Source organism: Anser cygnoides, chromosome 16 (assembly GCF_040182565.1).
Source record: "Anser cygnoides isolate HZ-2024a breed goose chromosome 16, Taihu_goose_T2T_genome, whole genome shotgun sequence".
Classification (NCBI taxonomy): Eukaryota; Metazoa; Chordata; class Aves; order Anseriformes; family Anatidae; genus Anser; species Anser cygnoides.
This window is the reverse complement of record NC_089888.1, coordinates 2,101,190-2,162,799: the sequence shown is the minus strand read 5'-3', so window position 1 is coordinate 2,162,799 and position 61,610 is coordinate 2,101,190. Positions and strand designations below refer to the sequence as shown.

Sequence of the window (61,610 nt, the reverse complement as noted above, 5' to 3'; positions counted from 1 at the left end):
TGTGTTCGTGGCAGATGGACATGCACACACAGTGTACACACACCGTCTCTCTGCCTGTGTCCATCTGCAGCTTCCAAATCTTGTGAGATTTAGAAATATCAGATAGCCTTTCAATTACGGTCTCTCATAATCAATTTCTGTGGCAAGCCCCAGGCTGGATATCTCAGCACTAAGAGATAAATGCTACTGTTTAATCTGCTTGTTGACTTTTCAGACTCAGCGCAGCCAGAGCTGTACCTTTGGTCTACAAAAAACATTTTGCAGCTGTTCCTGTTCCCTTGCAGGCTATTTAATATCCAGAGCTCCTATCTCTTCAGAAATGGTACGCCGTGAGTCTAGAAATCCCTGGTGCCACCCACGCCCTCCATCCCAGCACAGCGAACGCCTCCGAAGTTTGGGATGTAGCTGCCTTGAACCGTCCTTCCAAATGCACCACTACACCTCGCCCACGGGCTGGATGGCTCTTGTTCTGCTTTTGCAGAGCTGCGAAACACCTGCGGCCAGCCCCCTCGGGAGACGCTGGAGGACAGGAGAGGCCAAATGCATTTGCTCAGTGCCAAACTGGGAAGGGGAATGTCTGCACTCAGCCGTACGACCTCTGCTTCTCACTGCTTTGAGCACCTTTCTTTTTTAGCACTTAGAGGACAGCAGCTGCAAAGAATGCTTCAGGTCTGAGTCTGGCTCCAGCGTACCACTGGTGCATCCACTCCTCTTCTGAGTCCCCCACGGGACTACGAAAACTGGGGGAATGAAGTCAGTGCAATAAGCACTGGGGACAGTGAGGGGGAGCATGGGGGACTTGGTTTTGTACCAAAAGGCAAGAGGATTTCAGAAGTTCTCTTCCTCGTCTCCCTGCACAGGTCCAGGTGGTCAGCTCCTGACCTTGGTGATGCCCAGTTTAGGGGCAAGGCGGCCGCCTGCGAGTCAGGCTCCTTTGGTACAGCCTCGAGGAGAGGCAAGGGTTTACTCCATCGTAGACTCATCACAGACAAATGATTCAGTACATCAGAAAGCCTTTCCCATTTCTCCTGGCTGCATTAATGCTTCAGATACCACCATTTCAAAAAAAATATCGTTTATCCAAATCCCACAGAGCCCCCCGGTACCCAGAGCCAGATGCACTCACAGCAGCAGCGAGGAGGCGACAGGGACAGGGTCCCAGAGCTGCCTCAGCCTCTCTTCACCACTCATTTCACCCCAGGTAATACACTCCCCAGCATTTTATCTTCTAGATCTAAGCTTCATTAATCACAAAAAGCTGGCTGTGGTCCATCTCCCAGAGTCTCTTCGATTTGGATGGGAATTGTTGCCTTGTGGATACGTGTAGCACCGTGCGCTGTGCAAGGGAGGGAGCTCTGCTGCTGCTCCGTAACGCGCCCGGCAAGGTGGGACAGGAGCCACTCGGTAAAAGTTGATCCTGAGACAAGATAAAGGTCAGGCCAGCATAGGATTTCTAGTTACAACACTTCCTTGGTCTTTCTTCCTCTGCTTTGTAAAAAGCTCTTGTTATACCCAGTGAATAAGAGTCCCAGTGCACCAAAGCAATTTTCAGCAGCAATAGCCTGTGAAAAAATCTGGAAGCATTATCACTCGTTAACATTACAAGACGGGGAAGGATAGGGTAAGGGGAAAAGCTGAAACCTCTTTGATTCTTTTACCATGGTGAAGTGGATTGCTCAATGACAAGTACACAGGGTAAATCCACAGATGAGCCAGAAGAAATCTAGCCCTTGCTTTAAGCACATAAACATGAAGGTTTGGAGGAGGATGTTCCAAGCTGAGGAAGGTTTACTCATCTCCTTTACATGCCTGCAAAAGCATCCAGCATATTTCAAGCAGAATTTGGCCAATTCACTTTCTGCACTCAAAGCTTTAATGTGAGCAAAGAACATGAGGCTCTCAACAGCCTCTCTCATTTCGCTATGCAGGAAAAATCGTATTTGCATTTTGCCTATGGATCGTTGTTTTCAGTTTGAAATCCAGGGACTATAAACTAAATCCAATTGAGTTATCATAATTTTATTTTATTTTATTTGAAGATGAACTCCTGCAGGTTGAAGGTATTGAATAAAACTCACCCTGACTTCAGCAATGAAAATCAGACCTTGCACTGGCATTCTGTGAAGGTGATGGGAAGAGATAGCATTTCAGTGGCTTTTCAAAAACATCACCCCTATTTTCAGTCCCAGAAAGGAAAAACCAATATCTATGCTCAGTTATGTCTCAGTCTGTCATCTGGGGACCCGTTCACTTGTCCATGTTATTCATAAAGACGGAGCTCTCTGAAGCTGGAGCTGCACCATATGGGTATCACGTGTGACTTTTTGCTATGTGATACTCTTAATAACCAGGCATTACAAATTCAAAATGAGCCTAAATGGAGGCTTCCCTTCTACGTATTTATTCTCTTTACAAGTTTCTGGCATGTAAGCCCTAGAGACCACAAAACACGATAAAACATATTCTGTAGCTAATTTATGGTAACGGGAACTGTTAGGCATTTAATTTTAATAAGAAACGGCAGGATAATGTCCATGCCACTGGAAATACCTCCATTTGCTGTCTTCCCTAATCAAGAACTAACTTATCTTTCTTCTCACAGAAGAGCATGGGTTCCCCACTTCCCCACTTTTCAGGCCATTTGTCACCACAGATTACTGCAGATTTACGGTACGGTCTCGCATGGGCAGGCAGGGTTAGTGGGTTATTTCTAAAGAGAACAGCGGGTAGATACAGCTTGGAATTGCTCCCTCAGACCAGGCATCAAATTCAGTTAAAGTGAAGAGGTTTAACGTTGCTAACATTGGCATCACCTGCCTTTGCACAGGGCCTGCAAGCACACTTCAGGAGCCGCAACCAAAATTCACAGGTAGCTGCTGAGCTCAGCGCCTGTTTCATGTTACTGCTGAGCCCTTCCGAGCACCAGCCTCCCTCTGCAGAGTCAGAAATAAACCTTCGCCCCGGCACTGTCTGCAAACAAGGTAGCTCCCTATTGATTGTTTCTTCTCCACTCCTCCTTACCCTCTGTGCTCGCTTAATGAGCATGGGACCAGATCTCAACCTGCTGCAAATTCAGGATAAAAATGGGCAAACCATCGGAGTCTGCAAATTAACATTTTTTTCTATTAGCAATATGGACTTTGCCAAATCCAACGGGTATTCAAGAGCATTTGGGAGCAAAACAGTAAAGCCAGGTGCTGAGCGAGCTTTGCAGGTGCTGCTAGGCACCTGCCCTGGATCTGTGTTTTGGAAATGCCCCCCCTTGCTCAGGTCTGTATTTCTGGCTCCCGAGTGACCTTGTAAATGCAGCCCTCTGAATCCAGCAAGCACAAAAGGGTGAGTTATGGCCTGTACACGACACAGGGGGAAAAAAAAGCACAGGACAGACATTCAGCTTTCAAATCATGCACCAGAAAGCAGGTCTGTCCCTGGTGCTGCGGGGTCTCTTGGGGATGGTTTTCCCTTCCGAAAACACAAGCTCCTAGCACACTCCTTGGAGTATAAACTAAACCAGCGGTGTATATTATACAAATAGGAATTAGCTGAGTTAATGGCAAGATTACAATAAGCTGTAAAATTCCTCTACCAAAACAACTCATTAAACTGGCTGATTTCATTTTTCACCCTGATGGCCCCATTGGAAGTGTCGTGAGAACAGTGATGCCAGTCTGAGGCAAGGAAGGCAGGGACAGGCTGAACAGAAAGGCAGGGCTTCCAGAAAATGCGAACCCAACGACTTCTCGGTTCAGCTCAAGAATTAGTAAACATGCTGTGCAAAGACCTTTTGCAGCTGGTTTTGCTGGGAAATCCTGCCTGCAAACGAAGGCATGGATGCAGGACTGCGATGAAAGCATCACTCCTGTTTCCTAGAAACAGGGCAAACTCGTACACTTAAGACATACAGAAGAGGGGCTTGACCCTTCCCCAGCACTCTTCCAGTGAACTTATTGAAAATATAATAGCGATGATGTTGCTCCACTGAAGTCAGTGATTTTATCAGTCTTCTCACTTAAGAAATGATTGATTTTCTCATATTACCGGGATAAATTCTAGCCTGTAATATGTAGGTCACGAACTCATCCATCTCCACCTTCTGCATCTCTGGGCATGGTACTACTAGAATTAATGGCAATAATAATAAACTCCTATCTCCTTCGGATCATAAGAGTTTAACGATTATTCATTAGCAGGAGTGCATTGCATCCGCAGCCTCCTCTTCCCTCACACACCTGACGCTCTGGGCTATGCCGCTTGTATTTATGAGGAGCAGTCAATAAACCCCATGCGGCCGTTGGCCTTCTGGGTGCTAATTTCTCCCTTTCTGAGCTAGGCACACAGTCCCCATGCCTCCAGCTAAGTCCATTTGCCAAACAAACAACAAAAAAAAACAACACCCAGTACAACATACCATTAAAGGAGAGCGTGCCTCCAAGCTGCATCATGCATCAAGAGGGTGCTGGAGGATTGGGATGCGCTGGGACAGGAGGTGCAAGTCATTGACCAGGGGATGCTGGGGCTTTATAAAGAAGACGAACAGGAGCACGGTCCCACCAGCCCTCTTATTCCTGCACTGAGGGGAAGAAGCTGAGAAGCCACTTCCATGCCCCAAATCCTCACTGGGAGGATGGGATTGGGGTAAGCACAGGGTTGTGATGCCACCGCTCCCCTGCAGGGTCCTTCCTCCTCCATCCAGGCACTTGGGCAAGGACCGAAGTGACGTCTGTGCTCCTGAAGCTCGCTGTCTGAGCAGAAGATGGCACCTGGCTCTGAAGATGTTATGGCATCTTTCCATGCGCTGCACGCCAAGGCAACGAGGACTGTCATCCCGCAGTCGGAGGGCACTGAGCTCTTTTCGGCCTCAGAATATAATTCACTTAAGCTCTTATGAAGTAATTCATATCCAGATTTTATTAGAAGTGGAAGACCTTTTTATTTCCTCGGTGTATTCAGCACACAGAGAACTGGTGCTATGGTTAATTTTATTTCTGTGCTTTCTGTGTTTTAATAATGATCTCCCCAGCTCCATTTGACTCTGAATAGATGGAGGAGATAGAGAGAGATGAGGATGAATAATGTAATCATGCACTGCAGACCGAGAAATACTGGTAAAAATCATGTGTAATGAATATATGACTGAAGCAGAGAGATGAAAGTTATAAAATCTGATGTATTTGCACACCTACCAGGTTTGTGGCTACACTCTCCAAAACACGCAGTTATGCTTTCAAGAAAAATGCAAAATGATGAAAAGTGACTTTCAGATTTGAAAAATATTTCAAAAGTGCCAATGTCATATACATGTATAGCTGGGGGGACACAGTTCTACGTGCATTTTCTGTCTTTCACTTGTTTTAAAAGCCATATAAGATAAAGACAGACCAGAACAACAAAAATAAATAAAATCCTGTGACACTATTTGTGTGCTGAATGCCACTAGGACATGAGAGCTTCAAGACCAAGGCTTGGCATTTTGTATTCCACTGGCCCTGCAGCTGAGCTCTCCCCAAGACACATCCCAGTTCCTTGGGCTGGGTGATGAAGCATCTCAAACCAGATGAAGCCACGAGCACAAAACGCTTCCACCTCCAATTCTGCATCAGAAGATTTTTCCAAGTGCATTGAGCAAGCTGCCTGGGCCTCCTGGAAATGCAGCCAGCTTCTGTAACTCTTGATTAAAAACCAAGAAATGATTTAGTTATGTTTTAACATCATTCCTTTAACCAATACTCACAGTTTGCATGATTTCAATAAACTGTGTTACATTTTCTGGGGGATTCACACAGTGCAGATATTGAGAGATTTAGCGGTGTGCGTTTCTTATGAGCCCAGAAACAGGCAAATTAAAATCTGCCTGTGCCATACGCTGGAATCCCCCGGGCAGCGTCAAGGAGATAAAATTGAAATAAATAGGGTTGTGCTCCAGAGAATTTCCCTCTTGTTTTGGCTGTTTGTCTTCTTTTCCCTTGTGAGCTCCCATCAGCTGCATCTCTCCTGGCTGCTCTTGCCTTGCCAATGCCCATCCGGGCTTGCTCTGGGAGCAAGCAGTGGAGGAGCAGGACCTCTGTGTCCTGCTGACAGGAGCAAGACCTGGACAGTTCAGGCCTGCCGTGTATTTTGCAGAGGTGGACAAATCCCATTCCTTTTTGCTTCTGCACCAACTGCGAAATTCCCTTGAAGCCCAGCCTGCATTTTGAGCCCAGCTTTCCCTGCTCATGCCCTGCTGCCCCCATAGTGCCCAGAACAGGAGGGGAGCCTTGCTTTTAACGGGATGCCATGGTTTCACCCACATGATTCATCTCAACAGAAAGACCTGTCCAGCTTCTGCCAGCGATCCTTTCAGAAGTGAGAGGTTAACACAATTCAGTCAGGCTGCCCTTCGTCATTCAGAGAGTCAGGCTTTCAACATCCCCAGGTGAAGTGGCTCTGGCATAAACCCTCCTCCTCCTCCTCCATCTTCCCTGACCCCTTCATCCCTGAAGGGACGTCACATCCCTGTGCTCTGATCTTCTCTCTCGAGGCCGATTAGCAGGAGCTGGAGTTCAGGGAGTTGTGAGCATCGGCTTCCTCGTGGCACCGCTTGATCATCGGTGTCTGCGAGTGCTCCCAATTAGCCTGCAAATGCTGCCATCACTTCACAAATACCTTAAAAATGAAGTTTAACGAAAAGCCACCTGCGTAGCCTTTCTTCAGCGCACTCCGCCATATCAAAGCCTTTGAAAGCGGCTAAGGACAAGGTTTATTGCCTGGAAGGGTCCATTTGAGCATCAGCTCCTTTGTGCAGAGGCTGCTGCACGGAGTCAGGGAGCAGCCACCAGCTCGTGCTGCCAGCCCTGCTTTTGGGGAGCTCTGGCTGAACATCAGTGAGGGCATCGGGCTGTGAAGTTCACCTCCCAGGGAGCCACCGAAGGAACTTTCAAGCAGAAAGGTCACCTGGCTCGGCTGCTTCCAGAGGAGCTGATTAAAGACTTGTTTCAGGAGCCGTCGGTAGCCGCAGTAAGCCCGTCCCTGCAGTCTGCTTCTCCCTCCTCATGCAGTAATGATCTGCAGCTCATCAGAGGGGGCTCGCTGGGGGAGGAAGGCAGCAGCATGTTTCACTAAATGACATTTGTGAGGCTGCAGCTTGGTGATGGATCTGATCAAGAGCCAGAAGTTGGATGAAGGCGAAACAAGTGCCCAGGGAAGTGGCTTGGAGGAGGAAGAGGTGGTCCATGGCAGTATCCCCACCATCATGCCCCACTGCCAGGGTACAGCTGGGGAAACTGGAAACGGACCCTGCAGGGAAGGTCTGCAAAGCCCCTGCAGAGGTCTGCAAAGCCCCAGGGGCTGACACCAAAGCCAGCACAGCAGAATTAAGCCACCTGTGCCTCCACAACCTTCCCTGTGACAAGTCACCATCCAAAGCAACCCCTGGGCGCTTCCCTGATAACAAACAAAACCAGCGCCGATACTTCTGCATGGTAGAGAGTTAGGAGGGGCATTTGCACTGGGAAAACAGAAGGAATATTTCAGTTACTGGCTCTAGTAATTCAGCATGAGTGTTGAAAACACCTGATGAAAACAGCGCCAAAAACATTGGCAAGCACATCTGCCACCAAAATCAACATGCTGCATGGTGTTAACCCTACTTAATGGTTTTGTTTTTCCATTAGAAAAAAAGGGGGCAGGGAGAAAAACTCTGAAAATCACGCTTTTCTTTTTGCTTTTCCAAAGTAGCTCTGTGTTTTTCAGTACATCCATTTTTCACTATTATTTCTCCTGTAATTGTAAAGAAATTAATTACTTGAAAACAGAGCAAAACATATGAATTAAACCAAATGTTTTGATTAACTCAAAACCAGTGACATTTCCTTTCCTGAATAATTTCAAAATTAAACTTAAAAAAATCTTATCTGAGAAGCCTCATTTAAAAGGGAATGTTTGGTATTTTGTGGCACTTATGTTAGGTGGACAGCTGCCAGCATGTTACTCTTTCAATGTTAAAAATACTTTTAATGGACCCAAACTCCAGCTCTAAGCTATTTAGAAAGGGAAAAAAAAAAAAAAAGAAACGACAAACAAACATGTTTTTCTAGTCCTTCTCCTTAGCCTCTCATACAGAAAAAAAACACAACACCCTGATTGTACCTGGAATTTCTTAACTAGGATATAAATACTGTATTTAAATTATAATGACTGCATTCATAATATGTCTGCTCTTTGAAGGAAAGGTGGAAAGGTGTAGCTGCACTGGGACAAACTTTGTTCTCCCCCTCCTCCCCACCTGAAAATGTGCAGGATTTCTCCATGGAAATCATCTAGTGTTGAAAGGAAAATTCATGTCATGTAATTTCCACGGGAGACTTCTTCTCTTGTTCAGCAGATTTCGTCAGTGCAAACGCTTCAACACTTCTTCCATACAACCACATTAAAAGGGGGGTGGGGGGGGGAGAGAAATAATCCTTCTCTGCAGGTTTTATGGCATTGCTTTAATGAGTCTGCCCTTCTGTTACCCTCAAGCTTTTAAGTGTGTCCACCCAAAAGTCCCGGAGACCATCACGCAGACAGCACCCTGAGGCTTGCACGCAGACCGCAGGGGGTAAGGGGCTTGTAAAGTGCTCGCAGATGTGCAGAACTCTAGCCAAGCTGGGCAAAATTCCCTCCGGATTAATGCAGACAGACATTTGGGAAAGGTCTGTGCTGTGCTGAGAGCCCAGATCCGCTGGGTGGGTTCCTCCAGGGGAATCAGGGCAGCCCTGCAGCCACGTCTTCCCTGGGAGGGCTCCTCATGACCAGACACCAATCCCCCCGTGTCAGAGACATTCTGTCTTAAACTTCTGCCTCAGGGCTTTCTGCACGTTCTGTATCTTCTCCGTGATCACCGTGTCGCTGAGGTGATCGCCAAACTTCTGTTTCAACAGCACCCGGATGATCTTGATGCAGCGTTCGTCCATCATGGGCTTCGCCTCCCGGAAAGTGTTGCCCCTCCGCCCCGTGATGGAGTGGCTCTGGATGTAGTCGGAGGTGAAGAGCTTGTAGAGCAGAGTCTTGCAGGCTGTGCTGATTTTCTGGTCGAAACGGATGGCCTCTCTGAGCTGCTCCTTGGTGTAGCCGTTGAAGAGCTCCACCACCTCGCAGGGCGGCCGGTGGGGCTCCTCCTGGAAGGACAGGGATTCCAGCCGCTGCACCTTCTTCTTCAGAGAGAGGACGTCCTGCTGCAGGTCCAAGACCATCCTCTCCAGCTGCTCTACCTTCTCCCTGAAAAATTAAAGCCAGAGTATAAGACGGGCAGAGGGAAGACAGCTCCACGGCTCTTGCTAAACCCAAGCAGAGCAAGCGGGCCCAGGACAAGTTCTCTGCCAGAATACCTGGGTGAGGAGCAAAGCAGGAGCAAAAAATGACATGGTCAGGGCTTTTCAGAAGCTCTGAAACAGAGTTTAACTCTCAACCCCACCTTGTCACGCATGCCTGGTGACTTTGATGGTCAATTTTCTTTTCAGTTTTAAGGAAGATACAAGCCCAGCGAGTCCCAGGAGGCACCTACCCATGGTATGAAACAATGGGCATGCAAGAAATGACAATACAAGTGCTGTAACGTGATTTTTGGCACCCGTTTCTTTGCAGTAAAATTGTCCCTAGTAGCTACCTCGTCACTGGGTACTTGTCGTTAAAGTAATGGACAATAAAGCAAGCAACACGCAACCATGTTCAAACACGATAGGTGGCATTTTGATGGTTATAGGCAAGAGCTTTGTGGTTTCTGCACTGTTTTAGAGCCTTCCTGCATCTCTAGCACTGAGCCCTACAATCAGAAACACCTGGCTCTGATTACATTGAGATTCAGCAGCTCTTGGCTCTAAAATTGCACCATTTTGTCACCCAGCTGTGGTCTCAGTGTTCATTTCTGTAGCGAGGAAAATACAGTTAAGAACAAGTGCCTCCTTTTGCTAATTACCTTTCCATTTCACCAGGACAGATTTTTTTCTGAACTCTCTCAAAGTCATCCATCTCTTGCAAAGCATCCAGCTTTCGTTCTTCACAGCTGGAAGAAACAAGCAAGCTAAGAAGCACTGCCACCAGCTCCACGTTCCTGTTGCATTCATTCCTGCTGAGAATTATCTGGAATTTAAGGGCTGGCAGCAAAGTCAGCTCTGGTTTCATTTACAGCAAACCCAAAACATCACATGAAATGAATTTATATGGCATGAGACAGTCAGGGTCCTCACCGTGCCACCAGGTGTTACCTGTTCAGACAGACGTGCTGCTGGCATTGGGACAAGATGCCATCTGACTTCCTCTTCATTGCCAGGGCAACGTAATCTGGAGGCAGAAATGGGGGAGAAGCTGAACAAGCCTGCTGTTGACCAGGCCAGCACCTGAATCCCTTTGCCTCCAGGACAAATTATCTTAGCACTCGTGCCGGATTGCACGGCGACACGTGATTCCTTTTGCATAACCAGAATGACCCAAACATGCTTTCCAGGACTGAACAATGGGGATTTTGTTTTTAGAAAAGGTGGTATCTCAAGGGCTGCTTCTGCTTCCATCACACACAAAAAAAAAAAAAAAAAAAAAAATTAAATTAAAAAAAAAAAAAAAAAAAACAGAAAACAGTGGGCAAGGCAGGAGGAACCAAAGTGTCTCTGGACCCTGCTGTTAGTCAGCATGTAGAGAATGCACCCGTGCATTTCTAGAACTGCTCAGCACATGCACTGGTAGATGGAAAATTGGGCAGAGAGGCAAACCTGAAGAAGGCTTGGCTAACCGAGGGACAGGTCTTGTGGGTGTCACGGTTATTCAGGCAGGCTGGATTGGTTTTTTGGCTTGCAGGGAAAGAGCTGCTAGCCCAGGAGAAAGAGTTGGTGCCTGGCTGAGCAGATACCATATGCTGTTACACATGCATCTCCCTGTAGACAGCCCTCCTGGCGGAGATCTCACAGGTGGAAAGAACCAGAAAATTTCATCTCTGACCCTCACAGACCTGGAGCAAAGCGGAGGTGTCCTGGCAGCCACAAAAGTTCCCAGCCCAGCCCACCCATCAGGAGATGGCTACAAGTCAAGGTCCTCATTTACAGCCCCATTTACCTCTGGTAGCGGTGCCAGCCCTGTCCTCTTCACCCTGGGACATCCCCGGCACAGCCAGGGTGACGAAAGGGGCCGGGGGGGTGAAGGCGCTGGCTGGGTGGGGTGGCCCCAGGGCACGTCTCTCCTTGATGATGGAGGAGCTGCCAACATCACCGGGCAGGCCGGCCCCGGCTGCCCGCAGCAGCGGCTTGCCGGGGTAACTCCGGTCGCCGTACTTCCTGGGGGCATTCCCCGGGGTCCATTTCGGGAAGGTTTTCCTGGATTTTTTTGCCTGGGGTGGCATCATGCTGTGGTTGGCCGGTTCATCTTCTGAAAGCAAGGCGGACACTCAAGATGTGCAATTTGGGGTCAGCACTGTGCATCTCCCACCTCCCGCTCGCCGCTGCTCACCCTGATGGTAGGGCTGGGAAGTTTGTGACGGGACAGCACCACACCCAGAAAGCCCCAGGGAAGGTAGAAAGGTGCCATCTTCAATTCCTTTCTCACCAAACCCATCATCCCACTGTACTAAAAGCTTCAAAAGCCAGGACACTACTCACTTAACGTCTCCAGGAGCTGTCTGTCTTCCTGCAGCTTCTTCTCCAGAACATCTTTGTGCTCTGCAGGAAGAGAGGAGAGGACTTTTCAGCATCAACCTTGCTCCCCAAGTCGTAGCCTCCAAGGACGGGGCGCTCACTCACCACTGATGCCCTCCACCATGCCCCAGTAGAGCCCGCTGAAGCCGGGGCAGCGGGCCAGCACCTGCTCGCCCACCGCGTAGAGGTGGAAGGGCTTGCGGGGCTCCTTGATGTTCTCGATGTTGATGACACGGCTGCCGTCGGGCCAGCTGATGAGGACGTAGAGCTTGGCCGACATCGGGGCTGCCCACCTGGAGCAGGAGAGCGGGAGGGGAGCATCGCAGCACGGCTTTGTGCTCAGGAGGATTCGCAAAGGGGACTCAGCCTGAGGCTGCGAGCCCCGTAGGTACAAAATATTTCCCCCTGTATCTTTTCTACCTGTTGTTTCCCTTTCCCCATCCCTCCCCTGCTGTGCTTGTCTTGTCCTAAATACCTCCCCTGAGGGGTTGTCCTGATCGGGGCACAGCCCCACAAGCTTTTATTGTCCCTTAGTTTAATTTGAAGAACTCCAGCCATGTGTTGTGTCACCTGGGGTCAGGCAGGAGCTGCTCGAACTTGGGATGTGTTGGGCAGACCCTGGGCAAGGCACCGAGCAGGCACGGGCTGGTTCCTCTGCTGGGGTGAACCAACACAGCTCAGTTGACATCAATGGGGCTACGGCAATTTGCTGCAGAGGGGAATCAGATCTGTGCGATACCAGGGCAGGACAGAGAAGAGACTCGAAAAGACCCAGGTGTGTTCCAGGAAATGATCTTCCCTTTGCCTGTACAGCTATTTCCTTCAGTAAATGTGAAACTGCTTTGCTAAGGAGGGCATCAATTTACCTCTGTTTCACACAAAGGGAAACTGAGGCATGGAGCAGCAAAGGAGACATCTAAGGCAGCCAAATTGTGGGGCTGCAAGGAGCTGGGCCCCTGGGTTCTGGCCCATAGCTCTGCCCACCAAGGCATCCTGCTTGTCCCCTTAGAGCAGCAGCTGAAATCAGGGGAGAAATGGGAGTGCTCAGCCCCCAGACAGCAACCAGGCTCGCAGCAGCTTTCAAACCTTCCCGAGGCAGAGGGGCAGCTGAGGACCAGGCTCAGTGAGGATTTCTTTCCAGGTTTCATCCCACACATCACAGATGAGCACAAAACCAGGCAGGGACCTGCCACCCAAGCTCCTAAGGGCCCTGGCAGAGCATCCCCTCAGCCTGTCCTGCTCTGCTCTGCGGCAGCGCTTGGCAGAAGGGTTCTGCGGACTGGGGCTCAGCCCTCGTGCCAGGCAGTGCACGGAGGATGGCCGTGGTGCCCGAAGCCAATGGCAGGGCACTGGGGCAGGGAGAGGAGCAATGGAGCAGGGACAAGCTGACCAGACAGGCAGCTATGACCCAATTTATTGCTATCTCTCATTTTGCATTCACATCCCCATAAAGTTGAGCCTGGACATGATCCCCTCACCTGGGAGGTTCGGTTCACCCTGCACAACTTTCTCCTTCTCCTTCCCCCCTCCACCATCCAGCAGCCGCAGCGAAGCTGCTTGCAGGAGCTGTAACACTCCCTGAACCTGCCAGCCTGCCCTGCTGGCACAGACTTACGTCTGGCTCGCTCCAATCATTTTCCCCTGACCGAGACACGCCGTGCCATTTATTTTTATAAGGCAGCACCATGCAGCAGCTCGCCATGTGCTGACGGCTTGCTCCCCACATCCCCCTGCCAGCCACAGAGGCTGGATGCTCTGCAGCAGGCGGCTGCACCCAGCCCTCTGCGTAGCCCCAGGAAAGGTACAGAGACCAAGCAAAGTGGGATATACAGAGAGCTGAGACTTCTCCCTCCCCAAAACACAGCAGTTTTAAAGAGCTCCGTATTCTAAACAGCAAACAACCCCAACCCCCAAAATCTCCCTACAGGGGTTTTCCTTTCCAAAACATTTAAAGCAGAAAAGCACTGATTTTCACAGCTGCTGCTGCTCCTTCCTGCCCCACTTACCAGGTGCTCATTTACCTTACCGAACACAACAAAACTACACAAATGCACAAACAGAGAAAGAGAGAAAGAGAGAGAGAGAGAGAGAGATCAAAATCCTGATAGCAACAGAGCTCGTCCTTGCCTGGTTAGCACTGCTCCAGGTGTTGAGTCTTGCAAAATGTCTCCTGGCTATGCAGATCTCAGCTGCCTGCTCCAGGAGAGGAGGTGGCCGGACAGTCCTTTGCCTTGGGCTTGTCCCTTCACCACAGTTCCTTCTCAGGTTTCCTTTGTCTGGCTTAGAAAGCTCCCACCTGCTGTCCCCACTGCATTACAAAAAGAAGGAAAGAAAAAAAAAAAGGCAAAAAAAAAAGCCCCTTTGCTTTCTTTTTTCTTGATTGTTTTGTTTCAGCATTATTTTTCCTGTTATTTTTCCATATACATATATATTTTTTTCCTTAGCTTGTTTCAGGTCTGTTTCTTACAGGGAGAGAAAGCAGAAGAGAAGAGAAAAAGCCTTGGATTTTTTGGAGCATGAATAAACCTTGCATTTCCATGAGTTATTCATGAATAATTCATGAAAATGCATGATTAATTCAGGTTCATGAATTATTCAGGAATAATTCTCGAACATTCCTGGTTAATTCATGCTCACACAGCGAGTGAGTCAGGCTCTAGGGCTTGGCAAATTCCTTTCTCCCCGAGACAGGAGAAGAGAGGCTTAGAGACGGCTGCATTGTGCACTTCCCATTTGCTGAGCCTGAGAAGCAAACATTCTGCAGGCCCTTTTTTGAAACATGGGCTTGAAGAAGAGATCTGAAATGCCTGCAGCCTCCTGGCCATGGAGGAATAACACGGCACCAAAAGGGAGAGAGAAAGGGAAAGAGAGAGAGAAATTGCTCTTGGAAGGAAGCCTGGCAGCAAGTTTTTCTCCCTTTCAAAGCATCTTTTGGACTGGCTGTGCCTTTCCTTCTCCCCCTGCCTCCGGATCTCTCCCTGGTTAAGATGCATGCCAGCTGCTTCATTTGTTACCTGCTATGTACAGAAAAGGACAATATAAGCAATCTCTGCTTGAGGAAGCAGAGGGACTCCCCTTGCCACTTGCCCATCTGTCCCCACACGTGTGCGCACAAACACACTCAGCCCCTTGGCTGCTGCAGCCCACGCACACATGCTGGTGGCAGTCAGCTTGGGGGACACCGTTTTCCCCCACGGTTCAGCACAGACATCAAGCTGGACAGGCACAGCTCAGTCTTTGTGAATTTCTCCCCAAAATGCCACCCCTGCAACACCTAGGGTTTCCTACCGCAGGGGTTTTTTTAATCACTGGTGCCTGCAGGGTTGCAGCCACTGGTGGGGGTCACGAGCATCCCCCTGCTGGGGTGGTCCCAGGGCTGGTGTGGGCAACTGAGGCATTGCTGGGGGCTGAGGACAGAGCCCCAGGGCAGCCCGGATACTTTGCTAGGATGCTCATTAACAGTCAGTTATCTCAGTAACCAGGAGACAGCCACCACAGCAACCCCAAATCCCACAGACTAGCTCAGCCAGTGGTTTAGTGACACAGGTTTTCAATACCTTGAGCTGCCACTTCCCAGAAACCCAGCTAAAATACAAGGCATCAGCTTTGTCAGAGCCTGCAGTGAAGAGAAACTGCTGCGTGGCACCTAGCCTGCCATGGTCTGGGCTGAACCCCTTCAGGAAAAGGCACAGGGGGCTGGAGCCACCTCAGCCCAGTCCTCAAAAGCTGCCCCAGCCCCTGCACGATGTGGAAATACAGCACAGGAGTGAATAATCCAGCAGGGCTGTCTGTCTTGTCTTAGCCAAAAGCAGCTCTGGATGCTGTGGAGACTTCAGATGTTCAGTGAGATATCAGAAAAGGACCTCATACAGAACCACAGGGCAAGAAAACGTCTTTATCCCTGAATGGCAATATTCACAGCTCAAAGAATACAGCTGTCAGCCCAGGAAAACAAGATATTAAATAGAGATCCAAGATAAGGAAACATATCACTGCAGATACAAGTGTAAAAGCAGTGGTATTTGAATTCTATGAAGTTTTGAATGATGTTGCTGAAGGAGAATTATACATGAAGAAGAATTGAAAAAGCAATGATGAGCAGAAAAATAATAGGCACATGACAATGGATATGAGATTGGATTTCTGTTTTTATGCAGGATGTGGTCCAATAAAATCTGCTTGCAAAGTGGCCTTGCTGAAGAAAACATTGTTTGGTTTGCTTTGAAAATCCATCAGTATGCAAAGCCCAGTGGATGAGTAGTCCTGGGGGCAGGAGTGGGCAGGGGCTCGGCTGCAAGCAGTGGGAGAGGAAAGGTTGTGGTGGCCACAAGAGGAAGACAAACTGTGGTCTCAGCAGATAAACCAAGAGTCCATTTGTACACCCAGTGTTATTGTTGAGTTATTCCAGGAAAATGCAAGTCTGAGCGAATCTCAAGCGTATGACTTCATGAAAATTAGCAAGTCCTGATTAGCTTTGCTGTGCTGTTTGACTATGAAATCCATTGCCAAACCCTGGCTGGGGGCTGTACCAGAGCTGCTGTGTTGGGAGCCTCCAGCTCTGCATTTCCTGGCTCCTTGAAAACAAATCCCATTCTGGCCCCCCCAGCACCACCACATTTCCACGCTGTAAGCCATAAGTGCTGAGATTTACATTTCAGCTGTGACTAAGGGACAGCGATCTTGTCTTTGTAATCTTGTCTAGAGAGGCACTGAAGTAACCGTGTTCAGCATTTTACAACATCAAGACCAGTGGCTGTTTGAATGTTGCCCTGTCTTTATCAGAACGATCATAATTGATGTTTAATGGGATTTAAATAGCAAATGTAGGTGTCTTTAATCTCCCCTTGTGTTTTACCTCTGCAGTGTTCCTCTTCCTTCAGCGTGCACTCTTCACCATCTCAAGACACAGCCATAGCTGGATAATTGAGGGACAAGAGCTGCACAGTTTATGATTCCTATTGCCACAATGCAACGATTTGGGAACCACAAAGCAGTGGGGTTTGGTGGGAGCAGACCTGAGCACCACCAGGGCACAAGCTGCAAGAAGGACACAGGCATTTAGTGAAGCCCCCTTGTCCCCAGTCCCGCTTGGGATGGCTGCAGGAGTCATTAGAATGGATCTGGGACGTGATTTTGTGGCCATCTGTGTGACAAACGCTGTGGCATAAGTCACTGCCTGTACCAGAGAGAGACCACCTGGTGGCATTTTGCATTTTTAATGACGATAAGTACAAGTCCTGTCTCTGCTGGTGGTATGAGAACATCGAAACATGATCCAGGCTAATGAGGCTGGAATTAAATGCATTTTAATTAGGGACTTGTCTCCTTCTTAACAGACTAGAAACAAGTTAAGTCACTCAGAAACGGGGAGCAAGGCAAGTCCCAGGTCAGCAGTCACCTAGTCTGGTACACATAAGTCCTACCCACTGCAGTTTGTCAAATGTTTTTCTGGACTCAAGCATTTCCATATTATTCATCATGTGGCAGAGCACAGCAAACAGTGAAAAAAGCAGAGACCAAATGTGCAAGGCACAGGTCTGGCTGCAGGGCTGCAGAGGCTGTGTGCGCTCCTGCAAGTCCACAGGCCTGGCAGAGTATCTTGCAATTTGGTAAATGTAAAGCCCTTTCTTCTCTTTGTTGCCTTGAATTCATCGGAATATTTTTTTTTCTCCGCAGAAAAGAGATTCCCCTTTGTAATTCCATTCAAAAAAGCCTTTCTTTTCACCTATTCAGCTTTGCATCATTCTGCAATGCCTATTTCCTGAGCTGTCTGTATTTATTTGACCTTTGCACTCTACAACATCTGTTTCCTTATCTGCTTGGCTGGCTGGTTCCTTGGGCTTCTTTTGTGAGCTCGACAGGGAGATAACACAAGTACAGCCTGGCGGGGGGGCACACAGGGCACGAGCACTCAGGAGGAGGGCAGGGTGCTGCCTCCAGCCCCCTCCATGGGGTCCAGACAGAAGAGAGCTCTTGGCCACAGCTTTGCTCCATTGGGGTAGTTTTCCCCCATTTCTTCCCCTTTCTGGCAGAAAGCACAAAGTGGGCTCCAAAGAGCAGTTATTTTCGTCAGGGGGCACAGACACAGCACCACACTGAGGTGCCACGGGGACATCTCACCCCCCACCTCTACGTCCCCTGGCACAGCAACCTGAACACCAAAACATGTGAAATCCTCTGCTTTCACCTTACATAACCACAGCAGCTAATTATTCCTCGCAGGGTGCTTAATATTGTTGAGTAATTCATCAGATCCCCTCCAACACGTCACAGCGCCGAGTGAAACAGCCCCGAGGCCTTGCAGGCCCCGCGCGGTTGGCACGACACAGGCCCCAGAGGTGCCCCACAAAGGGGCCCAGGGGTTTCCACCGAGCACCCCAGTCACAGGGGCACAAAGGGAAAGGAAAATGCTGAACAGGTTTGCAGCAACACACTGTAAAAATCAGGCAAACAGAGAAATTGTCCTCGGCCAGGTGATTCTCTGGGCCTCTTGTGTGAAAAATCTGTCAAAATTCATGGCTCTGCTTAGCAGGGAGAACAACCCCACCCCAGCCCTGCCTACTCAGTGACATTATTTTGGTACCTGACTACTCAAAAGGTGCAAGCATACTCTCTCTAATTTGCTAAACTGACAAATTTACTCCTCTCAGGAGACATCCTCATCTCCATCTTCACCCTCTTCAGCCTTATACGCTCGGTTCAAAACATGAAAAGGTTTTCCCTTAATTTCTTCTCCAGGAAGAGGGAATTGATCTTTTATTTTTAGCATGACAGCCACAGTTTAAATTGACACGTTGACTGCAAAAATCCACTGCTCGTCACATCAAAGGCTGATTCAATAGTACCTATTACTCCGGTAATGGAGGTCTTCTCAGGGAAGAGTGACTTAGTACAAAGAGAAGCACGAAGGGGAGAGAGGAGCTGACAGGACCAAAATGGATGGGGCCTTCTCTCTAGAGATGCGCATCTGTGCAAGGAGGCAGAGGAAGGAGCAGAAGCTGAGAAGACAGAAGTGGTTTAAATTAGGATATTTCTTGCAAGGAGCAAGACAAAACATGACACACTTCTCACCTTGTCAATGGATGCAATTCAATCCTCTCAGCTCCAGCTGGGAAAATGTGGGGCAGAGTCCAGCCCTCACTTGCCTGGTGAAGGACAGAGTCGATCAGAGCTCAGCCCAGCTTCCACTGCATGAACTTCACGGCCTTCCACAGGATGTAACTCATGTGTTTGCAACAAGAACAGCATCACCAGTGGCAGGGGAAGGTTTTCCTCTTCATCCTTCCTGCCGTGCAGGTAGTTGTCTAGTAAAACACTGCACTCTGCTCTGCGACCAAAGCAGAGGTGTAGAACTTTGTGTGCCCCAACAAACCAGGATTAACTCATCCCATGGCTCTGCTGCTCAACACCATCAGCTCTGCACAGAGCAGGCAGCAAACTGGTCTCTCTTTGCATTGCCCATCATTTTTGGAGTGGGAACTACAGATCACCATCAAGTATTTTCTAGTGTTAAGTGCTCCACGTAGCCCCATCCAAATTCTGGATGTTGGTTTTGGGCTAATCCAACGCTGGATTTTTGGCCCCGTCCATCAGAGCTCAGGTCAACAGGCACCCATCAGCCCGGGGCTTAGCCTCCTTCCAACCAACAGTAAATGAAAAAATCTACCAGGGGTGTCATGGAAAACCTACACAAAGTCTCAGGTGCTTGCTAAGGAAAAGCTCACTTCTCGTTTTTTGGGAACAAGGAAGGTCTTGTTTGCTCAGCTGGGAAGTGAGACAGTTTGTTTCTCATACCTACTCCACGTGGCATCACTGATGCACTTTTGACTCAGAGAAATCTGCTGATTGTCTTCTCCTAAATAAAGAGCTGTTCCTGTGAGTGACACCGTGGTGCGGGAAATGCAAATAGGCTGTTATTCAAATGCCATTTCTGAAGGGATTGTGCTCTGCTTTCAGATAAGATTAGGAGCTCAGTTACAGTACAGAAAAGGTCTTTCATTAAAAATTCTTTCATTAAATCAAACATAGAACATGATAAGGACAAGTTGCAAAGCTCTTCAGAAGCACATCTGTGCCAGACTGCTGGGTAGCGAGGCCTGACAGAGGGAGCCTCAGCTGTTCCTCCTCGCCTTCTTTCAAAGAAATGAGCCCCACATACCTCATCTAACTACGTTTTTGAGGAAAACACATAACCAAATACCTCTGGGGCACCGAGTTCATTGAATGCATATCTTACATTGCTGGAGAGGACCAGTATAAGCAACTATCCACTCGTTTTAGAAGTGCAATAGCATGTTCAGCTAAGTCGAGTAAAGCCCAGGAGTTCTGTTTCCAGTTTCAGCCAGGTAGCAGGAGATCAGGTATAGATTTTAAAGATTTGTTTAAGCCCAGCATCTAAGGGGAGATGCTGGATAATAACTGCATAATAAACCTAACTGGATAATAAGCAGGTGTTGGTGAAAAATTGACCATTCCAATTTGGAGCCCAAAACAGAGATTCATTGAAATTCCCTTTCAAAAGAAATCCCCAAAGCACGTAATCTGTTGAAGAAAACAGTCACCTGGAAGGGAAGGAACAGCATTTTTCAGCAGGTTTCACAACTCAGGCAATGGCCACCCCCGTCAATCATTAGGGTTGTAATTCCCACGCCAAAAACCCTTTCCCGCACCAAAAACCCTTCAAAGATCTCAAAAAACTTTCTTGGGACAAGTCTGAAAAGTGATCCATGAAGGCCTAATGTTCCCATCAAGGACAGCACAAGATGAATAGGAGAGCATGTGCAGAGCACTTCAAAATTCAGACCTCACAGATGAGAAGGGATTAAATCCCGACAACTGATTATTCAGGAAAGGGATTAAGCCATGAGCAAGGGCTCAGCAAACAAGAGTGTTCATAACAAACCTTTAGTAAGTGTACAGGGAGGAAGAGACAATACAGCTGAACACATCCTGAAGTTACTCTTTAGGCTGACTTGGTGCCTAGTGCATGGCGCAGTGAGCCCCAGACACCTGGCTCAAAACATGCCTGGCAGAACCCAAAAGTCTACTGATAAGCAGTGGAAACAATTAAAAGCACACATGGAAGTGAGCATGCTGTTTAGGACCGAAGAAGAAAGAAAAAGAGGCTAGACATCATATAATAATTTGTATAATAAAGGTAAAATAGATTCTGCTGTTCGTTATGTACCAAAAGACTGACAGACCATTCAAAGAAACCAGAAAACAATGCACTGCTGTCAGTGGAAAGCTGTATCAAAAACAACCAGAAATTATAACCAGCACAGCAGCTTTCAGAGCATCTTTGATCTAAAGATTTATCAGCTTACACGTAAAGGGTTAGCTATCCATACAGGTACTACAATATCCCCATTGAACTGGGGCAGTAAAGGATGCAAACTTATGCTTTTAGGGCTACAGAAACCAGAAACAAAATAGGAGAGGGACAGCAGAGAGCCGGAGCTCATGCTGGCAGTCTCCTTGCCCACCTCTGCTGGGCTCGGAGGGCATCCAAGAGGACAAGCAGCCTGAGCCCCCTTGCCAGCGCTGCGCTGAGCCCCAGAGGAGAAAATCAGCATCGGTCCCAGGGGCAGAGCAGCCCCTGCCTGCCTGCTGGCTGCCTGCCAGGCTCTGCTGTGTAATTACCCTGGCACAGATGGCTAATGACTTCGTCCTCTCCTCGCTGATGAGCCGGAGAAGGACTGAACAAGTTTGCTTGTTAGCAGCGTGACCCTTCAGGCTGCCTCGTACAAAGGAAAAGAGGCTCCGGGCACTCCAGCAGCACAAAAAAGGTGGACGCTTTCCAAAAAAAAATCACTTTGGGGAGCAGGCAGGGCACGTTGGGCATCTATGGTTAGTAGCAAGCCGTGGTTTGAGCTCTGCATCCATCTCCTGTTCACTGACGCATCCTGCCCTCAGCCCTCCACTGCCCTGTTGTGACACCAACACGCCGTGTTGGGAGGGGAGATTTCTGCCTTGCTCAGAGGGAACTGCCAAAAAATAAAATAAAAATCACTCTGCTCTTCCCATGCTGTGTTAGCACACAGCTCCCTGCTTGCCAGCTCCTGCAGAAACACTGACTCTGTGCTGTAGCATCTGGGCACGCACGTGCAAAACTCCGCTACAAAAAACATGCATCACCACTCCTCCAAAATGAGGCTGTTTATTTCTTTTTACCAGCTCTAAACTCCTCCAGAAAACACACAGTGCAGGGCAGCCAGGGAGAGCAGAGTGATGCCTCTGCGGAACAGTGGGCTGGTTTAAATTCTTCTCATTAGGTCGTTAACTGCTGGTTTCATTAGGCTGCCTACAGACAAAACATAATTGCTTAGTGGCTACTGCACAGTAAATAGCCAGTTGGGTTTATTAACGTTCTCACAGCTGTGAACCTGCCAGAGAAATTCTTTTAACTATGCCTTGTAAAGTTTGTTCCTTCCCAAAGAACACGGCAGGTGACCGGTGTTGGGAACAAACCCCCCCGTAAAGGTGTTTTGATGCAGTTTGATGGCACGTGTTATGTGCTCTGCACTGAGATCCTGTCCCCAAAATCCAGGTAGACCTTTCTCATCTGGGGCTCTTAGAACTCTCTGGGGAGTTATAACTTTAGTGTTCATTTCACAGGAGCTTTTATAGCCCAAGAGTCAAGGCCAAGGCCATAAAACGCTGCTTAAGCCCTGAGCTGCCTCAAGCTTCTGGATGCTTGGCTCTGAAGGTCTGTTTGGAGCCAGGTCTACGAAGTCCTCTTTAGTAGAAGCCTGTTTTAAACCTTGGCTCGTGCTAAAGACAGCCCCTTAGCTTAATTTACTTAAATGTTCCCCTTAAACTGACATAATTTATAATTGCTCTGCTCAAACTCATGGCTCATCCACTCTTAATTTACTCTGCCTACTTGCAGGCGAGCGAGTTATAGCAGCCCTCAGCACATCCGCACTCCTGCAACACTTTGATAGCCCCCATTTAACTTATGACTATGCAGGCACACATTAGATTCAAGTTTACCTGAATGAGAGCTTTATCCAGATCCTGCAGGAGCTAATAGAGGAGATATTTCAGTATATTCAGTGTGGCTATTATCTCAGGAAAAAAAAAAAAAAAAAAAGATCTTGCTTAAATAAGAAGAAAACTTCTGCCAGAATGAGTATAAGAGTATTCCTTTGTTTCACCTAACCATTCAGTAAAAGCCCCCACTCAACATCTTATATTATTTCTAGCATTCACTACACAGCCTATTATTAGAAGAGCTGTGGACCTGTGCTGCAGTTAATAATGATCTCTGGCACTTTTTTTAATGCCTTTTTTTTTTTTCCTCCCCTCTCCACATTTCCTTCAACAATAGCCGACCAGGTGCCCTCCTATCTTTTTATCTCCTGTTTAATCTATTTGCTCTCGTCTTCCCATGACACAGCACACGATGTTTCTCCAGCACACCCTGCTCAGGAGCAGGCACTGGTTGCTATTCCATGATTCACCCACCGCAGCCTCTGGCTTCCCACCTCTTCAGCTTCCCCTGGGTAGAGGAGAGCCAAGGTCAGCCAGATGCAAATGACGTATTTGAAGCTGAAGTGTGACTGGGGAGTGGGGGGGTGTTTTGCTTGATGAGCAGAAGATGAGAGAAAGGTCCTGGCTGTGCCTCATTTATTAAATCACCCTCGGTTGTGCAGGGAAAATTAAGGACAGAGCAATGATGTACCTTTGACCAGCTTCCCGCTGTCATCGTTACTGTCATTAAGGCAAAGGCAGGCACATCCTCTTAGCCCGACTCCTGCTGTGATGAAAACATTGCAAAAAATAATAATAATAAATCCGGGATTTTCATCACATGAGCTCTGCCTTTCCAGCCCTCATACAAAGGGGGCAAAGAAACGAGAAGGATCCTCAAATTCTCCAAAATACCATTAAAATTTTCTTTTTTCTGTATAAGCTTTGGCAACCTAAGCGAAGCAGGTTGGCTCTTCAGACCCTTTCCCTACACACATCTCACAGGGGTGCTTGATCCCACTGCCCGAGCACCCTAAAGCAACACCCTGTGGTGCAGCAGACCCAGCCCCAAATCCCAAGGAGCTGCTGCCATCCTACCAAGCCTGCGTGCCTCCAGCAGGCACCTCTTTGCCAATCTGAGCCAGATCTTCCCCAAACTGGAGTGATCGATTTGTCGTGGAAATGGAGGATAACCATATTCCTGTCCTTGCAAGGAGAGTCGTCGCTTCACACCTATAACCTCTGCATCAAGGCTTTTTCCCACTGGAGTTGTCCAAGCACGGGGGCAGCTTAAAGGCATCTCCGTGAAATGGGATTGACCCAAGAGAGCTACTCAGCCCCTTAAAAGAGCTGGCTGAGGCAGGCAGTAGAGAATTAATTGATACGCATGTAATTGACACATAACAGCCACAAGGCAAGCGGAAAGTTGAATTCAGAGAATGAAAGGAATAAGAGAAAAAAAACGTCAAATAATAAAAGGTAAGGAAAGCACGTCACTCCAACAGGGTAAACGATTTAAAGAAACATGGGGAAAACAACAACAACAACAACAAAAACACCAACAACTAACAAATAGTAAGCATGATGCCCAGAGCAGAAACAAGCCCAGGGAGATGATGAAAGAGCTGAACATGTGCTGCAAGCAACAAGAGAAGTGAAGGGGGCTTGTGTGAGAGGGGAACAAGCCTAAGGAATACCTCCACTTCTTTTCCTAAGTACCTAATCCATTCCCTGCCCATTGTTTTTGTAGGTTTTGTTTTATTACACATTTTTGTATTACGAGATAGAAATCAAGAAGCATAAGAGTAAAGGTGAGGAGAGGTGTGGCTGATTAAGAATAATCCTGCTCAGTACACAAGGTGCAACCTTGTGCATCAGCAGGGCTGCACCTGAGAGATAGGGTATCTCAGAGATGACATAGAAAAAAAAATGGAAATAGAAAGAAAATAAGTCTCAAAAAACAGGTAAAACCTCCAAAACCCGGGAAGGGGAGAGCCAGTGACTGGCATGGGGTCAATTTGCTGCCCACTGGCTCAGCCCTTGGTGCTCGCGGCAGGTCAGGGACACGCTGCGCTCCGAGGCTCTCAAGGCAGCAGCCTCGTCTCCAAGTGCTGAGGCTAATGACGGAAATAATCCCAAGCAGAGCTCATGTCTTTAATTGCTTCTTTCCCTCTTCCCGGGAAGTCCAGTCACCCTGGTTACTACAAGCCCTATTTCCTTCCCCTCCCTGCCAAAGAACAAGGCCCCTCTTGGCGAGCGCTCCCGGGGTAAACTCGCGCTCATCACACCCATGCTCAGAGGAAGGCAGCAAGTTCATTTGTCAGTAATTACACTGATTAACTTCCACAGCCGCCGAGTTCAAGAGCCCTGGAGTGCCTCGGGTTACAAATGTGACTACAGGAGGAAAAAGCTCCGCTGGATTATGCTGCGGCTGCAGTGGTCCTGGCAAAGGCACCCAGCTGCTCCTTGCCTGCCCTGTGCCAACATCCCAAACCTGGGACAATCACGGCCCAGCACCATTAGATCCACCGTACAAAACAACCCGGGATATTTGCAATTCTCCTCTCAAAGGCAGCATCTCAGGAAAACAGCGTGTTTGTTCCTCCCAGACCTAAAAGCGTACCGCGCTTACCAACAGCCTCAAAAATATATTTCTATTAAACACCTGCATTTTTCATGGAAAGGAGCACACTGAGCCTTTTTTGTTCTCTTCAAAATCAACCGGAGCTCTTCGGAAAAGGCTGCCACCCCAACTTCTTATTTTTCCCCATTTGGTGGAACATTTTCTTTCTGTTGTTGTTTGTACCAGTGTATTTATACATCTGGCTGAGGCTGCTTAAAATAGTACGACGAGATACCAGGGTGGCAGGGCTGGCAAACTCTGCGCTCGCGCATCCAGTGTTTCTGTTGTTGGAAGCCTTAAATCCACCCCTCTGGTGGGATGAAATAGATGCTACTAATCCAATTTCTAAAATATCAGGCATCAAGCTGACACTATTTTAAGACCGAAAAAAGCCAGTTTAATCAAACCTCTGCTATTTTCTCTTTTTTCTGTTTCACAATTTACGATGGCACACAGGAGGGGGAGATTGTTTTGGGAACGATGTTTTCAGACCTCTAAAAATAATATAAAACTGCTCTGCCACGTTCTGAGCTGTTACACCCACAGCCCTAAAACACACTCCATCACCTCGTGCTCCTGTTTGCTCGAAGCACTGCAGCATAAGGTTTGTCCTTTTTCTTTTATTTGTCCTTTTGTGTTTATTCGGCTATACCACGCTGTTTGTATAGCTGCAGGGACAGAGGCAACCAGAAGCCAGATGCAGGGTGGGGACAAAGCAGAAAATAAATTGAGTGGTGACTGATTATGTTATTATTTTAAGTATTATTATTATAATTATTTCAGCTGGTTTTATTACTGACTATGAGACTGGTGTTTCTAATACATGGAATTGGAAGCCGGCTGAAAGCACAGTCCTGAGTCTGTGATCTGTGAGGGAGCGTTCGCATCCCTCCCAGGAGGATGGATTGGTTTGACACCCTCTGTTCTCCAGCCTTTCCACGTGCCTTTGTCCCAGTGCTCATCCTGCACACACCGACTCCATGCACACAGCAGTGCTGGGAGCATCACAGCAGCTTTCAGACCCTGGGTCTGATCCTCCTCAAGGGAGGATCATGCTTATCTGAGTGACAGGGAGGTAGAAAGGCAATCCAGGAATACGATTTCTCTACGCCCAACTTCATCCACTGGCATGAGCAATTGCACACAGGAATGAGGGAGCTGAAGGAACCCAAAATGCTTCACCGTACACAAATAAAATCCTGTTTGTGGGCAGAAAAAATCTTACAGACTGAAAACCTCCACTGAAGCCTGAGGGCGACCCTGAGCTGTTTCACAGTGTTGGGGATGAAGATGCTCAGGACCTTCCAGGAATACTCAGCAGCCAAAAGGATTGGGCCTGAATCCACCTCAGGAAACAACGTCGGTGCTGTGGGGATGATTTATAAAGCAGGAAGGTTGTGTGAGAGGCTTCCAGCAGGATCTAATGGTGTGCAGGAGCAGGGGAATGCCAGATCCAGCCACCCCACACGCCTTTTTCACCCCAACAGAGCTGCAGCTCGCTGCTGTTCATCACTTTTTATATTTCTCCTGTCAGGTTTATTTTTGAGCAGCTGGTTAATGTGGCTTTCACGATGATCCCACAGGAATCATCCGTACACAGTCTGCAATGCCCACACAGCTAGTGCTAACAAACACCTCCTTTTTATTTTTATTTTTTAAAGAAACAACTGGTGAAGTGTACAACGCCAAACTCAAGAAAACATAAACCGGGCCTGACTGACCAGAGGTGACTTTTGGAAGGGTTTAGCTGCACCCCCAGCACGGGTGGGTTCAGGACCACCAGTACACTTGCAGCTCACATAGGCTGCAGCAGGAGGAACGTGGCCCCAGCCCCATGCTCCTCTTCAAATACAGAAACGTGGGTCAGCGTACAGACAAAGGCAGCAAGAAAAATGAGACAGCATTAATCAGCTCAGTGAGCAACGAGAGATCGCCACACCATCTGCCCCTCTGCTTTTATTAATCTTAGGCACCGTGACACAGACAAACCTGGGCTGTCATTTCCCCTTTGATTGTCTTATGCTAGTTGCCATCCTCCGGCTTCATTTCCTGCTTATCTAGCTCGCTGCCATTCAGCCTGAGCAGAAAGGATTTTCTCCTCTTCGCAAGGTGCCAGGACACCCACTTTATGGCCCTGTGAAATGTGGCTTTCCACCAAAAAATGTCCCTGCACCCACCTGGCTCAGCCACCATTTCCCACCCATGCAGCAACCTGGGCTCCCTCTGTACAGAGCAGAAATCAACCCAAAATGAAAGCTTTAGGTCTTCTCATCCACAACAAACATGGGTCGCAAAGGTTTGCTCCTGGATTATGGGTGTGACTTTTATTAGTAGGTTCAGGACTTCAATATTGTTCCCAGCTAAGCTGCACAGATAATATTTCAGAGCAGAGGAGATCAGCACAGCTCCTGTAACGTGCAGCAAGAATTATCAGATCTGGTTCATGGTTCATATCAGATTCAGGCCATGCGAACTGATGCTTTTTCACCTTTGTGCAAAGATAATTATTAGTCTGTCACTGACACAGCCAACAGCCCCTCCTGCCTGGCCCTTGTGGGTCACCCCCCAGTCCTGGCTCCCAGTCGGGCCTTGGCAGCAGGGGGTGGCACGTGGCACCTCATCCCGGTTCTCCTGAGCCTTCTCCTCCCCAGCTGTCTCCAGACAGGCTGTGTGGGCACTGCCTGACGAGCCGACAGCAGCAGCATTAAAGTGTCACCTTGTTGACACCGAGGTGCATGTCACCATGTCACGTCAAGTCCCACGCAGCCTCACAGGGATGCACGGGGCTGTGGCACCAGCATGAGCGAACCCAACCGGGGGCACCCAAAGGGGTGAGGTGGGACCCGTGGGACCCAGCCCGAGGTTGGGGCAGGAGCTGGGATGTGGGGTCCCTGCCCCGCTGCCACTTCTCCCCCTGGGTCCCCAAGAGCTGCTCCTGGGCTGCTCCGAGCACAAGACATGCTTCTCCCAGGAAATATTATCAAGCATCCGAATGGATGCAAGGAATTTGTGAACGGATTAAAGAGACCAAATCCACAAGTTTTTCATTATGAGCTGTTTGCCCAGAGGCGCAGCTCCTTCCTGAGCCCTGCAACACCACAGCACAACGAACAGCCAGTGAATTACTTCACTTTGTGCTTTTCTTCCACATCGCTGCTGCAGGGTAGCTCACGGGTGATAAATGCCCACTGGCCAGAGAAGAGCATCCATTCAGTGCTGAGCCCCGTGTGCTGCTACCGAGAACAAATAAGAGGGCAAAGGTTTGTTGGCACTGGGCAATGCTGTGTCCTCAGTCCCTGTGAGGCAGGGAGGTGGCATCTGCTGGGGACAATGCTGTAGCTTAACACTGACTTAAATACTGGAATATTGAATTCTTTTGATTTTCTGTACAAGGCAGTGGACGTTTCTAAGAATATGTAAATTGAAGACTGGATTTTGCAACCACTGGACAAAATTCCATAAGTTATCATTGGCAAACTCCTTTGTTTTTACCTGTATGCCATCAATGAACACACTCACAGGTGAGGCAGAATCTGCAGCTGAAAATTGGAGCTAGCGAGCCGCTGGATGCACAGCAGCTCTCCATCCTCCTCCTCTTGCTGATGGCCAGGAGTTCCTCCTCATTCCCAGCCTGAACGGCCAGCTATTCCCAGTCATCCTTCAGCAAACAGTGCTTTTCATGCTTAATTTGCTCTCTCTCTCTGGTATGCATCTGTATACACAGAGTGCCAAGGCACAGACACTTTCGTGGCTGTGAGTTGTGCCGTTTCTCCATGCTATTTCCCTCCAAGATCATTGCACGGTTTGGTTCTGGCTCAGTACTTGAAGCCTTGATACCACAGAGTCAACAGCAGCTTTCCTATCAATTTCCAGAGGCTTTGGATTGAGGCCATAGAAAGGAAAATACAGCAAAGAAATTCCAAGCAGAGGCTCTAGGAAAGTTAATAAAACGCCTCATGCCTGTGCTTGCTGCAGGGAAGGATCAGCTTTCCTGTTTAGTGCTGCTTATTAAGTCATTACAAACAATTAAAGCAGCAGAGAGGAGGAAGACAGAGCTGTCGTCTCCAGCTCCCCAGCCTGCCTCTCTGCCCCCGGCATGAATTTCATGAGACACAAATCTCCCAGCGGGAACCTCTCAGCAATTGATTTCCTGCTTGTGAAATCCAGCAGGAAGACATCCTGGTTTTCCTGACAAAAAAAATGAAAGGAGATGAAAGGGAAAAATTTGCCTCGATTTATTCTTTCCAAGCAGCACAGCTGCAGTGACAAGCCTGCCCAGCCAGGAGGCCCCAGCAGGAGCAAACCACAGCACCCATGGGACCCCAGAGGGCAGGAGCTCAGCCAGGCATGTCTTTTCTCTGCCATTTCCCCCAAACAGGTGATCTCCCAGCCCATTTTTCTCTTTAGCTATTCCGCCTCCCTCAAAAGCTGCGTGCCTGGGATTGCTTGGGAGCGAGTCAACAGCTCCATCACAGCTCGGAGCCTCGGGAAGCAGCAATTTGAGCAAAACACCCACCAGCCAAGACAAGGCAGGGCCACTTATCAACCCATTCCGACATCTCCTGGACTCACTTGAATGCTCAAGAGAGTTAAAAAAAGCCAACCTGTTTTCTAGGAACAGGCTGCACGACAGCAACGTAGCAGCCTGGGATGCGCAGCGGCGATAAAAGCCCGGTGCGCGGGGAAGGAGCCGGCACAGCAGCACATCAGAGCAGCTCCATTACTGACAATGCTGCCAGCTCAATTGCTGCTGGCTCGCCATTTGGGTCACTTTTGTTGCTTTTACGTTAACTGTGTGTCTCACGCACCGTAATTGTGTTTTCCCTCCCTGCGACCACATGAAAAGCATCTGCCGATTGCCTGTCTTTCTCCTACCTTATGCTTTCCCCCTATAAAATGGGTAAAATTGAGATTGCTTTCACACTGGAAACAAGCCCATAAGCTTCTCTGTGGATTTCAATACAGACCAAATGATGAAGTTTCCATTATTCAGGTGCCCCAGGGCAGCAAGGCAAGGAAAAGCAGGGACGCGAACACCAGGAGCAGCAGCCCCACAGAGCAGCACGATGGAAAAATGCAGGGTGATAGAAAGCCCTGAGGCTTATTTTCCTTCATCACCGTGGAGTGAGAGACCAGAAATAATTATTGAGGAAGGCCTTAGTGCTTGTCCCCAGACACGGCCTGTGTGCAATTGCTCCCTGCGATCAGGTGCATGGCACTTCCCTGGGTTTTTTTTCCTCCTCTCCCTTCCTGCAGAATTGCTGCAGGGCCAAAGGGCTGCTGCGGAGAGCAAATACCAGAGAACCAATTGCACCACAAAATGAGAGGACAGCTCCCTTTGAGGAGCTTCCTACAGCAGTGTTTTCCTCTTAACTGTTTGACAAGTGGCTGCTGGCAGTCTCCCAGACAAACGTGTCCCCGTGCTGCAGCTGAGCTTTACCACTTAAGTTTCCTTGCATCAGCTGAGCCTCCTGGGTGCTAACTCCAAGCACACATGGGACAAGACATGCCATTGTAAGCTTTTTTACCATGGTTTGCATGAGTTTGCCTTCCCTTGTGCTTGGAGGGAGCAGCACACACACTGTTAGCCCAGCTGCTAAGCCTGCAGCCCAGACAAGCTGGCATTCGCACCACAAGGACCAATGGTTTGCCTCTCACACCAGTTTCCCTCCAGCCCAGGATACCCCCTCAGCCCTGTCAGGGCTGTAGCAGGATCCTACCAGCTCCACGTCGTATGGAGCAGACCAAGGAGTGCTGCAAAGCTACTCAGGAAAGAGAGATGTTATTGCAGACCTACAGCTTCCTCACCTTCACCCTCTTGGCCATATGTCGAGGATGCTCAGCCTTAACCCCCCCAAAAGGCAGCACACAGAGGTTGCAAAAACCTCTATTCCTGCTCACTCCCAGCTGCTGCACGGTTCTGCTGAGCCCACGAACCTGCCAGGGAGCAGCACTGCCAGCCCCTGATTGCAGCGAGGAGTTCATCGCATCCTCCCGGTAAATTAGGATGTTCTGGAGGACAGACGAGTAATTGATTGCTAAGTAACCTGCAGAGACATGAAACCGCTCAGCAGTTATCTAGTACTCACTAAGCAACACAAAAAGGTTATTGATGCAGTTGGGGAGCGTTTCTGTACGGCGTGCGCTCCCGTAACTCCTGACATCCGAGGCAGAGAAACGCATCACTTAGCATTTACAAGCAGCAAGCAATTCTTATTACAAAAATCAGCCTCCTGGCAAGGAGCCTCGGTGAGAGCCTGCAGGAACCAGTGGGAACGGACCGCTTACAAGGAAACCCTTTTTGTCCACCTTCAAGTGAAATTGAGGAGCCAGATCTCACAAAGCCCACACGTGGTCTGTGCCAGTACGATGACACTCTGATATTACTGAGGATCACTGGTATTGTGAGTGGAAAGATTTATTCGGTCCTAACACAGCCCTCCAACACAGAATGCCTCCTCCTGCTCCATCAGCTTGTCTGGAATTACTCACCTGGCAGGAGGCCTGGCCCCAGGGAGCTCCGTGCTTCAGAAACTGTTCTCTATGGAAGAGAGATTTGGTGTTTTCTTCCCCCCTGCTTCGCCTCCACAAGAATTTGAAACACCTTCTGTGATTTGATTGCCTAGAATTGAAGTTGCATCAATAGGATTTCAGTCTGGGAGCAGCTTTCCCCACACACGTACAGTGTGCAAACACCATGCTGCGACCTGGCAGCTTCATTTCCCCAGGGAATTTGATTTTAGGGGGGGGTTGCTTTGTGACTGCCTAGGATTTGGGGTCCAAATTAAGCTTAAAGGGAGATGAATCAGGTCCTACTGATTTATGTTTGCTGCTCTTTTGGTTATTTCTGGCACACATACTAAAACTATCCCTACCTTCATTTGCTTGGAGCCAAATGCCCGTTACATCCATGCCCATAGGGGGCAGATGAGGAGGGTCCAGAAGCTTGAAGCCTCAATCCACAGCAATACCTTTGGGTGTATATATATTTTTTTTTGGCATTTCACAACACACCATTTCCTACTGAGGCTCGCCTCTGTTATGCAACTTTCATTTGCTCCATCTCATGCTGAAACTCAACAAGGATCATGCTTTCAAAAACTGAATTATCATTAGCAGGTATTTGGCTACACAGATCGCGATGACCTAGTCAGGCAGGCACAAGCTGCAAAAGTGAGCCGTAATAAATGATTTTAGTTCAAAGCCATAGAGTAACATTTGGCTACACTCAAATCCAGCCTCCTACTTTTCCCTTCCCCCCCCAAGTATAATTGATGATATCATAAACTCATAACCTGCTATCTTGGTTCGCCTGAAGAGCATTCGTAGAAAGGTGCCAGCTCTGTGCAATCACCCTAGAATGCATTGTGCCAGAAGACAGATTTCACACTTTTTAAAAAAAATCTAAACAATGAACATTGTACAAAATATTAAAACATTTTTCTAAGACATGGTATTAACATGGAGATGAGTCATTTCACTGTCATAACACCAGTGGGGAAGGGGAGCTGGAGTGAACAAAGCAAATTCATTCAGCAGCAATTTGCACTCCATAACCCTCCGATGATTAGCCTTTTAGGCCAGACGAGCTCCGCTACTTAAGCAGAAGAGGTGACACATTTAGCTGTTGCTTAGGGATATTGGAATATATTGCACAGAGCCTGCTCCCCAGCGAGCATCCCCAAAGAGCTCTGTGCTGGCTTTCTGCGGATGCATTAACCCCGTTGCAACGCCTTGGTTTGCAGTCACGCAGCTCTCAAAGCAAGACCAGGAGTGACAGGGGGTGACCTCCCAGAAGTGACATTTTAGATGTGTTTAGAAAAAGTCAAGGCAGCAACTTGTACCACCTGAAAGCGGCTCAGAGGCTCCAAGGGCCATTAGCAGCTCTGCAATAAGCAGTTTAATAGCAAGTAAATGAGGTACAGTTCCTGCACGGGGTGCTGGTGTGCAGCATGGTACCAGCCAGCACACGTGTCCTGCAGAACCCCAGGGCTGCCAGCAGCAGGTCACCAGAAAGCGCCTCATGGATGAGGAGCCAGGAGAAGAACAGCAAAACTCTACCTGCTCACACCCATTTCTTTTCCACACATCAGTTAGAATAGTTAACCTGCTTTTATTTCTCCTTTTGAAGTAGGATTCTGGTCCTTTTAAAGTAGGGCTGCTTAAAGTAGGGTCCCTATGCCTTGCTTGCTACCTCTGCAAACCAAAGGACTGTGCTGGAGAATCCCCAGATATCTACGTTGTGCATATCTGCTCTAACAGCTGGGAGGAAAACGTAATCCTGTTAACATTTCAGTGGTAATTGGTAGGTTCGAGGGTTAACAGCATTCCAAGATGACTGCGAAAGCAAGCAATTAGCTGTACCCTGGAGCACCCCAGCACAAGGCACTGTCACACGATGTTTTTTTTACCTCGCAGGTACAGGTCCTGAAGCCAGCTTGCATGACAGCCGTGACTCACATGGGCTGACGGAAGAAACCTGAGATAGGGAACAGCGAGAGCTCAAAGCCCGGAAGATAACTCCCGTCCCGCAGAAGATTTGGGGTTTATCAAGAGCCGTGAGGAAGCTCCTGGCCATGGCAGCCCCGCAGGAAGGAGCAGGCAGCTCCAGCCGCCCACCACCTCCCGCTTCTGTGCCTTTCATCCCCCATCACCGCTGGCCTGAGGAAATTACTCACACAGCATTTATCTTAATCGCTCCCCTGCAGAGGCAGCTATGGAGCAGTTATTGATATATCCCTCACCTGACAAGAACAGGCCATTTATAGGACTCATTACTCCTTTTCTTTTTTCAAAGCACCTCCAGTCTTTGCCTTCACTCCAGCTTGCAGCAGGCTGGATTTCAGCAGCTGCTGGATCCATCACAATCGGTATTCACCATTCAGAGGCACTTTCCTGACCCCCAGCTCACCAGTTTCCCACTGGAGATGTCTGCTCCATCCCCCAGCAAAACCAGCACCCTCCACCTGGCTCCTAGGGACGTCCCACAAGGTGGGCACCATCTCCCACCCAAGCCAACCTGTCTCGTTTTGGCCCAGAAGGGTTGGGAAGCTGCTGCAGATGTCCTGGATCATGGTCAAGGACAGAAACACCCAGCACATGGGTGACAAATAAGCCTGGATTTCTCCTTTTCAGCTCACCTGGACACTCACCAACTGCTCCTTTGCCAAGCCAGTGCCACACCGAGGAGGAGCAGGAGGTTACTGGGAGTAATGGTGTCCAAATCCCACAAACACCCAGGCAGGAACCAGTGCAGCTCAGGACAAGCAGCTCCAAGGTGTCCTACCATAAATAACCTCACACTGTCATGGCTCACCAGAAGCCATAGCCTACAGATGGTTTGACATAGTCGGTTTGGGATGTCAACCTGCAGCGCCACAGCACCTCATACAAATAAATCACCCTAATAACCAGCGTCTGCAAGACAGTCAGCAGAGAACATTTTGTTTTGGTGAGCAGCGTACTGATCGCACATTTGTGTCCTGGAGATGAACTTGACTCTTTGAAAGCAGCTGGAGCCCAGTGGAACAGGATCTTGTCCCCAACAGTCCCTCAGAGGGGAACCGAATCCATCTTATCAGGTCGGGAACAACCCCAGGACTCCTGGTGGCTGCAGGAGCTCCAGTCTCACCCCAGGGCTGCTGCTGGGCAGAGGCTGAGCCCAGCACTGCACAAGTCCTCCTCTTCCAGAGCTGGGAAGTGAAGCTGTCCCTTCAGGTGTCCAGGAAAGCAGGAGTAATCCAAATCCACACCTGGTCTGTGAGACTGCACCCTCCCTGCAAGCCCCATCTTTTCAGACACTTTCTTCATCGTTTCTTCATCGCTTTCTTTCCCTTTGCACCACTGACTCAAGCTGCACGCTATCAACATGGGTTACAAGAATTAAAACCATCTCCATCACATGGATCTGACAGGGCAGAAACCCTGTCCCTCTTGCACCGTGCTGGTGACAGGGCTCTTTGCACAAGGACACGTGCAAATAGCTCAGAGGGAAGACGCAGCTTGTACCCTTTGTAGCAGCAACTTGAAATTGGTGCTCGGTTTCAGGGCTTCGTGCAAAAGCCAGTTCCAAGGTAAGAATGAGGGGAGTGAAAGGACAGCCTCTCAGCTCTCCCAGATCCCTGTGCTTTATGCGGGAATATACAAGGATTTTTATTGCAAACACAATCTTCTGCCCTGAGGAACAGATCAGGATCACAATACTTCTACCTTTCAATAGCAACAAGCAATACCTCTGCGCTCACACCTCTCCGCATCACCTTAAGGTACAATTTGCAAGAAAGAAGGAAATTTCACTGGCCTCTTCCCCCCGTGAGATGTGGTCTGCGTGCGAGGGACACCCTGACTGCTCACACTGAAAACAGCTGCTCTAAGGTCAGACGGGTAGCGTGCACAAGATCCGCCGTATGGATTTTGCTTTGAAAGGCTTGTTCAGGCTGCCAGCCTCTTTTCTGGGAATTAATTTGGAGGCAAACAAGTCACGCCCTGTAAGAAGAGACGGTGACACTGTCAGAGCTGCGTCAGCTCCTCCGCTCCCCTCCGTCTCCCAGCACTAATGGGGCTCCCCCTTGTCTTCATCCAGAGAGAATTATTCCTCAAAGCGCTGGAAACGAAGTGAGCCGTAACCCGTAAGGCAGCAGCAGGTGCTCCCTAATGAGGGCACCGCGTATCACAAGGAAGATCAAGGTCAGAGTCCAAGGAGTGGGACCAGGCTCACCCAAGCTCATCCCCAGGATGCTCCCAAGCAGCCTCGCAGTGTGGGTAGATCCAGCCCCCAGGTGATATTCCCACAGTGATGGGCTCACCTGAACATCAGCTGCACCTGCAGGAGCCCTGGGCATCCAGCCCTTGCCTGCCTGCACACGCTGAGCTCGGATCTGGGCAAGTTTGACAAGCTCGGGTTCCTCCTGTTAGAAATATTTTTCCCCAGAGAACCTCTGTGCAAACAGTAAATTTGACATTTCATTCTCCTGAAATTTTGTCTTCCAGTATTTCTTTTTCCTTGACAATGACAACTGATTCCCCCAAAAAATGCCTTCCCACTGCAGACCCATCCAAACCCAGCTTCCCTTAAAACTACTTAAAAAAACTTCCCCAAGAGAACACAAGGGCAGCTCTAGGGGTCTATGATCTGAAGTAACACCCCCATCATTGCTATGGATATTCTGGGGGCAAACTTCACTTTGTTTAATTTTGCCAAGGTCTAACAGCTGGTGGGATTTTGGTAGAGATACAGAAAACATCTGCAAGAGCTGTACACCAGGCAAGGAAAAAAAAAATCCCTGTCTGCTGAAAAGTCAGCTATACCCACGGCCTTTAAGGAGGTACTTCTGAGTGCAAAGCGTTTTGTTCATCCCAGTTACTGGTGCACAGGAGCCTTGCCAGAAGAGGGTAAACACCCACGGAAAAAGGAACAAAGTCAAACGCAGCCCTTGGCTGCGGGGCTCATTGAACCAGTGACCGCCTGGTTCAGGAATGACACCGCGCACTGGCAGGCAGAGCCCTGCTGGATGCCTGCATTTCCTCTCCCCTGGTTCTAAAACAAAGGTCAGGCAACCTCCAGCTGGGTGCTGCGTTTAAAAGAATAAAGGAGAGCCAAGATGACCCTCGATTTCCTTTTTCCTCTTTTTACAGGGACATGAAAAGGAAGGGATCTCATGCTGTTCCTGGCTTTGTTATTTAACCTGAGTGTGTTTCTGCCAGGCTTCGCAGGACCCCTGCACCTCACCAAGCACATCCCAGGATTTAGCTGCATTTCCAAGAGATGGACCCAGCTGGGGGGAAGTCAGCTGAGCTCCCCCGGAGCAGCTGAAGCCTGCAGGGATCTGGCAAGGTATGTCTGTTTATTTGTTCATTATGAGCTCTGTAATGGTGTGTACCCTCCTCCCACTCCCTCCCTCCACACACATTTGTGCATCTTCCCTGGTTAAAAACAGCCGGTGCTCCCCTGGTGAAACATTTTAACACACACACACCAGCACTTCACACATCCCTCACTCAAACAGCCACAGCGTGACAGCCCTGGGTGCTGCCTGTGCACTCCAACCTCTCCCCCATTCCCGAAGAGAGCCGCCCTGGTGCAACAGCCGCTCACCAGCATCTCCCTCCTTCCCTATTTAAATAGCCCAGCACGGACAGAACTTTCTCCCCCCCTTTTTTCCCTGGTGAGAAGGAGTGCTAATTACTCCGACGTGCGATGCACACACAGGCACCATGCTGATATGATTGCAAGGACCGGTAACGTCAGCATCCCGGGGACCCTCCTCCGGCTGGGAGCAGAGGGAAGAGGCTCAGCCGTGCGGAGCAGCAGGTGCCGGAGGCAGCCGGAGCCACTCGCCAGGTAAGGGGCACTCCAAGCCCAACGCTGCTCTTCCTGCTCAGTTTCTTGGCGTGCCACCGCTAGCGGAGCGAGGCACTTCTCTCTGCAGAGCCTGGGGACCAGTTGCCAAACCTTTGATCTTGGCAGGAGGTCGGCTGTTTGCTCGCTTCCCTGCGGAGGAATTCTCGGAAGCATGGGTCAGGCAATAGCGGTGGTGGAGGTGGAAGCTGCGAGGGAGGTGTAAACAGACAGGGGGACTCTTGCTTTGACTCTAAAGCAGATTTGCTTTCAGGGTACTCCCCACCTTTTTCAGTCTGGATAGCCCTGAACTTTGGAGATTCACAGGTTTTTCTGTCTGTGACAAGTTTTGTGTACTGCCACAAATGCACGCAGTGAGCATGGTCTGATACCATAACCTATACACAATTTAAAAAGTTACTTTACATGTGGGTTAAGCCTCTTTAACTGCATTTTAGAAATATTCCTTCAACTCTGTTTTTTCACCCTTCCTTCTCTTGATAGGGGACCCCTGGTGTGAGGAGCAGCCGCACCAGAAACTCCCTCCCTGTGCGTGCAGTCTCAGCCGGAGAAACAAGTTTGAAGTCCCCAGCACAAAGAAAGGCATTAATTAAATACAACAACGCTTCTGCTCTGACACGGAAAAAAAAAGCCCTGCAAGTGGGAGAGCAGCCAGCCCTCAAGTCCTCTGAGAGCTGAGAGAAGCCGGCCGGGCACAAAGCTCCCTCCCTGCCTTCCTCACTCCTGCAGCCCCCAGGACTCATGCTGCAGATGGCTGAACAGGAGCCACTTCACCTCCCCAGCAGAGAAAAGCCACGGCTCACCTACATCCTCTCCAAGAGAGGAGAGGTTCGACTTGCATAGGGAGATACAATCCGTATTTGCTTTGTTCATGGAGCTTTCTGCATCATTCAATTTTTTTTTTTTCCCTGCTCATTTCAAAAATCTGACTTCTCCCATGGTAGCAAACAGAGGTAAGTGACGTTACCCATGCTGCCTCAACTCACTCTTCGGAAATAACCTGATTCTAGATGATAGAGCAGCTTTGTACCATACAGGATAAAAGGTTCTCCCTCCTGGGCTAGCAAGGCTTTCAGTGACTTCGGAGGGCAGCCTGTGACCAGCAGGCATGGGGAACAGCTCTCTCTGGGATGGTCTGAACAGCACCTGCAGCAGTGCAGGCAACAGCTGCTACCCGGACAGCAGCATGAGGTTCAACTTCTCCTTCCAAGAGCAAGCAGCCGATTTCTATGTTGTCCTCCCTGTGATTTACTCCGTGATTTGCGCTGTTGGGCTCACAGGCAACACCGCTGTTATCTATGTGATCCTCAAGGCTCCTAAGATGAAGACTGTGACAAACATGTTCATCCTGAACCTTGCCATAGCTGACGACTTGTTCACACTTGTCTTACCCATTAATATTGCTGAGCACCTCCTGCACTACTGGCCCTTTGGAGAAGTCCTCTGCAAGGTCATCTTGTCCATAGACCACTACAACATCTTCTCCAGTATTTATTTCTTAACTGTCATGAGCATAGACCGGTATCTGGTCGTACTGGCCACAGTAAAGTCCAAGAGGATGCCACATCGTACGTACCGAGCAGCCAGGATCGTCAGTTTGTGCATCTGGATCCTAGTCACCATCATAGTTCTCCCCTTCATCATCTTTGCTAACGTCTATGTGGATGACCTGGAGATCAAGAGTTGTGGTCTAAATTTCCCCAAGCCCGAAAGGTTTTGGTTCAAAGCCAGCAGGATCTATACCCTCATCCTTGGCTTCGCCATTCCAGTATCCACCATCTGCATCCTCTACACCATGATGCTGTACAAGCTGAGGAACATGCACTTGAACTCTAACGCTAAAGCCCTGGACAAAGCCAAGAAGAAAGTCACTATCATGGTCTTCATCGTCCTGGCCGTGTGTCTCTTCTGCTGGACCCCCTTCCACTTGGCCACCATTGTGGCTTTGACCACTGACTTGCCCCAGACCTCCATGGTCATTGGCATATCCTACTTCATCACCAGCCTAAGCTATGCCAATTCCTGCTTGAATCCCTTCTTGTACGCCTTCCTGGATGACAGCTTTCGGAAAAGTTTCCGGAAGATGCTGGAATGCAGAACTTCTTAAGCACGGGGCCGGGGCTCGCAGATCCCTTCCCTCCCACAGCTCTGCAGGGGCAACTTTGCAAACTTAGGGGAACACTTAATGAATGCACAACCTTTCTCTTTATTTTACATGTATGTGTATGTCTATCATCATTCCCAAATTTTGTCCTGCTTACTTGCCAGTCTTGCATTTTCCCCTCCCCGCATCCCCAAACATCTCAGAATCGCATCACTACGTTCTTATTTTTAATCACACACCCCAAAGCACTAAGGACAGAACTTCCCTTTTAAGTTTGCTTCTGCTCCATGGCAGTCCTTTATTGCCACCTGCTGTACAGCACAGAGAAGCTGAAGAGCAGCTTTCAGATTAAGGGGTTGTTCAGTTCTCAACAGCTGTGTTATCTGGGGGATGGTTTGATGCAGCAGAGCCAACACGCACTTTGTGTCATAACAAAACAGAGGATGCAAGATGAGTATTTGGAAGAATATTTCATGTTCACATGTGCACAGGTGTTGTGGCCTTGTTTTTGACTGAGGGATGTCTATTCCACTCCCACAGCCAGATTTCTTCTTTCCTGAACTGGTAACACAAGTTAAATTTAAACCAAAAAGCAAAACCTGTGTCTTAAAAGTGATATCCAACACCGTATAAATATTTCAGCAACTGTAGTAATTTGTGTTAGAAATTATTTTTAACTGATTGTTTCTGTTAAATGTCAAATATATATTTATTTAAGAGTGACTGATGAAATAAACTTCATGGGGAAAAAAATGGTCCCTCTTTCTCTGAAGAAACCCTGTGCTACTTGTCCCACGTCATTGCTATATGCATTGCATTTTATCTACTGTAAAATCAGAAGTCACCAATTTGTAACAGATCAGGTGTTTTGTAAGCCACAAACAAATCAGGTGTTTTGCTGCCCTCACCATGGCTTTCCCCCGACCAGCTCAAAGCACAGGTGAATATCTACCCATATAACATTAAATACTTATAAATAGGTACCTCGTTTGCCCCAAAATACCTGTAAGCTCTTATCTATGCTACTAGACCCATGCGCTAGCTTACAGAAAAGTTTTTTACAGAAAAGTTTTTATGCACATTTGTGACCAGCTTGCAGCACTCGAGCTGTTTCAGTGTTTCCCGTTTGCAGGTCAGGGAGGCGACCTGCAGGACACGGTACAACAGGAGCAGTGGTGTAGCCACCAGAGCGCCTTGCTAAGTGTGAGGGGAAATTTTCAACCGAAGCAATACTGAAAACTCACTGCAGTCATCGTCACCCTAAAAAACACCTGATACCAGCCCTTGTGCTAGGGCAGCAGGCCCAGCTGAGCACAGCACTCGCTGTCCTGGAGGGCTGTGGTAAGGGGCCTGCCTGGGGCAAGATTGGTCTCACACCCCTTAGCCTCCCTAGGGGTCTATATTAACTGTTTTAAGTTAAAACTTGCGAAATAAGTTTTTCTCAAAAAAAACTCAGGTCTCATTTACAATGAGACACACTTAAGCTTTTTTTCCCCTGTCTTTTCCTCACTTTCCCTTCTTCAGCTTGGGACAGGGAAAGCTCCCTGGCCCTAAAGGCACCAAGCTGGGCCCTGACCGGTCCGCCCCCCCGCCAGGAAGGGGCAGAATGGGTGAATCAAAAGAATAGGGGATAGAGACAAGCTACAGCACACCTACCTGAGCCCACCCACGAGACAAGATACCAAGAACGTAGGTTCTCCCAGAAAACAAGGATGAAGAGGAGGGTGCACCCCAAGGTCCATCCAGGATACCACACTAGGAGGGGAGGGCTCTGGTGGCAGCACCCAGCTTAAATGGGTTCCTGGAGAGGGTGGGGGCCTGGGGCAGCCCCCAGGTGAGGCCGCTCAGGGTGATTCAGGCCTGTGAGTGCCCTCAGGGCTCTGGCACCATAATTAGCAGCCTTTGATACATCATAAAGGCAATTCCACATTTCCCTTTTAGAGAACCGAAAGGGATTTGTGAACATAAAGTCATTTGTATCGCCTTCTCCAGAATAAAAGTGTTAATTTTGGAAAAATTTGGAGGGTTGGGGTGATGCGGGTGGTTGATTCTGGGCAGAAAGCTGGGGGCCGTGTCCCGACCACCTCCCGAGGGCAGGAGGCGGGTGCTGGCAGCAGCAGGGTGCTGGGGTGCTCCGAGGCCCCTGGGAGCAGAGACAGGGCACCACAAGCACCCGGGCTGCGACAGGCACCCACCGCTTCAGCACGGCTGCCATCTGCTGGCAACAGGCTCCGGAGGGGGGGAAAAAAACCTCGGGGTCCCCAAAGCTGGCTCCTGGGGTGCCACCGAGCACCCGGCTTCTCCGCTTAGGTCCAACGCCAACGCTCGTCGGCGTCAGGTCTGCAGGAAAGGCAGCAAAGCCCCTGTCGAGCTGAAATCACCCTCGTTCAGAGCCAAGTGTCATTGATGGAGCTTTTTCCCTTTCAGTCCTGTTTCACAACAGCCACAAAATCAGCATGGCTGAGGTTGGGGGCACCTGTGGAGATCGCCCAGCCCGACATCCCCCGCTCAAGCAGCCCCTGCTGCAGGTTGCCCTGACCGTGTCCACACCAGTTTTAAATATCTCCAAGCACGGAGAAGCCACAGCCTCTCTGGGTACTGCACCACCCTCGCAGCAGTGTTTTTTTTTCCCACATTTGAACAGAATTTCCTGTATTTCAGTTTGCACCTTAGCCTCCTGTCTGAGCACAGCCGAGAAAGGTGTGATCCCATTTTCTCCGCATCCTCCAGCAGATATTTGGCCGAGGGGTCCCAGCGGTCCCATGCTGTTGTCAGCATCCTGCCTGCAGCCCTGCTTTTCTCTGTCAAACGCTCGAGGCAGGAGCCCCAGCTCCTCTTTGCTTCCATGGGGTGCCCAAGGAGAGGAAGGGGTTGCTCTGACCGAGGTCTCCCCCGTGTGCGGAGGATGTCCTGCTGCCACGGGTGCAGGAGATGGTGGCGTGCATGCCAAACGGCGCCCTGTGCTGCAGCAGCCCCGCGGCACTAAGCGGCACTCTCCGCTTTTCTTTGCAGCCCCGCAGCACTGCTGGGCTGCACGCAAGGGAGCTGCCTGCGAGGCTGCGTGCTCGGGCAGAGCCTCTGAACACGCACCCGGAGCCTGGCTGCTGCTGCTGCTGCTGCTGCTGGGAGGGCAAAAATCAGGGCGGAGGGGACACTTCCCTGCTCTTTGCACAAGTTCACCCTGCAGAAAACCTGCACGTCTGCTCATCCGTCTGAATCGGGCTGGTTTGCTGCAGACAAGCATTAGCCGTGCCTTGAACACCGGAGGCAGGGAAATAAATGCCCTTAACGAGTCACCTAATAAATCCCCTGCTACCACTCTGCTAACCCAAGCATCTCTCCCAGGGTCCCCAGGGTTGCAGGGGGCTCCACCAGCAACCCTCCCTCCCTTCCAGCCCCTTCCAGCTGGCCGTGCATCAAGCAGGGAAGCCGGCTCAGCCCCAAAGCCGAAGATGAGCTTCCTTCTGGGATGCCTGTGTGAGTGCAAAGGTGCTGGGCAACCTCGCAGCTCCCTGGCTACGGCAGGAGCTGGAGGCTTTCGGCTTGCTCCTGCGTGCTGCAGCAGCTGGGGGAAGGCAGGGGCTCCTGCCTGCCCCCCACCAGGCAGGACATCAGGACATCACCTGCCCCTTGGGGACTGGGGGACTGTGCTTTGTCAGCCTCAGGAGATGGAAAAAGATGCATTTTGCACCCCAGAAACAGGAATGAGGGCTCATATTCCCACCACAGACTTTAAATGCAGGCACCTGAGACATGGAGCAGGGATCCGAAATCACTGTTGCTTTTTAAGCCTTCATGCTGCAGCAAGAAATTCTGTTTGTCTCGGTCAATTGTGCTCGCTGGAGTTGTGCCGTAGCTCGTTCCCCTGCGAAGCTGTAATCCCCTGGTACCTGAGCAGTCTCACACCATCTCCTGCTGCTGGTCACGATTTTGGGTGAGAAATTAAATAATTCTCCAGCGAGGAATGAAGGCCCAGCTCTCAAGCATATTTAGATTAAAAAAAAAAAAAAAACCACTGAGAAGAGAAATTAAAAATGGATGAGCAAAAACTCTATATAGAGGAATACAGTAGATATGAAGCAGAACGGTCTGTAGCTGATACTGTTAAAAGCCATCCAAGGGAGATAATTTGTACAGCCTGGCTTGTCCATAGCATTTGCATTGTCGCCCACGGGATGCTGGGGGCCCCTGGGTGTCATCTGGATAGGGACAAAAGGTGCTGATGTGCCACCAGCCCCCGATGCTCCCACTGCAAACCCAAGGAACCAGCGAGCCCCCCACGTCTGCTGCTAGTTTGGGGAGAAACGAGCCCAGTTTGATGCCTTCAGAGGGTCTCAGCTCCTCGAAGCTCGGCGTTCCCACCCTCAGCTCACTTGTGCTGGGAGGACAGGAGGGAAAAGGAAAACACCAAGTGCAGTGGCTGTAAATATTGCCAGGAGTTTCTCGATGGCATTTGCTTTTGGTAAGTAAAGATGCAGAGAGAAAGATCAAAGCTGTCTGAATAGCTTTTAATTACGAGCCTCAATTGCTCTATTTTCTCTCAGAAAAGTATTACAATTATCTAACAAAGCTCTTCGAGTGGAATTAGGCACTAGCCCGAAGCTTCAAGAGCTGTTTAGCGGCTATTTTCCCTTTAAAAAAAAAAATAATATTTGATGTCTAGATAAAAAACAGGCACTCCTATAAGTGCCTAAAGCCAAATCCAGTGCTCGCTGCATAAAGAGGCAGCTGGAAAGCTTTCCCAGAGCGGAGGTGACCGTGGCTCTGGTAGGCCACCACCCCCGGCCTGTGTCCCCTCGGCACCTCCCGCATGGGGACAGGGAGTCCCCAAGGAGGGCAAAATAAACCACAGCTTTGTTCCAGCAAAAGACCTTTGACAGCTCCCAGCAGGGACATGTCCCCATCTTCAGTTCCTCGAGCTGTAATTCATCTCTCGCTCTTTCACCAGGGCTTCTGTACATCATCATCTGCCCCTGCTCTGCAGCTTTCCCTGGACAGCTCACGGCTGAAGAACAAGGCAGCTCGGGAGTTTCTAAAGCCCAAAACATCCCCTGGACAAAATTCAATAAGGCAGATGAACAAGGAAAGCAGAAAAAATAAGGATTCGGTTTCATAAACTTAACCTTCAAATGAGATCAGAGGCTGGTAATTAATAAAGTCAGATTTCAATGCAATGAAGTGTCCCAAGAGACCCAGCCTCCTGCTGCCTCATATCGATGCGATGGATGCGGGTGTAATTACATTTCTCTGCGCTGTGCGGTGGAGAAGGAGGGCAGCCCTGTGCTGTGGGCTGAGTTCAGCAAAGCTCCTTCCTTCCAGGCTGAGCAGGAGCCAGGCAGAGGAGGCTGGTGGCTGCTGCGGGAGGAGCAGGGATGAGACAGGTCAGAGCCTCGCCAGGCTCACTTCCATCCCTAACACACAAGGCGCTTTTCCAGGAAAACGCATGGAAGCTAAACCCCAGGGAAGATGCCAAAGCAAACTGTGGGGAGAGCAGCCCTGCTCGGCTTGCCATCCCCTCCGCCCCACCGCCGCAGGAATGCAGGGAGCAGGGATAAATGCTAGCGCCAGAGGTTGGGCTCGTTTTCTGCTCTTTTAAGCTTAATCCCCGGAGGCGAGTGATTATCTCCAGGAATTTTCTCTGTGGTTAAGCAAAGCAAGAGCAGTGCGATGCCAGACGAGGGGAAGTCCAAAATGCGTGAACAAATGACCTGTGCATGTGGAGAAGTTGCCATTAATGCCTTAAAATTGAGCAAACGTTAAACAGCCAAGTCACAACGCAGGATTCATTTCATGGGGGAAAGTAGGCTGAAAAGCCATTAATCTTGATTACCCATCGACTGCATGGCTTGTGTTTTTGTTCCTCATCACTGAGTGAATCAGCGTGGCATGGTCCTTTCAGAGCACTTAGAGCACATGGCAGACTGAAAACACACACAAAAATCGATGTTCATAGCCTGGGTAGAGCTGCTGCAAACTTTGCCGGGTCTCCTCTCTGCTGCCAGCAGAAAGGTGAGCTGATGCAACAAAAAAAAAAAAAAAAAAAAAATGTGGAAACATGCTAATTCTGCCAGCGGTTTCCTTGGGAAAAAATAAAAATAAAAAAAATTAAAAAATCAAGCTTCCTGCTTAGATTCTTGCCAATTCATCCTTCACCTCACCGTGTTCAAAATCTGCTGTTTGGCAGGGCTGGTGCTGCTCGGCTCTTGGCTCCCGAGCACGCTGCCAGGCTGGATGCCAGTGGTGGATGCGTGCAGGCAGGAGGGCTCCTCGCAGCTCCCCAGCCCCACAGGAGCTAAGGCCCCTTGCACCAGTAACATGCACTGGAGGAAAAACGCCTTTTGCTGCATTAATGGACAGGCTGAGTGCTCCCAGAAATTGATGCCGGCATGGTCTCTGCAGGCCGGATTTGCCACCCAGCTCCTAATACTGCAGGAGGAGGCAAGGATTGGGGAGTAAAGCATGAACGAGCAGCGAGGACATGCATAACACCATAATGGAGCCACAAATGATCCAACCTGCACTTTACTCAGGAGCATCCCAAGCAGCGCCAGCAAGGAGCAAGGGGATTTGCTTCCAGTGGCCCAACCAGCAGCTCAAGGACAGAGGAGCAAATACCCTGAAAGCTAAACAGGAGAGGCATTCTCCTAGGGTGAAGGTGGTCCTAGCTGGTTTGGGGTATTATTGTGCATTTTCTACTCCAGGGAGTGAGGTTTTTTGGTCGCTGAAGCAGAAACCTTGCCTGCAGTAGGAGAGGCAGCGGCTGCTCGCAGAGCAAGGCAGGGGAAAAGGCGGTCTGGGTGCCCCAGGCTGCAGAGAGCCCACATCACTCCTTCGCTGCAGACAGCTGGGACTGCGCTGCTTTAAGGGAGAGAGAGAGCAAAGTCAGTTTACATGGCTGATTAGCATCATCGTTGCCAAGATACATAACCATGTTGTTCTATTTATTGATCCTTTCATTCTGTCATGCAATATATCCAGGCTTCAGGGCAGTGAGAAAAGGAACAAAGGGAGTTCAGGAGCTGTGGGGCTCTTTCTGAAGTGTACCGACCCCGTTAGCAGTCCCTTCGCATGTCTCCTCAGTGCTCAGGAAAATCCTGAAAGTCCTTCTTTTGGAATGAGTCGTGGCCTTAACATGTATGTTATTACGCGCTTTAAGCAAAGGAGGCATGTAGCACTGGTGTAAATGGGCAAGGCAGGGGCATGCAGCCACTCAAAACGGATGTGCATCAGCTCAGACGTGGCAAGGAGGGGCTACAGATCCTCTGACATCACCTTCCACCCCCAAAAACCCTATGCCAAACACCAGTTGGCATCACAGCTCTTATTTCTTATAGCCCTTATATCTCTGTTCCTCACACAGCACCGTGACTCTCGGGTTACCGTCCGATGCTGAAACCTCCGGACCTCATTTCATTTTCTCGCCCTTATTCCAGCCTCGGGGCACGGCTCAGAAGGTTCGGGTCAGGGATGTGAAGCACCCCGGAGGAGCAGGGGCGAGCCCTGCAGCGCTGAGTGCCAGCGCTGCTCGTTCTGCACAGTCACGGTGATGGATCCACACGGAAACCCGGCGTGGTGGGGAATGCACCATCAGGGTACAGCCCGGGAGCCTTCCGAAGGAGGTTCTCCTTGCCGGGGGGAAGGAGAATTCTGCTCAGACACAAATACCCACAAAAATAGCCGAAGGGAAGCACGGGGAAATGAGTGGGAAAGCAAAGCAGAGCGTTTCTGGCGCAGCTTGCCTTGCTGCCAGGCTTCTCTTCTGAGCAGGTAGCAAGGGCTGCGCCAGCACCGGCTGCTTCTGCAGACCCCCTGCATTAAAACGAGGCGGCTGCAGCAGCGCAGCACGCCCACCTCCCTGCAAAGCGGCACGGGACGGGAGGCATCCTGCTCCCAGCACCCTGCGCCGCCCAGCCACAGCACCCCAAGTACCCAGCGAGAGATCAGAGCCCAGCTCCAGCTCCTTAAGGAGCTAACAAATCTTCCTCTGGAGGGGAAAATAAATAAATAAATAAATAAATAAATAAATAAATAAAGAGAGAGACATATTTACAGTCTAGCTCCTCACAAAAACACTTTGGAAATATAGCCTTGGCAACCTCTCAGCATTAGATAACGTCTTTATCAGGGCAAGAGTGGCAGGTGGTGAAGGGCTTTGCGGCTCCCAAGGGCAGTGGGCATTGGGAGGGTGACTTCAGCTGAAAATTCACCTGGCCCAGAGACCCTCAGTCTAATCTGGAGCTCAGTAAAAGATAGCTCTGCCCCTCCCCAGGTAAATCCTTCCCGTGGCATAAAACCACGTGAACTGCAGCGAGGTGCAGATTCGGCAGCTTATTGCTGCTATTAGAAATTGTGGTTCGTACTGGGGGAAAGTTCTCAGCAGAGCAGCCTGGGCAGAGGCAAAAGGAGACGTGGCGCCGGCAGAGCGAAGTATCCCTCAAAAGCCAGAGCTTTGCCCGGAGGTGCCGGTGCTGTAAGCCAAGGGGAGTCCTTGGGGAGAGCTCAGCTCATCCCTCCCTGGGCCTCCACAGCCAGCAGCAGCAGGGAGAATGCTTAGGACGTTAATAAATTCCACAATACTGAGTAAAGTGTTTTATTTTATGGCTTTGCCATAAGAACTCACCCCTGGGTACTTATAATTAACTGAACTAGAAAAGCAATAAAGATTTCAGTGTGTTTTTTTTTTTTCTCACCAATTTTCTCTCTTTTTTTTTTTTTTTTTTTTAAAAAATTCCCCACTGTTAATAAAGAAGCCTCTGCTGATATTTACCTGCCCGGGTAGGAATATTGATCTCCATGCAGAGAGAAGACACTTTCCTTATTGCACATCTCACTAGATAATCCGTCTTTTCAGGCTGCAGAATATTGCTTTGGCTTTGTTTTCAGAGCAGTGCTGTAATTCCCCGTCCTGCACGGTCCTGCCCAGCCCTGTAAACCCAGAGAAGAGGCAGCAGGGGGTCAGGAAGGGCTTTTTCCAGGCCTGCACCCCAGCAGCTGGTGCCCCACGGGACCCAGAGGCCGTGGGGTGCGGGCAGCTCGTGTCCCTCTCCAACCACCCATTTTGTAGCTTCTTCACATCTTCTGCTTCCAGGCTGCCTCCAGACAAAGCCAGCGTAATAAACGTCCCCCCTGACCTCAGTAAAAAGGGACTGGGTGCTTCGGTGGTGTTGCATGCCCTCAGCAGTGGTTTGGGTGGAGAAATAAGCCCACGTGCAGGCACCCCAGCAAACAGCCCGCTGATCCGTGCGCTTCAGGCTTCCCGACTCCGCATCACTCCAAGTACACGGGGTTTTTATTTTCCTTTATTAAAGCACACAAGTAGCCACCCAGGAAATTGTCACTTACACTGCAGTAATTGTAAAATCATATCAACACAACCATTTCAGAGGAGAATTAAAGAGCCTGTGCTCCAGCCGGCCAGCCGATCACAAGCCTTTAACTCTGTAGGCACAGTACAATAAAGCTTTTGCTTCCAGGTTTTGTTGTTCTTCTCATAACAAACTCCACTGAGCATTGAACAGAATGCCTAAACACGTTCACTGCAAGGGCCACAGAATTACCCAAAAGCTCAGTAAACACACATTTATTGGGTACTTGATTACGCGAGATTGTTGCAGCATAGTCATTATAACAAAATCCTTATAAAAAATGCCAAACACTGGGATATCTTCAGAGGACATAAATCTATTTAAAAACGCAACCAGGAATTACAAAGGGAGCGTGGCTGCTGCTTAGCCTGAACTAAGGGGCTCCCTCCTGCTCCTTCGCAGCTCTGCAGGAGGAGCCCAGCAGCCGTGTCCCAGCTCCACGTGCACCCAGCACCCCGTGCCCAGGTGATGCTCGATGCTCATTTTATCATAGGCACGGATGCAGCCTGCCAGCAGCGTGGTCCTGGGCAGTCTCCTTTGCATGCCCGGGGGCTGTACGAGATTTCCTGGTGAGTGCAAGGGAACAAACATCCATCGCAAAGTGCTTAAAGTGCCCAGAGCTCCTCCTCTCCCTCGGTTATTCAGGGGAAGTGCTACTTGTAAAGTTCTCTCTGGTACCCCTCCAGATTCCCAATCAAACGCTAAACAGTGTGAAAATCCTTCCAGCTTGCACAGTTTGCAAGGGGTCTGGGTCCTATACATGGGACACTGGAATTGCATCTATATTTTATATTTTAAGCCCAACCATAGGGGAAACACTCTACATAGAAATATAACATTGGATTCTTTTGTACAGCATATATAAAGAACATGACAGCATCAAAATATTGGTGAATCAATACATTAAAAATACAGAATCTCATAGACCAGAGCACAATAAATATATATTCAGGTGAAATCTGTACAGTTTGGCCGATGCCGCTGTTTCACGCGTTGGGGCTGACCTCCCCTCTCCATGCAGAGGTTGCTGCTTCACTCCCCCATCAGCACCACCAGCCACCCCTCCCCAAGGCTTCCTGGGGCTGTTGTGCTACAAAAACACTAGTCTGCTGTCCCTGCCAGAGCAGAGGGTGTTCAGTGGTTAAACTCTTGGGGAATACTTCCCGAATTTCATTTTACATCAGGCTTTGGGAGAGGAAAATCAGTCTGGTCAGCAGGAGGGGTGGTGCCTCAGCAGCGTTTCCCCAGCTCTCTCGGCATCACGTGTGTCATTTCGATAAAAAAAATAAACTGCTTTTTGTATGGTCTGTACACTGTTTATCTGACACGGAGCAGGTGGGACTGTTTTAGGCTGCCCTTCACACCAGAAACACCCGTGTCTCCTGGAGGAGCCGTCGGTCTGATGCTCTGAGCTGGCTTTCCGCTATACATAAGTACACGTGTACACAGGCCACTTCATTCCTTCCCCCTCTCAGCGAGGAGGGTCACCAAGGCATGCTTGGCAAGCCAAAATCCTATGCCATAGCTGTACCCATAGCAATATAGAGATGCTTACGCGTATATACAGACATTCTGTCCATTATTACAACGGAAATACAGTGCTAAAAAAAAAAAAAGCAATAGCAGCATGTAAACGAAGGTGTGTTCATTTCATCTGTCTTTTCTTCCTCCTTTTTCTGAGCTGTGCTCACGGGCTTTGACAGCCGCTCCTCATCGCCCTGCTCGGGCGGAGGATTTTGCCGCAGAGCTCCGTCCCCAGGAGCTGCCCTTGTCCGCCCGAGGCTTCGAGCCCCGGCTCGCAGCCAGGCGCTCGCCTGGCTCCCGGCAGCTTGAATTTCCCTTTCCGCCAGCTCTGCTCCCTCCTCTCCCTCCCCGCAGCCTTCCCTTCGCGATGACTCATCCTGGAGACGATCTTGGGTTTGCTCCGACGGCCGTTGCCCACTTTGGCTTCAGCGAAGTCTAATTTCAGAGCAGTGCCGCAGGAATAAAACCATACGCGAGCTACCTGGCGAGCCACACGAGCTGATAGTCTTAACTCAGGGAGGAGAAAAAGAAACGGAATAGTCTGCATTTTATCTGTCTCCCAGCAGCAGAAGCGTAAGATGCAGGAGCAATGCCTGTTTTAAACCCTTAAATCCTGAATTCTCCATAGCGTTGCAAACCGTCAGGGTTTCACAGGAATCAAAAGGCTGATTTTAAAGATGTTCCTCAGTGCAGCATACACCGGAATTAAAAATACATCAAACTGCCTTTTTTTTTGCATGCTCTTGCGGTGTCCAATTTTCCCAACCCCCAAAATTATTTCCTTGGTTTCTTGCCTCTCAGTTCCGAGGCCCTGCTAAAGGGCCGTTATCTGAGTTAGCTCTGACGTGGGGGTGGTTGGACTCTGCTGGGCGACAGCCACCATGGGAATTTCCATGCCTAGTCAGGCCGGATTGTTAGTCCCCTCCGAGTTCTTGCAGGCATAAGCCACATCCTTGGCGATGCTGCACATCCTGTTGGACATCTGCAGCTCCGTCCTGAAGGCGCTGGGGAAGCAGAACTTCTTGAAGCACGCCTTGAAGTTCTCATCCAAAAAGGCGTAGAGGACGGGGTTCAGGCTGCTGTTGGCGTACCCCAGCGCCGTGCAGAAGCAGGAGATGGCCAGCTCGAGCTCGCTCTCTGCCTTGGCTCCCAAGCACTGCACCAGCACAAAAATCTGGATGGGAGTCCAGCAAATTATGAAGACGGCCACCACCACCAGGACCATTCGGGTGATGCGCCTCAGGTTTCGGTCCTTCTCCTTGGAGCCTGAGAGCACGCGGACGTTCTTGAGCCGTCGGATCATGAGGCTGTAGCAAATGGTAATGATCAACACAGGGATCATAAAGGAGAAGAGAAAGACACAGATGCCAAACACTGGATCCCAGTAATCCACGGGTGAAGGGAGCTTAATTAGACAATCGATTTCTGCAAGGGAAAAATAGAAAGGAGAGGAAGTTCAGCAAACCCATATCAGGAACAGAAACATCTGCACTTTCTCTTTGGTTAGGTATGCTTAATACAGAAAAAAAAAATAGCAATGAGGCAAAGACAAAGAGGCCAGGGATAAAATGTCTGTACGGCAAGGAGCTCAACCCACTGACTGCCCCTCTCAAATGGCTCTCCAAGCCCGTGGCATCTCCTGCCCACCGCCATCAAACTCTCCCACCCCGGATGCCTTTTGACTGACCGTTGTTTTCATTCTCTGCAGATCCCATCACCATCGCTGGAATGCCAAAGACAGAAGCCAGTGCCCAGATGCAGACGTTCACCACCTTGGCCTTGTGGGGAGTGCGGATGTCCAGGGCTTTGATCGGGTGGCAGATCGCGATGTAGCGGTCGACGCTCATCATTGTCAGGGTGAAGGTGCTGGTGAACATGTTGTAGTAGTCTATAGAGATGGCAATCTTGCAGAGGACATTGCCAAAGGGCCAGAAGCCCAGGAATGTGTCCGTACCCTGGAAGGGTAAGGTCATCAGACACAAGGTATCGGCCAGAGCGAGGTTAAAGATGTAAATGTTGGTTGCTGTCTTCATCTTGGTGAATCTGAAATGTAGAAGTGAGCAATGGTTAGAGCTCCAGCTGCCCTTGATGAGCAATGGGTAAGGCACTGCAGTCGGATGAAGAGGGCATTCTGTCATGGTAGGAAGGAGACACTGTATTTTTCTAACCAAAAAGAAAAAAAAAAAAAAAAAAAAAAAGAAGAGAGATTGAACACTGCCCCTTCCTTTCTACCTCCCATGTGCTCATTCCCAGTTCCTGCAGTGATGAAAATGGTGCTTCCACGCACAGTCTTACAGGCAGGAAAAGCTTATTCCCATAGACTGCACGGAAGGACAATGAAAGCCTGAGGCTGTCAACTCCTATCATGCTATTTGAAAAATGACTTCAATAAGACTAATCTAGAATTTCATCACATATGGCTTCATTATCTTAAATACTGGTGAGAGCTTTAGCCAGTAAGCTGATTTGAAAGGCATCATATGGTCCAGGGGTAAGTTGATTAGCCACTTTCTATAGGCTCGTAGCCAAAGACGATGGCTAACATGAGCTGTAAGACCTGGGTGAGATGGCCAGTCCTGGTGAGGAATGAGATTTGTATCAGACATCAAAATATCACAGTGGATCTTCCTAAGGAAAGAGACAATTTGGAGATAAAGACATGAGCCGAACTCCAAAGGGTTTTTGTTATTATTATATTGCTTCTATCACATGAACTGACTGCCCCAAAAGATTCACCTTGCTCTAATGTTGGTCATCTCCTTTTCACACATGGGAAGTGATGCTGGGAAAGATGTGATCAGCTGCCCAAGGATGCATGCAGAGCGTGCAGAAATGGAAACTCAGCTGTGACTGAGCCTAACCTTTCAGCTCCAGGATGCTCCTCTCATGGACACAGAGAGCTAAAACATTAGCATTATTTTAAATCTTCAGTTCATCTATCATTTACTATACTAATGGCCTTTGCAGAAGCGTTGCCAGACATGGCAGGCAATGATATGTTATTAATCGAGGGCAAGTTCATTCGGGAGCAACACTGAAACCCATAAACTACTGCACTATTTCCACTTTGCTAGGCACTAGAATATTATGGGTTCTGATTTGACCTGAAATGCTTTAGGTCAAATTAAGTGAGGACAGCCAAGCCAAGGAGCAAAGGAGCCCACCTTTGACCTTGAAAGCCAAGGGAAGCCTTTGGAGTGAGTGAACATTGGCAGAAGCACCTGAGGGTCTCACGTGAGCCTGAATCAGGCTCCTCCTGGCCCAGAAATCACAGCCACCAAGCAAGTGGTGGGTTCTTAGAAAGCCTCCTCAGATCGGATTAATTTATATAACCAAAAGCAGTAAAGGAAAAATACCAGCGTCTTTCCTCTTGCAAAGGGATGACCGAGCAATACACTTCGCAAAACCAATTCCACCTGGAAGCTGCAAAGGTTTTAACACCTCGGGATTTCCTGTGCAATTCTGCTTTAGGAAGAAAGGAGCCTCCAGTGCCACCTACACCAGAGCAGCAGCACCGCAGGGTGGGGTGGTTTTGCTTTCTCATTTTTGGCATAAATGAGGTAATTTAAGTAGTGGAAATGTGGTGGATCCGTGACTGGATTCAGACATTTTCCCTTCTGGGTCAGCAGCTTGTGTCAGTGGTGGGGGGAAAGAAATTAAATCATTTTTCTGTATCAGCACATAAAAATACATAAAAGTATTGTCAGCTCAGGCTTCAGGAAATTATTCAGTCACCTAAGACTGTCTTAGCAAATGACCCCTGGGAGCTGTAGACTGCCTCTTTGCCCTCGGACCAGGCTGATCCTGCCTTCCTGCAAGCTTGTTCCAGTCCATCCTTCCAGGATGCAAGGACGGAGGCAATTCATCACCGTGCCTCTAACTATGGCTTCTTTTACTGACGTTATAACTTATGGGAATAACAACTGCATTTTTTTAAAAAGATGGCCCACTTAACCACTTGGGGGAAAAAAGAAAAAAAAAAAAGGGGAATTTGGTGTGAAAACAGGCAACAATCCCCTTGCATCTACCACTACGGCTGGACCCATCCTGCATCCACAGAGGACAACACTGTCCCCATCGATGCGTGCCCCTGTCCCCAGCACAACGAGAAGTCTGGGACATCTCAGCTAGCCCTGTCCAGGCTGCGAACCTCAGCTCTCCATCCCGATCCCTCCACCCAGGAGGCTTCGCTGTCCCCTCCCTGCTGTCCCTGTTGTCGCCCCCTCCTCGAGGTGACAGCGGAGCCACCTCCCCTCGCTCCCTCCCACGCAGGGAGGATGTGCTGGGGGCAGCTGGCCCACCGCTTGCCTCCTTCAGCTGACCTTCAGGTGGATTCTGAGCCTGAATTTTTTGCTTTTAACAGGTGGAGAAATTCATTTACACCTAATTAATTACTTCTAGCTCCGCTTCTCTCTGCACGCTGAGAGCCAACAGCCATCATCCCAACAAACCAATGTTCCCAAACATTTCCAGAATGTTCAGTACAAACAAAAATCAATTAATCATTTCTCTGTGGATTAACCTTCCTTTTCTTTTCCCCCGGGAACTGAGAGTGTTCTCTTTCTTAATCTGCACCAAAAAAAAAAAAAAAAAAAAGACAAATTAAACTCTCAGGCTGTAGGAGGCACCTAAGACCCCCCCCCTCCCCAAGCCCAGCTCCGACTCAGATAAGCCTCTGGCCCCCCTGGAGGACATCACCTCCCTGCTGAGCCGCTTTCTTGCTCTTGGTCACAGAGGCAATTTCCTAATGGAGCATCTCCTGCAGGGCAGCCCTGCCAGTTCTCAGCTCCCCATCCTGCTCCACCTTTGCCACAGACGTAATCCTTTTGCTCTGCTCTCGTGTTCTCCCAGCTATCGAAGCCGAAGAGGAAAAGCATGGGGATAGCAGCTCTGCGCTTGGCTTCCCCCTTCTTTTTGCTAAGTGGGCCCCAAGCAGCGTGACACGGGGCAGATCCTTCAGGGGAGGGAACCTGCAGCTTGGGAGAGAAGGAGGTGGGAAGGCAGCAGCTCTTCTACCTGCTGGGCTTTGAGGTCCTGTTTTTGGCAGGGATGGATGGATTCTGCCCCTGGCTGAGCCTCAGGGCAAGCTGCAAAGCTGTTGTTTTGGCATCACTTCTCCTGTCCACCCAGCTACCACAGAACAAGCCGCTCCAAATGCCCCAGGGGTAAGCACCAGCTGGTTGCAGCAACCCCAGAAGCTGAAAAGGAGCTGCAGACACCAGGGTAGAGGGGACAGAGCAAAGCCTTCAAGCCCAGGGGAGCCATGAGCATCACCTCCAGGCGCCCTCTGCCTCTTCGAGCCTTTTGGTGACGATGCTCTAACTCCAGCTCATTGGGATGCAGACAGTGCTGTTCCCTCGAGCAGCTCCCTCTGTCCCCAGCAGCCTTCGCTGCCCTTCCCGGACACGCAGAGGTCTGCAGAGAAGCAGGGAAGCAAAACACAGCAGAAGAGGCTCAGGAGGGTTTTTGCAGAGCTGCTCCAACCGTGACGGTGGAAAACAGCACCGGTCCAGTGACATCTCTGCTCCCAGCCTGCCTGTAGCCCATAGGTTGTACAAAGCTGGTATTTGATCTGGCACGGACCATCCTGGTTTGTGTCACCCCCGCTGCACACCCACACGGTGCCCTGCACGTCCCTGCCGCTCCGATCGCTGCTTCAGAGCCAGCTCATCCTGAAATTCCTCCCCAGCCTAAGCCTGATTGTTCCTACTGGTTCAACAGGCCACAAACAGACAGCAAATTTATGAAGCGAGCTTAAAGCATTTTGGACTACGAAGCCAGATGCTCCCACAAAAGCAGCCTGCATCACTGGCACATAAAAGCCTATTAATTACCTGGCAGGATGGTGACTGACGAGCAGGGGTTAAGGAGGCTGCCGCCAGCACCACGGCTTTGGGACAGGCAATTTTCTTGCCCTTTGAGTCTCAGCTCAGTGTCTGGGTGACAGCTTTGACAAATGAGTGGTGCTCCCCTCCAGGAGCCTCTGGGGAATGGTGTCAGGAGCCAGCACAGACAGGGACAGGGACACTGCGTGGCCCCGACTGGTGCCATGCTGAGGGCAGAGGCTGGGCTGCTGCTGCAAAAACCTCTGCAGCTCACCCAGGGTCTCGCAGGGGGGCTTGGGGCTGCCTGCGGTTTCAGGAGGGCGTTTGCCAGTGCCTGCTCTGCAGCAGGATGCACTTATCCCCATACACACGCCGGATCTGCCTCTGCTGAATTGCTCCAGCCCTAAATGCCGCCCCTGTTCCTGGGAGTTGCTCGGTCCCTAAAAGTGCTAGGAACCAAGTCCCAAATTAAGCATCACTCAATTACTGTTGCACATGGGTGACTCCCTTCATCTCATCCCACCAAAGCCAGGGGAAAACAACAGCATGGGCCTCGGAGCTGCGAGCAGGAGGCAGGCAGGGCTGCCACAAGCCTTGTGGTCAAGTCCCTGGCCTGGGGGGCAGCTTGCCCAGCTCCGTGGGGACCTGCAAAGGAGAGGGCTACACATCCACCCCCCGCAGCGCCTGCCACAGGGACTCTCCCTCCCACTCTTATCATTCTGTACAGACCCCTCGGCACGGGTTTCCCTTATCTACAAAGTGCAACGATTGTCTTTGTTTTGTTTAACCAGGGAAAACTAAAAAGAGGCAGATCCAGAGCGAGCGGAGGTCTCAGATGGCCTCGCTGGCATCCGCTGGCTCCGCACCGCATTAAACACTCACTCAATTTCAGCTCCGAGACATGCAGCTGGTCAACGTTCTCCCATTAGAAAGCTTTCTATTAAGAAAGCAGCATCTCTGAAACCTCCTAATTAACTCCATTTTCCCTGTCTCATCACAGCCAGCTGCCCTCACCCCCCATTCGCAGGGATCGATGCAGGTTGCCAGCAGAAGGATGGATGGCGCAGCCCTGCCCGTGCTCCTCAGCATCCTGCAGCATCCCGGCCCTCCTCCTACAGCTGCAAGCAGTGAATAAAGGGTAGGGGTCTGCAGCCCCAACCTACCTAAAGAGCTGCCTGAACTGCTCTGCAACCATGTTCATCAACAAGGAGAGCTGAGCAGCCCCAGTGCTTTGCTGAGTGCTCTGGGCCCCGCTGCAACAGGGGAGAGCCCTGGCACAGAGGAAGGCAGTTGTCTTCCTCCACCCCATGATGACCCCATGGCAAAGAGCCCTCGAAATGAGGCGTCACTCCCAGGGAGGCTGACCCAGCTGAGCAGATCCGGCACCGAGGAAGGGAGTCCTCCAGACGATCGCTGCTGAGCATCGCAGCAATGGGATGGAGAGGGGACAAGAGGGCTTCCCAGGCCAGCAGCTGCGTGGTGGCCCTGCTCCCTTTCCCCGGCACACCATGGGCTGTGGAAGTTTGGGGTCTTAGTCCCTGCACTGCAATGCTGTGGCTGTCCTTGCACCCCTCAAGGTGCTGGGCAGCTGGGTCTGCATCACCCCCAGCCCGTGGCGCAGCCTCAGCAGCACCACTGTGAGAACAACGCATCTCCCTCTTTCGGAGTCATCTCCATCTTTTCTTCCCTGAAAACAAAGATCTTGGGCATCCAGCATGGCACAGTTCAGTTATGAGGGATCCCAGCAGCCTGTTTTCCCCCACTCTCTCCCCAAAACCCTCCCCGTGTCGTGCTGTTCAACTCCTCGTTGCACGTTCATTAAAAGCAGCACAGGAAATATATGCAGAAGAGAGCAGACAAACAGCAGAAGGGAGGGAGGGGAGGCATTATCTCAACTGGCAAGGAGCTCCACAATGAGCGAGCAGAACAAAGCCGCAGACGAGGCAGATTTCCACAATAGGCCCTTTACTGTCCAGGAAATTGTGCTCCTGACAAGGGCCCTTCTCGGTCTTATCCAATTAGTTCTTCAAGCACTAGGAGGCGATTGGCAGTCACATGGTGACTGTCACTACAAATTAATCATTCCAAATGTTAAACGACTCCAAATATAATAGAGATGTAGGTTGGCTTCTACAACAGAGGGGAAAACCCAGAGGAGGCTTGGAGTTCTTATTTTTGTCTGAAATACCAAGAGATTTTAAACTTTTCCCTGAGCTGCAAAAATCTCATTCAAGAGGAACAAACAAGCCTTCCTGAAGGCTCCAATTTTCTCGAGTGCTGATATTAGACTCTGTGTTTCCCTACTCCATGAAAAACAGGAAACGATTACTGTCTACATCACCAAATCATTCCTTTTTTTGTGGAAGATAACACACCAGTTTCTTGCAGCTTGGGTAGCGTGTTGAAGTCTTGTTATCCCTGGTGAAAGGAAGGATGAAAACAGTTTTTGAAGGATCCACCGTAGTGGGTTTGCCAGTTTTGTCCATTAATGGAAGAGAAGATATTTTTGAGAATCCCCAAATCCCACGTTGGCTTGCCAGCAACCAACTTTCAAGCCCACCGAAAAAGATGTAGTTTAAAGCATGAAGCCCAGGAGCACTCAGGCTCCAGTCCTGGGAGAAAACCTGTGCTTGAGAAGTCAGCCAGGCCAGCAGAAGCAGCCCCACACGTCTGCTAATTTGGCAGCTACATATGAATTTACATACTTGACCATGGTCGGGTTTGAGATACATGGTTTGGTTTATCATATCCAATCCAAGGGTAAGGGCAAGGAAAGCCAGGAAAAGTTTTTTCCTGAAACCAAGGAAATCCTTGGCAGGGATGACTAGAGGTTGCAGTTACTGAGCCAAGAAGGGTCATTTTCCTGGGGGCAATTCAGTGTTAGTCTCAGCCAGTGGGGTTGAGCTCCAGGAGATACCGATGGGGAGAACCAGAGGGAAACAGCAGCTTCACCTACACATGCTTTAGTTTAGTTATAACCTCTCCAGTACATTATTTAAGTGGTCCTTCAAGGACCACATAGAAATATTGGGGGAAAAAAAAGACTGATCAATACCAAAAAAAAAAAAAAAAAGACTGAATGAATAGTTAAGTCTTTATATATAGGATTGTACTGGGTAAAATGGAACAGAGAGAAGGGGAAGAGGCCTAGGTGGACGGGGGGTGATGCTTGTCTTGAGCTTTCTATTGTTTAAAATGAGTAAAAACTGAGGACAGAAGTTCCAGGGGAAATTCCAGGGCTAAATCCCCCTTTCTTTTCTTGGTTCCTTTTATCCACTTGCAAGGTATCCGAGCCAAAAGGATCAAACCTGAAGCCACCATTTTGAAAGCGTGGCCCTGCACAGGCACGGCACGCGTCCACCCTGACCAAGGTGCTGGTTTGGGACATTTACGTTCCTGGCAAGAGCAACCACAGCCCCGGGCAGCAGACAGCAAGGTCCTGCCATGGGGACCCTGTTCCTTAGGGGAAGAAGGGACTCTTCTCGCCAGGGGCCAACACTTGCCCATGTTCACAGCCAGCAACGTGACATTGACATTTGTGAACAGAAACCATCGCCCGGCCCACTTCCGTGAGGATGAAATGATGGTGGCTGTTCACGTCCCGTGAGACCTCTGCAGGCTGTGAATAAATTTCTGCCAGAGCTTCTCCTTCTGACACACACCTAAGGTTTGTACGTGCTCTGGGCGAGGACTCCCTTCCCCTGCCTGCACACCAGCTCAGGCACCCCTGGGGGCTGCACGCCGTGGACAGGGACTTTTCCCTCGCCCGTTCCCTACCGACTGCTCTCACGTGTGCCCACAAACGCTGTGCCTACTCAGATGACTTTACTACAGTAAACAACTACAAAACTACCCAGACGTGGCACTGCCGCACTGCCAGCCTCCTCTGTGCTGATGTGAGCCCTTCTCCCTGCCATGAACTCGTCCCCAGGAAGAGCTGACAGGCACCCTGATGAACAGGAACGTCCCTTTGCCCTTGTAGCAGTGATTTAGCCTCCATCTGCCGACCTGTGATAATCTTTGTGAAGGAGAAGACAAGTTTACCGTGTCTTTTCTGAGCTGGCAGCATCCACCTGCACCAGGAACCTGCTAAGATATGTGCACATACGATGGAAGCTCGCTCCTTAGCATATAGGGCATGGAGATCAGAGAAGGGCTGCTGGCGTTTGACATAATCATAGCCCTGGCAGTTGCAGGAACTCATTTTGTGCTTACAGAGGGGAACAGGGTTTCTGATCCAGGGGCAGGGAGAGTTAAGATGCCAGGAGCATGCAGGGAGGTCAGAGAGTGCTGCTGGTGCCCCTTGCTCCATCCCTCTGCAAAGGTCCCTGCTCTCCCAGCTCTGGAGCAAGGAGTTGTCCTCATCTCCGCAGCATCCTGACACATCTTATTTATTTCCCCAAACACTTGGAAGAGCTACACCTATTGTTTTCTCCCCTGTAAAAGTAAGACTGAGTCTCCCAGCAAGTCCTTTCCCTTGGAATTAGATTCAGCTTTGGGAAAGGGCAGCTCCCAGACGGAGCAGCACCTGCAGCTGGGTGCTGGGCACCGTGCAGGAGGGAAATGTCCCGCTGAGGACCAGGCACATCCCGGCAGCTGGATGCTCCCAGCACTTTGCCCTCCCCAGGGACGTGCAACTCCCTGCCTGGCAGCTTGCAAAAAGCCCCACTTTTTGAGCAGATCTGAACACTCTGTTCCATTCTCTGGCTTAAACTTTAGGAGGCACCAAAGGGCAGCTGAAAGCTGGTGGGAACCTTCATCGCGCCTAGGAAGGGAGAAAAACAAAATAAAACCAAAACAATGCAACAAACGCCACACCATTGCCCCTGAAGCACATTGCAATTACCGGGGAAGCACCTGTCTGCTTCTCCCCCAGCACGGATTCAGAGGGGGAAGAGATGCGCCCCGGCGGCTCCCTGCGGGTCCTACCTGACGATCACGTACATGACGGAGCAGTTGCCCACCAGCCCCACGATGCACACGATGGAGTAGACGACCACGATGGTGATCTTGATGCTCAGCGGCAGGAAGCTGTCCCCCGTGCTGTTGTTGAACCAGTTCGTGGGGAGGAAGCTCAGGTTCAGCATGGAGGAGTCATTCAGCAGCTTTCGCAGGTCGGGGTCTTCCAAAATGTGGGCAGGGAAGAGCGGGTCCATCCTGAGCCTCCAGCCCGCGCCGAGGTCCTGGAGCACCGGAGAGAG

General features: G+C 49.7%; 3 protein-coding genes across 11 annotated transcripts in view; 1 reads left to right on the top strand and 2 right to left on the bottom strand.

Moving 5' to 3' along the window:
* Window positions 1-7,312: 7,312 nt before the first annotated feature.
* On the bottom strand, window positions 7,313-41,503 carry LOC106040825 (uncharacterized). 8 transcript variants are annotated; one of them, XM_048074711.2, is made up of 9 exons: window positions 41,352-41,503; window positions 31,726-31,855; window positions 13,764-13,944; window positions 11,742-11,929; window positions 11,601-11,660; window positions 11,062-11,370; window positions 10,221-10,296; window positions 9,932-10,018; window positions 7,313-9,234 (listed from the first exon to the last, which is right to left on the bottom strand). In XM_048074711.2, exons 4-9 carry the CDS (start codon window positions 11,914-11,916, stop codon window positions 8,790-8,792), a joined length of 1,152 nt encoding a protein of 383 aa, XP_047930668.1. In that variant the 5' UTR covers window positions 11,917-11,929; window positions 13,764-13,944; window positions 31,726-31,855; window positions 41,352-41,503; the 3' UTR covers window positions 7,313-8,789. The 8 variants fall into 8 exon arrangements, with proteins under 8 accessions (XP_047930668.1, XP_047930667.1, XP_047930669.1 ...); XM_048074710.2 differs by lacking the exon at window positions 41,352-41,503 and adding an exon at window positions 33,645-36,272; XM_048074712.2 differs by lacking the exon at window positions 31,726-31,855.
* NPBWR2 (neuropeptides B and W receptor 2) lies at window positions 36,586-39,698 on the top strand. 2 transcript variants are annotated; one of them, XM_066978298.1, is made up of 4 exons: window positions 36,586-36,780; window positions 36,868-37,066; window positions 37,442-37,573; window positions 38,075-39,698. In XM_066978298.1, exon 4 carries the CDS (start codon window positions 38,700-38,702, stop codon window positions 39,696-39,698), a length of 999 nt encoding a protein of 332 aa, XP_066834399.1. In that variant the 5' UTR covers window positions 36,586-36,780; window positions 36,868-37,066; window positions 37,442-37,573; window positions 38,075-38,699. The 2 variants fall into 2 exon arrangements, with proteins under 2 accessions (XP_066834399.1, XP_066834398.1); XM_066978297.1 differs by lacking the exons at window positions 36,586-36,780; window positions 36,868-37,066 and having other exon boundaries at window positions 37,112-37,573.
* A 7,471-nt stretch (window positions 41,504-48,974) lies between the features above and the next one.
* The window catches only part of OPRL1 (opioid related nociceptin receptor 1), a 19,843-nt gene continuing 7,207 nt past the window's right edge, over window positions 48,975-61,610 (bottom strand). Inside the window, exons 4-6 of the mRNA XM_048074788.2 lie at window positions 61,339-61,610; window positions 52,272-52,627; window positions 48,975-52,009 (exon numbers count right to left, since the gene is read on the bottom strand). The exon at window positions 61,339-61,610 is cut by the window's right edge and continues 10 nt beyond it. Of these exons, the coding sequence (XP_047930745.1) occupies window positions 51,486-52,009; window positions 52,272-52,627; window positions 61,339-61,565 (1,107 nt within the window). The 5' untranslated portion in view covers window positions 61,566-61,610 and the 3' untranslated portion in view covers window positions 48,975-51,485. The remainder of the gene's footprint in view (window positions 52,010-52,271; window positions 52,628-61,338) is intronic.

Coding starts and splice junctions, on each gene's coding strand:
- LOC106040825 (XM_048074711.2), bottom strand. CDS start 11,916: ATGTCGGCCAAGCTCTACGTCCTCATCAGCTGGCCCGACGGCAGCCGT. Junction 11,661..11,741: donor CATGGTGGAGGGCATCAGTG/GTGAGTGAGCGC, acceptor CTCTTCCTGCAG/AGCACAAAGATGTTCTGGAG. Junction 10,297..11,061: donor GGCTGGCACCGCTACCAGAG/GTAAATGGGGCT, acceptor TTCTGCCTCCAG/ATTACGTTGCCCTGGCAATG.
- NPBWR2 (XM_066978298.1), top strand. CDS start 38,700: ATGGGGAACAGCTCTCTCTGGGATGGTCTGAACAGCACCTGCAGCAGT.